Raw genomic sequence first — 72089 nt, 5'->3', positions numbered from 1 at the left:
ATATTGATTGTATACTGCAGTTTAATATCAACGCTTAAGTGTTTAGTTTTTTTTTATTATTTCCCAACCATTGGATTTGATTTTTTAACGTAATCAACATGACTGCAACGCAGACAACGATGAGGACCAAAAATTGAACTGTTACGTGAACAGTAATTTGAATATAACTGGTCGCTCACTACAGAAGCGGGATACCAGGAGAATATAAATGTATACTTTATGTGTATTGCCTCATGTTATCTGTCTACCTGTTTTTGTATAGTAGAAAAGTCGATTGCAGGATTAATATAAAATAAAACAAATAAAGAGATAACAGAGATATGGTTTACTAGTTTAAAAACTACGATATAATACAACAAACCATCAACTACTAACAACTTTATCTTCGAAAAATCTGGGATACACACATAGGTAATCCCTAAGGGTGACTGTGGTCTACTTCTGAACGGGGGTAAAATCTTGCCAAAGTTGGGACATTCGTTTGACTGTGCAAGATGTACAAGTACGCATCATAATTTCCCCGACATTCATTCCGGAAGGCCTCTATTACAGGGCCTACCTATTGTACTTATTATTTATTTGTTCTCGTCCTGAACATGAATATTTGTTACTGGACGTTGAGTAACCGACAATCGATCAATCAAACACATACAGATAAACAAGAAAGAACAACACATAGACAAGATAGCCTGACTTGGTCACAAGATGTGGTAGGTTTATACTAATTTAACGTACAACACATGGTCCATATAGCCTGACTTGGTCACAAGATGTGGTATGGTTATTCCAATATAACGTACAACACATAGTCTAGATAGCATGACTTGGTTCAAGACATGGTGAGTTTATATCAATTTAACGTACAACACATAGTCCAGATAGCCTGACTTGGTCACAAGATGTGGTAGGTTTATACCAATTTAACGTACAACACATAGTTCAGATAGCCTGACGTGGTCACAAGATGTGGTAGGTTTATACCAATTTAACGTACAACACATAGTTCAGATAGCCTGACGTGGTCACAAGATGTGGTAGGTTTATACCAATTTAAGTGCACAGAAATCTTTGCCTATCTATACGATATGTCGTAAAACACACAATGAGAAACATTTGCAGTGCAGCTTTTAGGATGATTACTTAATTGAACATAGGATAAACAAGAAAAGAAAAATGTGTCTGAGGACACGAATGCCCCCAGCTCAAGCTTGCTTGTTTTGGTTCTGAGAAAGATATATGAGTTTCATAAAATATGCGAAAGGCATACTTAAGTTACACTTGGGAAACGAAAAAAAATAGGAATTTTCAAGGTTAAAAAGGGCCATAACTCTAGAACGGTAAGTGACTTAGTGTCCAAATTCGAACTCTCTCTCTGCGAGTTTTGTTCTTAGCATTGTGTATGAGTTTATTAACTTTAAATGGGGCAGACTTAAGTAAAAGTGCGGAAACGAAACAATTTTCAATTTTCCAAGTTATAGAGAGGCATAACTCTTGAACGGGTAGTGACTCACTGCCCAAATTCGAGCTCTGTATGCTAGTTTTAATTCTTAGCATTGTGTATGAGTTTCATGAGAATATACATGAGTCAAATGTAATTGATTACATTATATAACTTTTATCTAAAATAACCATAATTACCTTGGATGACATTGTATACTGAGATATTGACAAAATGTTCTGAAATATTTATCCTCGCATAAAAAACCTTTATTGAGTGGATAAATGTGTTTTTCATTTTTTTAATATAAACATTAGGAAATAAAACAAGAACAGATTGCCATTGCACTGTTTGATAGCATTCCCTGTAAAAGCAATACCATTGTCTAATTAACACTAACATTATCTAATTAATCATAAGCCTAGTGCATATTTTCAATTTACAAACAAAAACTGAACATTACATCCACTTCATTTTAACTTTGCTGGATAGTTGTTTCATTGGCAATCATACCACATCTCCTTATGTTTATATATAATGACTAATTAAAGACCCTGTAGCTTTTTATCTGTTTGAGTGAATACATGTGTTTTTCATTTTTTTAATTATAAACATGTTATTAGGAAATAAAACAAGAACAGCGTGCCATTGCACTGTTTGATAGCATTCCCTGTAAAAGCAATACCATTGTCTAATTAACACTAACATTATCTAATTAATCCTAAGCCTAGTGCATATTTTCAATTTAGAAACAAAAACTGAACATTACATCCACTTCATTTGCACTTTGGTGGGTAGTTGTTTTATTGGCAATCATACTACATCTCCTTATGTTTATATATAGTGACTAATTAATGAAAATGTAGCTTTTTATCTGTTTACATTTACTTTTATTTACATTTTTTACATGTGTAAATTATCACCTAAAATTTTATGAAAAACAATAGGTGACCTTGGGAAATAAAAACAGATTATATTAATTGCTCGAATCAATAAAGTTATTAGTTTATTTTCATACTTTACATCGATGAATTAAATATTTTAATATTGGTTACTTAAAAAACACATTAAAATTTGTATGGAAAGCAACATATATACAAATTATGAACACAAGAATTAAGTTTTAAATTCCAATATTGATTAGGTGTGCTAATTTATGTTAATAATCAAATTCAAAATTGGAACCGAACCCCTACATACATGTTATATGCTGTTGAATGTCCTTGTAATTATATTGTGTAAATCCCAAAATGAAAATATGGAAATGTTATTCATTACGTGAACTGTTTTTAAAATAAATGGAATATTTACACTTAACATGGTTATATTAAATCTTAAATTGTTATATTATGAAAAGAATCAATCACATTGACCCATGGTCAATCACAGTGATCATAATTTTGATGATTTTCTTTATTCATGCTTGTACAAAATATGTATAAAAAACCAGTTTCATATACAAATACAAATACGGCTATTGTTTGATTGAAATTTCCTGGTATTCTCCTCGGATTGTATAGTATTTTGCCTCGGACTTGGTACAGCATTTTAACTTGGACTTGGTAAAGAATCCTTCCCTGACCTTGATGCAGTTTTATCCCTCGAACTTGGTACAGTATTCCCCCTTGGACGTGATATAGCAGTATCACTCGAACATGGTACTATAGTCTTCCTCGGACTGGTTAAAGTATTCTGCCCTGGACTTGGTACAGCATATCAACTCGGACTTGGTACAGAATCCTATCCCTATCTCGATGCAGAATTATACGTCGAACTTGGTGCAATATTCTCCCTCGGACTTGGTACTATAGTCTCCCTTGGACTTTGTACAGTATTCTCCGTCGGACTTGATACAGTATTATCTCTCAAATTTGGTACTATAGACTCCCTCGAACTTGGTAGAGTAGTATCCCTCGAACTTAGTAGAGTATTCTCTCTCAAACTTGGTAAACTATTCTCCTTCGAACGTGTTACAGTATTCATCCTTTGAACTAGGTATTGTAGTCTCCTTCGTACTTGTTACTGTATTCTGCCTTGGACTTTGTACAACATCTTAACTATGACTTGGTACAGAATCTTACCCCGGTTTACATGCAGTACTATTCCTCGGACTTGGTACTGTATTCTTCCTCGGACTTGATACAGTATTATCCCTCGAACATGGTACCCTAGTCTCCATCGGACTTGATAAAACATCTTAACTCAGACTTGGTATAAAATTCTACCCTTGTCTTCATGCAATATATCCCTTTACCTTGGTACAATGTACTCCCTCGGACTTATAACAGTAGTATCCCTCAAACATGATAATTTAGTCGCCCTCGGAATTAGTACAGTATTCTGCATCGAACTTTGTACAGCATCATAACTCGGACTTGTAGTCAGCACTTCGGTGTTGACATGTATGTCAATTATATGGTAATTTTTATAAATTTCCTGTTACAAAACTTTGAATTTTTCGGAAAACTAAGGATTTTTTTTTATCCCAGGAATAGATTACCTTAGCCGTATTTGCCACAACTTTTTGGAATTTTGGGTCCTCAATGCTCTTCAACTTTGTACTTGTTTGGCCTTATAACTATTTTGATCTGAGCGTCACTGATGAGTCTTATGTAGACGAAACGCGCGTCTGGCGTATTAAATTATAATCCTGGTACCTTTGATAACTATTGGTACAGAATCCTACTCCGCCTTGATGCAGTATTATATCTTGAACTTGGTACAGTATACTCCCTCTAACTTGTTACAGTATTCTCCATCGAACTTGGTAAAGTATTTTCCATCGGACTTGGTACTGTATTCCGCCCTCAGTATTGATACAGCATTATTTCGCGAACATGGTACTATAGTGTCCCTCGGACTTGTTACAGTATAACCCTCGATCTTGGTACAATATACTCCCTCGCACTTGTTACAGTACTATCCTTTGAACTTGGTATTTAAGTCTCTCTCGGACTTTGGTACATTTATCTGCCTTGGACTTGGTTCATCATCTTAACTCGGACTTGGTACAGAATACTACTCCGGGCTTGATGCAGTATTATCCCTCGAACTTGGTACATCATTATCCCTTTTCCTTGGTACAATATTCTCCCTTGGACTTGATTCAGAAGTATCCCTGTAACTTGGTACTTTAGTCTACCTTGGACTTGGAACAGTATTCTTCCTCGGACTTGGTACAGCATCTCAACTCGGCATTGGTACATAATCCTACCCCGGTCTTGATGCAGTTTTATCCCTCGAACTTAATGAAGTATTTTCTCTTTGACTTTGTACAGTGTTATTTCTCGAACTTGGGACAGTATTTCCCCTCGAATTCGGTACAATATTCTCCCTCGGACTTGATACAGTAGTATCCCTCAACTTTGGTACTGTAGTCTCCTTCGGACTTGGACCAGTATTCTCCAACCGCCTTGTTGCAGTATTATCTCTCGAATTTGGTACAGTTTTATCCCTCCAACTCGGTACAGTATTCTGCCTTGGACTTGGTACAGTTAAATCCATCGAACTTGGTACAGTATTCTCCCTCGTACTTGGTACATCATCGTTACTCGGACTTGGTACAGAATCCTACCCATACCTTGATTCAGAATTATCACATGAACTTGGTACATTGTTCTACCTCGGACGTATGACAATTATCTACCTCGCTTTAAAATATCAACAACGGATTTAGTACAGTGTCATATCTTTGACTTTGTACAGACTCATTAGCAGAGGAAACATTGATGTGAAATTGAATATACAGGGATAATATGTTGTGTACAGTTTTGTTCATTTGCGCGCCGTTGTAAGTAAATAAATCTATGTAAATTGTTTATTCTGCTCAGCAAAGTAAGGATTAAATAAGTATATGATAATTTTGTCATGAGATCGTGAACTAGAAAATTCATTGGTACGCATAGGACAAATGAAAGATAACTGGTTGATTTAAGATGACAAAATGAAGACATGTTCATGACCTTTTGTATATGCATTTATGTTTTATACAGGATGTGAACATGATCAATTACGTCAAATTGATTTAAGTTGGTTTTATATATAGCAAATGACGGCTTGTAATATTTGAAAGTGCACAAAACATCGAAATGAGATTATCACATTGTCATTTCACATTTCTTGTTATAGTTTTTGCATGTGGATTTTTTAGGCCAAGTCTCTGTACCCATTTTCAGGGTAAATCAGGTATGTCTAAATAATTTCAATTCTAGAAGTCTGTGTAATTCTTTTATTTACTCTGGAAAAACTTATGTTATTCATTGAAAGAAAAGCAGATAAAAACACAATTAACAAGCAAAAAGATTACTTATCTTTAACTAAAGAATTACTAAAAACGGCAGGATATACTAAGGAGACATTCCAAATTCAAACGAAAACTAATAACACAATGATAAAAAACCAAAAGATGACAAACAGACAAATAAGTACACAAACACAAAATAGAAAAAGTAAAGACTGAATAACATGAATCAAATCAAAAACAGGGGGTAATCGCATATGGTTCCAATAGGGGCACCCGGCACGTCATTACATATCAAATCTTATAGGAGAATAAAATCGTGTGCGCCGGAAGGGTTGACAATTCCTTTCTCTTAATGTGGGGTTGTTGATTCTTTGTATCATTTAAATGTTTTACTTATAAGAACATCAATATAATCACTAAACCTATATTCAGGAACTGTTGAGGACTCAATTACCACGTAACAGAACGATGTTGTTTCACATGTTTATGATATATCGTTACGGCTCGGTAAACTAAACGATGGTATAAACGTTGCTACATGCGTATGATATTGCCACGTCTCGATAAATAAAACGCTGGGATAAACGTTGCTACATGCGTATGATATACCGTCACGGCTTGGTAGATAAAACGATGGTCTTAATGTTGCCACATGCGTATGATTGCAATAATAAGTTCAGGCATTTTGATATCAGATATATATATCTGTATGCAGATTTTCATAAAATGATTAATCATCCATTTTTGTGATTTTTTCACTTTAACTTATAATTATAATAGATTCACGGACATTTTTTCTGAATTTTCAGTATTAACGGTTCAGTCGAAAGAAGAATAATGTTTGTAAACAAACATGGCATATTGTTATGATGTTTTGGGTTCAAGCATGTGATAATCTTTTACGGTTAAGTCAATTAAACAAAGTCGTTGGTACATAGAAATAAGAAGATGTGGTATGAGTGCCAATGAGACAACTCTCCATCCAAGTCACAATGTGTAAAAAGTTAACAATTATAGGTCAAAGTACGGCCTTCAACACGGAGCCTTGGCTCACACCGAACAGCAAGCTATAAAGGGCCCCAAATTGACTAGTGTAAAACAATTCAAACAAGAAAGCCAACTGTCTAATCTATATAAAAGAACAAGAAACGAAAAACACTTAAGAACCACATCAACAAACGACAACCACAGAAACAGGTTCCTGACTAACAACATGTGCAAACAAATGCAGCGGGTTTAAAAATTTGAAAATAATAAAATTCAAATGAAACTTGTTAACACAAATTTCATCTTTAATTGTTGGTAAAAGACTGGCGAAAAATAGCAAAGGGACATTCAATCTCACAAGTCGAAATCAAACTGACAACGCCATGTCAAAAAAAAAGGACCACGAGATAACAATGGACATATTGATTTATTAGCTATTTGTGTCTGCTCTCTTATTAGTTTCGGGAAGAAACAATATGTAGACATCACCATTTCTATTTTGATGAAAAGACATTTATTACGACTTTTATAAAACAAAAAATCAGAGTATTATAATTAAACGATTAAAATAGTTAAATTTACTATTTGTGATCTATTTTCCAAATCTAAGATGTTGTAATCTAGTTACGAATCAATTTGTCTTCGTTTGAAAATTTCAAATATATTCTGCCAAAATCTGGTGACATGTGAACAAAAGAAAAAAAAACACGATTTGTTACTTTTCATTACAATAAAAGCTTTGTTCGCTGAACTAATATATCGTAATAGCATCCATCGAAATGTTCATAATTCATTTTAAGTTAGGTATTTAAATATGAATTGCTAAAATGATTCTTAGTTGGATTTGTTTTTGTTTTTATAGGATTCAAAGCCATATTTTATCTTTATTGCTAGCTGTGCTTCAACATACATACCAGTGAAACATACAACATTTTATTTGATAAATATGAAGTCTCAATATACCGTTTCTTCCCTAAAAATCTTCTTTCTCTTAAAATAAATTGTAGTTTAAGTATCATATTTAAATTTTTCAATACAGAAAAGAGCTGTCAAAGCTCAGCATATGCCAGGTGTGGAAATGACTTATCAAAGCCGCTTGCATCAAAATATTTGTAAGACAAAATGAAATACGGAGTAAAACGGCATTAATCACCCGAATTTCCAAAAGTTGTGCCATATACAGCTTAATTGGTTAAAGCAAATAAATCTGCAATCATCTTTTTGAAAGGACGATTTAATCAATATGAACACTTTTTTTTTTGGTAAGATTGCTTGGCAGTATAGTGTTAAGTTTCGAAAAGTCATATCTGTTAAACTAATTAAAAGGACGACCAATAGCACGTTATTTTCCGACTTTCCTTTCTTTATCAACTTAAACCATTTGGAATTTAAACAATGTAGTCCTCTTGCATTTCATTTGACCTTTCAACTGTTAGTTTGAGTCTTAATGATGAGTCTTATGTAAACGAAACGCGCGTCCTGCGTACAGAATAGAAAATAAGTCTAGTAATCCCAACCCCTGTATATCTATTGATGTTCTAAGAAACACTAAAGCTTAAGAAAGAATAAATAGAAGCTAGCGTTATCATTAAACTTCACGTTCCGCTATATAGATGATGTCCTCTCACTTAATAATTAAAAGTTTGGTGGCTCTGTTGAACGCATCTATCCCATCGAACTTGCTGTTGTTTCGCCCATGCTATATGTTGTTTCAGCTTGGTAGCCGTTGTTTCGACATTGCTATCTATTGTTTTGGCCTTGTTAGCTGTTGTTTTTGCCTTACGATCTGTTGTTCGGCCTTGCTAACTGTTGTTTCGCCCTTGCTATCCGTTGTTTCGGCCATGTTAACGATTGTTTGCCATTGTGAGCTGTTGTTTCACCCTTGCTGTCTGTTGTTTCGGCCTTGTTAGCTGTTGTATTGACCTTGCTATCTGTTGTTTCGGCCTTGCTATCTGTTGTTTCGATCTTGCTACCTGGTGTTTTGACCTTGTTTGCTGTTGTTTCGCCCTTTCTTTCTGTGGTTCGGCCTTGCTATCTGTTGTTTCGGCCTTGCTCTCTGTTGTTCGCCCTTGCTAGCCGTTGTATCGGCCTTGCTATCTGTTGTTTTCTGTTGTTTCGGCATTGGTATTTGTTGTTTCGGTCTTGCTAGCTGTTGTTTCGGCCTTGCTAGCTGGTGTTCGCCCGTGCTAGCTGTTGTTTGCCCTTGCTTGCTGTTTTTTCTACCTTGCTATTTGTTGTTTCGACCTTGTAAAGTGTTTTTTCGCCCTTGCTAGCTGTTGTTCGCCAACGCTAGCTGTTGTTTCGGCCTTGCTAGCTGTTGTTTGACCGTGCTAGCTGTTGTTCGCCCTTGCTAACTGTTTTTTTCTACCTTGCTAGCTGCTTGCTAGCCGTTGTTTCGGCCTTGATAGCTGATGTTTTGGTCTTGATAGCTGTTGTTTCGTCTTGGTAGCTGCTGTTTGAGCCTTGCTAGGTCTTTCGCCCATGCTAGATGTTTTTTGGCCTTGCTAGCTGCTGATTGGGCCTTGCGAAGTGTTGTTCGCCCTTGTTAGATGTTGTTTTGGCCTTGCTAGCTGTTGTTTGGGCCGTGGTAGGTGTTGTTCGCCCTTGCTAGATGTTGTTTCGGCCTTGCTAAATGTTGTTTCGCCCTTGCTAGTTGTTTACCAATGCTTCCAATATGTATCGTAATCGGGGTGATTATTTATTTCTCTTTCAATAATTTTATAATATATAACGTTCCGACCAAACGAATTCTGGAAGGGGAGGATATTTGTTGATTTTTTGCAAATTGAATTTTATTTTCATCTGTTGGTAGGCATGCTTGTTTTTTTTACCGTGTGAACATTTATTTTCAATTTGTTTACAATTGTTTCCTGCGATTTTTGTTGCAGCATATTTATTTTCATCCTGTATTGTATAAAACTATATGTTCAGCTCTTACCAGACCATGATATTTATTTTTAAGGTACCCCTGTTCCCCTCCCTTTTCATGAAAAAATCAAATGGTCGTTTCTTAACCAAAGTCCTTGAATTTAGAATTTTTTAATTATGTGTAATGTGTTGTGTTTGAAAACAAGGAACACATTTTATTCTTCGTGTAAATACGGAACAGTGTGTTTGGTTCGACTTGAAGCTGAGGAATTTAACACTATCTGGTAGTTTAAATTAAAAATAATGCATGTTATCAGATAGGCGAAAGATACCAAAAGTACATTCAAACTCAGAAGTCGAAAATAAACTGACAACGTCATGGCTAAAAGAGAAAAAGACAAACAGACAAAAAAGAGTACACAAAACACAACATAGAAAACTAAAGACAGGTAATGGAATGTATATATCAGATGTGTACACTAAAAAAGAAAAAAAACCTAACTGTTATAAAGATATATACCATGGAAAACTGGTCAATACCTGACCATGTTTCAGCCGTGCAGGTAAATTTCTATACTTTACAAGCCTGTTACTATTGACATGTTTGAATTATTAATTTTCAGGTATCCCAGTGAAAATTTGATATTAAGATAAAATATGTCTTATTGTGAATTTCGTAATGTGACAGTGGATATAGCGATACTGTTAACATGGACAGGTAAACCCATAATCTTTGTTAGTACCAAGTCAGGAATATGACAGTTGTTTTCTATTTAGAATTCGTTAGATGTGTTTGAGCTGTTAATTTTGCAATTTATAAAGGACTTTCCGTTTTGAATTTCCCTTGCAGTTCGGTATTTTTGTTATATTTATTTTAGTAATATCAGCGTTAAAGAGCCATTGTATATGGGAAGTCAATATATGTAACACTTTTATACGACATATTATGTAACATAATATTTAAATAAAATCAGGACTCTATAGGGGGGTAGTTTACCTTATTGCGCTCAATAACATTCAAATCATATGAATACTTTGTTCCAAATATGTAGATACATTATTTTCCTTAAATATTATCAGATGTTTTATTACAATATTTTTGTTTTCAGATTGCTTCGAAGTCGGGTGTCTTGATTTAATATTTTCTATATTTTCCTCTTGGACCTCGTTGAAAAAGATGCTGCAAAGTCGTGCTCGTTGCTTTTCAGCTTCATCTACCTTTTGAATCTGTTTACAGTTAAATAATGTATACATATTGTACATACCTAGGCATTGGTTCATTATAACGACTATGACCTGGTTTTAGTATAGTGTAATTTTGAAGTGTAAATGGGTTACGATTGTTTTGTTGAGTGTATCGGGTACCTGCCGGTCACGTCATGATTTCCCTTGTATTAATAACGACAACCAGCCCCCACAGTAGTTATGTAAATACGCCACATTTGAAGGATTTTATGTTATCCCTTATGGAGTTACTTTGGCACCAATTCACTTTTTTTTTACATTTATTAGCCATTGCGGTCGATGTGGTTTGAAAGAACCATGAATGTCTTTATCTTCTAAAAAATCAAATCCTTGGGTTAGTTTGTTCAACTTGTTTACCATAATAATTGTTTGGTTCATTTTATGCTTGGTCAGATTGCGTGTAATTTAGGCTTTTATCAATTTCTGAGACAACTTCGGGGATAGTAGCAATTTATTCATTGTTGACATCTTGACTGACCGTAGCTCTAATGTTAAATGTATATGTTTGAAATATTGACTACCCGTAGCTCCAATGCTTAATGTATATGTTTGACATATTGACTGACCGTAGATCCAATGTTTTATGTATATGTTTGACATCTTGACTGACCGTAGCTCCAATGTTTAATGTATATGTTTGAAATATTGACTACCCGTAGCTCCAATGCTTAATGTATATGTTTGACATATTAACTGACCGTAGATCCAATGTTTTACGTATATGTTTGACATCTTGACTGACCGTAGCTCCAATGTTTAATGTATATGTTTGAAATATTGACTGACCGTAGCTCCAATGTTTGATGTATATGTTTGACATCTTGACTGACCATAGCTTCAATCAATGTTTAATGTATATGTTTGGCATCTTGACTGACCTTAGCTCCAATGTTTAATGTATATGTTTGACATCGTGACTGACCGTAGCTTCAATGTGTAATATGTTTGACATCTTGACTGACCGTAGCTCCAATGTTTAAGGTATACGTTTGACATCTTGACTGACCGTAGCTTCAATGTGTAATATGTTTGACATCTTGACTGACCGTAGCTCTAATGTTTAATGTATATGTTTGACATCTTGACTGAACGTAGCTTCAATATTTAATGTATATGTTTGGCATCTTGACTGACCGTAGCTCCAATGTTTAATGTATACGTTTGACATCTTGACTGACCGTAGCTTCAATGTGTAATATGTTTGACATCTTGACTGACCGTAGCTCTAATGTTTAATGTATATGTTTTACATCTTGACTGAACGTAGCTTCAATGTTTAATGTATATGTTTGACATCTTGACTGACCGTAGCTTCAATGTGTAATATGTTTGACATCTTGACTGACCGTAGCTCTAATGTTTAATGTATATGTTTGACATCTTGACTGAACGTAGCTTCACTATTCAATGTATACGTTTTTGTTACCTTATACACCTTCTTAAAGGTGCTGAAGGCGTGTCGATGTCATTTTTCTACGACACTCTCCAATTCTTAATACAGTGTTGGTTATAACATCTAAATGTATTACTTTTTTTTACATCTAGGCATATCAGTGAACGTTACTCTCTTTATCAGACATGATACATTGTTATGGTTAAGATATAGTTTAGTTACAATGGTTATAATGACCTAAGTTTACCTTTGGTTATATAACCTATCTACGTGTGCACCCATATGTGACTTCGAATTGAAAATATGGTCACTGCTGGTGTTCCTTCGACCGACAGTGAAACCCTTGCCAAAGTTGGACATCCGTGCGGTTGTGCGGAATGCATACAAACGTAGTCACGTACGGTCAAAAAGTTGACATTAAATCCGATGCCTCCTGTAGAGAGAGAGTGCCACGTTCAGAAACCCTTGCAACAATCATTTCGAGGGGTCCGTAGGTGATCTGATGAAAGACAAAATTTCTGTCCTTTTCCAATGTACCCTATCTGCTCATTGCATTTCAGGTTTCGCGTCCCTCGCTCATGTCAGCCCCCGTTGTTGGATCTAGCTATTGTGTTTGTTGTCAGAAGTTTTCGTCCTGAACATAAATGAAGTATTTGCCATTGGACATAACGCAAACATTAATCAATCAATCTCTACGGATGTTGCGCTCTACTGATGCAATCGTAAAATTAAAAAAAAAGAAACAGCATGTCTTTGGTACTTGGTTTCGTTTGATTGCTGTTACATTGATCTATATTCCAGAGTCACATTAAACTATAACATCTGATGTATCTTTTCAGATAAAAAATGTATACATTTGTCAATTCAAAACTTAGGCTTAAAAAGGTGTAGGACAGATGCCCATTTGATCAACACGAGAAACAAACTTACTGTTTTTAATTGGCGTGCGCAATCATTTGTATATTGTTTTGCATGCTGAACTTTATAGCATGCATTCTAGATTAATCTTTTTCAATCTCGTCTTTCTGTTTGAATTTTTGGTATTTATTTCAGGATGCGGTTGCCCATCAGTAACCCTAAATGGAACTGTATCTGAAATGATAACAGCTTGCTGTGCTTATTGCCAGAAACATTGTTGTTGTAGCTGTATCATCACGACATGCGGAATTGAAGATTGCTGTGCTAATCCAGCATGCTGTACTGGACAGTCCAATCAAAATAATTTTGGAAAGCTGTACCAAAGTGTTCTAGGAAAATACTTAAAAGGTGTTTTTAGAAAATTCGATGAAGGTGTAATAAAAAAAGTCGATGAAGGTGTTCAAGGAAAATTCTATGAAAAAAAGGATTCAAAGACACGCTGCAAATGATAATAGAATTAAAAACTATTTGCCTTAAATTAATAAATTGATGGAAAAACACGTTGATTGTACACTGCTTAATACTAAATGGTTGAGCGGCCAAATACGTTTTGTCTCAGAACAGTAGAACATGAACGATATTCTAATAGACAACCATTCGGTCTAGCAACTGTTTTCGAGTAACTCTTGTCTTTTACTTTCTCCATCAAATGATTACTGATTGATAGTTTGGTCTGGGCAGCATGATTTGTTCATTAGAGAGGCGAAAGATACCAAAGGGAAATTTTACTTCATAAATCGAAAACAAAATTGACAATGCCATGGCAAAAAATAAAAAAAACGATCATACAACAAATAGTATTCACAACCAGACTGAGCCATACGAAACCCATCAAAAAGCGATGGTAATCTCTGGTGCTCCGGAAGGGTAAGAATATCATGTGCAACATGTGAAACCCGTCGTGTTATTTGCTCTAAGCTAGCTTTTATTAACTGCGAGAACTCTTTGGTTTGGTTTTTAATCGTTTTTTGGGTTGATTGTTTATATCAATCTTATAATGAAACCTTTTTCAACTGATTTGTACAGTTTGTTCTTATTGTGTGCTGTCCTGTCACTGTCACCGAACCCTGAGCTATCCATTATCCCCATTTATACATGTGGTCCGTAAAGTCAATGAACATGTCTTTTTCTGATTTGTATGTATGCCTGATTTAATAAGCCATGATGGAATAATGTTTTAATGTTTATGTAAAACATAACAATACAGTACACATTGTGTTACGAATTATGGGGCTATATTAAAGAACTTCATATTTCTCAACATAATTCTTTGTATACGTCATTATATAAGTTAGATAATTGATAAATATAAAAAAAGGGAGATGTGGTAGGATTGCCAATGAGACAACTATCCACCAAAGTTCAGATGAAGTGGATGTAAGCAATTATAGGCAATGCTTCTGTAGCTTTAATAAAAATTCTCAGTTTAATCATTTTATACTTTGTTTAAGATTCAGATAATATTTACTAATGAACAGTGTTATTCCTTTATATTTTGTTATTATATTTAGTAGACTTGACCTGGTTTAAACAAAAACCCTTGTCCCACCAACGTTCTTGTATTTGTCTTGTGTCGCGTAAATTTTTTTTAAACAAAATAGCCAAATCCATCCATGGTCAACATTGCCTGAGGGAGTTGAACCTTAGTTTTATTAATCATTTTCCAAACAAAAAGTCCATCATTGAAAACTATAATTTTAAAAATATGTTTTTTGGTAAAAAATTAATACTTAAATTCAGTGAAAAACATAGAAAGACTATGCATAGTCAAAATAATAAACATGAAATTATTTAGATAGGCATCTTAATTTCGTTATAGATTGAAATATTTTTTAAATGATATGCCCTTTTTACATTTTTGTTTTTATTTTTGAATTGGAGTTTTTTTTTTCTTTAAGATACCAAGAAATCTTACATTCTTTGAATTATGTTCAAAAGTTTACTTACAATTTGAAGGATTTACTCGGGTTGCATAAGATTAAAAAAAAATCATACTGTGTAACAGTGACACCTAAAAATAAAACACTAATTTCTCTTATAATTTAATTTACTCAAAGTTTTCCCATTTTCGCATTTTTTTTAAATGTAATTATTTATTAGAAAGTTAACTCAACCTATTATTTCAATTATGTTTAACACATTATATAATGATAAGTCTAAAGTAAGTCTATTTTGTAGATTTCCTTTGTTTCCAAAGGAGCGACACCGGGTGGATCGATAAGGTAAGATCTCCTGCTATACATGTATCACCCGCCATGCGAATTTACACTCAGTCAAACGTCAACATCGGGAATAGAACAAAATCTATAGAATAACAGATCAAACGACTCTACTGGTATCTAAAGATCTAAAACTGAGAAAACATGTCGCTAGTCAATTGAGACAACGACAACTTGTATCTGTCAACCTTTTGGTAATGGGGACCATAAATCTAATGTAGTGGATTGTTGTTGTTCTTCTTTATAGTTCTGTTGAATAGTTTTATTTGCGTACGAAACACACCCCTTTTAAGTTCATATAAAGTGAACATGAACAAGAGTAACGCATTAACTGAGATATATTGATACGATACGATGGAGCATATGTTAGTACCTGCTGAAAAAAGGGAGGTTGACAATAGGAAAATTGAATATATTGAATATAAAATCACCTCTACTGGTACTTCATGATGGATTGCTTTATATATAAATTGGGTAAAATAATTCTACTTTTACTTTTAGATTAATAGAGCATAAATCAAAAAAGTATTTACAAAACAAAACTGAACTCCAAGGTATATTCAAAAAGGGGGAAGTCCACAGAACCTAAGAAAATCAAACGCTCGCGTATATCAACCATTGGAACGAATGAAAAACATGTCATATTCAAGAGTGTCAATTATAAGCTCATCTGGCCCAACAGGTCGGTGTGAGCTATTTCTATAACTTGGCGTCCGTCCTCGTCTTTTATACAAAAAAAATTCTCCTTTGATCACAGGAGCACCTGAGATCTCCCGGTTTTTTGGTAGGGTTCGTGTTGCTCAGTTTTTAGTTTTTAATGTTGTGTTTTGTAAACTGTTGTTTTTTCGTTTTTTTTTTTGCCATGGCATTTTTAGTTTGTTTTCGAGTTTATGAGTTTGAAAAAGCCTTTGGTATTTTGCGCCTCTTTTCTACTAACAAGTCAGCATCTATGAAACTGTTTGTTGCCTTCTTATATATGTTTTTGCCTTTGAATGACAATTCTTTTTCCATTTTTTCTTTGCTTTGGGAAAAAACTAAAGATGACAGAGAGACACTGTGAACAGCAAAAACATAATCACCGATACAAGATCAATAAATAAAAGATTTGTGTCAGGAATTATATTGTAGTCTACAATGCTGGAGTGTGGCCATTGGTACAGATGCACACAGACCTAGCTGAGCGGCACATGCTCTTCAAATTCGTACTTTATTTGGCCTTTTTAACTTTTTTTAATTCGAGCGTCACTGGTGAGTGTTTTATAGACAAAACGCGCGTCTGGCGTATACAATTTTGAATCCTGGTATCTATGATGAGTTGATTTACAGCTTCTATATTTCTTTCCATTTACCGGTTTTGGATATAAATATTTATGGAACCTCAACATTTATGTATAAAAACTAGAAGACGTGAAATACATGACCGAGACTGCAATCCAGAGATAAAAATAACCATACGATATATAAAAGGCATCAGTCTTAAACAATTGACACGTCTAAACAATATTTTAGCTCAAAATGGTTTTGAGGCGATGAAAATTGTGTTTAAATAAAACACAAAATTATCCTCATAACTTTTAAAAGCATTAACATATGAAACAAGACAACATAATACGATTTTTCTGACTAAAGACCGGTTTACGAATATGAGGCGGCGTTAAACAAGATTTTCAAAATCTTAGCCCTCCCCATTATTATTCTCGATCAATGGACAACCTATACGCACATCAAATAGTACACTTTAGAGATCAGGACATCACTGAACTCCTTAACACAGGTATAATAGAAGGAGAAAAAACGAAAAATAATCATAAATGATGTTATATTAAAGACTGATCGCATTCAGTGACCACAAGCTTAAAGTTCTTGACCTGTTGATGTGGAATTATGCCGTCCTATCAATTCTACCAAAAAGTTGTGCCAACCATGTCTTACACCTTTTTTCATAGCGAGTTCTTTAACAACTGAAAATGAACAAGTCAGAACAATCGAAACAAGTGAACACTTATTGAATACAGATATCTGTACTACTAAAGGAAGGAACCGATTTCATTGAGCCGCAACTCCTCTGAAACCATACAAAGTCGGAAATATTTGTGATATGACGTATAAATGTAGTGTTTTGTACTTCCTAAATTTGTCTTTGAAACAATCTTTTTTCCACAGAAAACGCCAATTTTTGAGAAAATATCCAAATTCGGAGACCGTTATCGATCCGTGTCTTATACGCTTTCGCGCATGCTCAGTCGACGTACTGCCCGCGAAATTTAAAAACTCTTTGTTTTTAACACCAATTGTACCGCGACTCGCGGGCATCTTCTCGTAAAACAAAAATCATAAAAGGTGCTCGTGTAGTTTAGGAAGCAAATACATATGGGAACTTTGAGATGTTCAGTAGCAGCTTTTAATTCAGTCGTTGTTGAAGTACTTCGGTAAGGTGTTTACGTTAATCGACGAAAACGTTGTTTACACAACACGCTTTCCTAAAGTTTGTTCTATAGCCTCGGCATCTTTCAGAAGAATTCTTGTATTAGGTCATATTCGAAATATTTAAAACAAAATATCTTCAAAAATTTATGTTTTTTTAAAACAAGGAAACAAAACTTTATAATCAACATTATCTCGTCTTCAGAATGATTTGCAGAAAGGGGAAAGGGAGGCGTTAATGAGTTTACAAAACACCTCTTTCAGTTAATTTTAAAAGGTGGATGGAATTTTGGGCCTTTCTTAGAAACACAACACCTCACGGTATTTGAACAAAGTGTCCGGTAACAACATTGCCACAAGGATCATGTCATAACCTATGATTATCAAACATTTCTAGAGCAGTAAAATTGGTACCGTCAATATTATTATTACCACTTGGCTGATACCTTTGCTGGTGGACTATTTGTTCCCGATAGTATCACTAGCTAAGTAGCCAGTACTCCTACCATGCTTTGTTTTAATTTGTTGTTATAAAATTTTGAAATCTTTTTAATTAAAGGATCTTTTCTCCCTCGTGGATAGCTTTGATTCCTTGTCCAGTTTTGAATTTACTTTTGTTCTATTTGTGGTTTTAACAACTCTTAAACGTTTGTATTATATTTTAGGCTGTCAAATATTTTGGCCAATAGATAGTAATAGATACATTTCTCACATCTGGTGCACAATGGGTACCGTCAATGTTGTTTCAATAACCAGGAGTGTTGTATCCAATGTCTACGTCGGCAGCAAAACATGTACAGTTAAAACTAACATTTGTTCTTTTTTAGGTGTAAAATACAATAAGTAAGGCGGTAATATAAATATTGGAGAAAAACATTTCTGAACGTTAAAATCATTTACTTAACATGATATTTTGATTAAATGAAAAACAATTCTCTATCAGCATATTTATAATTCAAATTGGTCTATCTAAAATTCTAGAAAAAAAGCAGTTCTCTCTCATTACAAATCCCTATATTGTACTCAGGATGTACTGTTACTACGATTATATCATTCAGATCGTCTACAGAAGACATTAGACTAAGATCCATTCATATCATTTCTAGAACCGTGTTTTAAACTTTCTTCCATACTTTGCAATTTGTCCATCATCTGAAAAAGTAAAAGAACAAAGATGTCGACGTAACAAGTGTTTTGATCGAATTTGAAATCAATTAGAATGTCTATTGAGAAGTTATGAAAGTGTTTCCTTATTGGACAGATATGTGCTTTAAGTTGCAGCTAATTTATCAACTGTTAAAATACAATGAAATAACACAGTCACGAGTCTGCAAATAATTAAACAGATACGTATGAAAAAGTTTTGATTTTAGTCAACCTTAGTTCGTACAGGATAAAAACAAAATTGTATATGTTATTATGAAGTAATAGATGGTTACCTTTTTCAAGGTTTTTTTTGTCTAATATCAAATCGAAATACAATATGCTGAATGGAAAATATATTATATCAATAAAAAGTAAAAGAAAGCAAGACTCGGGTTAATATTTACGGTCATCCGAATAATTCACCAGATCCTAAATTAAAACCTTCACTAAAGTGGGACGTTCATTTGGCTGTGCGATATGTATAAATACACAGGGCCATTTTCAAATAACTCTTTCAACAACTCTCTGTGGGGTTTTTAGGTGAATTCCTCTATCCAAAATATTCTCTTGCATTTTTCTTCGTTTGCGTCCTTGATCTCAGCGGTCATACTGTGCAGCACAAACAACAACAATCCTTTTGTTTTAACGGTTAATTTAATCCTGTCTTTTTTTTCATTGAACGTTAAAGTAAACAAGAGTGAAAACCATTATCTTATGAATGAGCATGATGCCAATTGCATTTGAAGTCAAATGTCAAAAATATCAGAAACAAAAAATTTAATTAAATTATTTAAACTACAAACCATTTTCTTTGTATCCTTTAATTCTGTTAAGCTACCTTCCAGATTTTTAAGTCTGTTGATTATCTGCAAAATGATAATAGATAATCAAACATATTCCGAGTAAATGTAGTCTTCTTTATTGTAATAACATATTCCGAGTAAATGTAGTCTTCTGTTTTGTAATAACATATTCCGAGTAAATGTAGTCTTCTTTATTGTAGTAACATATTCCGAGTAAATGTAGTCTTCTTTATTGTAATAACATATTCCGAGTAAATTTAGTCTTCTTTATTGTAATAACATATTCCGAGTAAATGTAGTCTTCTTTATTGTAGTAACATATTCCGAGTAAATGTAGTCTTCTTTATTGTAATAACATATTCCGAGTAAATGTAGTCTTCTTTATTGTAATAACATATTCCGAGTAAATGTAGTCTTCTCTATTGTAATAACATTTAGATTAAGATTTTACAGTGACAAACTCATATGTATACATTATATTTGTACAAAAATACAATTAAAAAATAAACAAATAATATTTTTTTTTTTTTTTTTTTATTAATAAACGAATAAATATATGCATAATAGTTAACATAAAAAAGGCACATAACTACGCTGAAAAGTGATAACAAAACCTATACTGTTGACACGAGAACTTTGCACAAATGTTTATAGCAACAATGTGAAGACTGAAATTTACACAGTAATGTTTTGCACATAGATTTGTGTATAACATGCACACAGATTTGTGTATAGCATGCACACAGATTTATGTATAACATGCACACAGATTTGTGTAATGTCAATATTAATTTTTATACCGCTAAAACTTCAACAATTTTGATAATATGAGGATTTTTTTACTGGAAAATCGTTTACACATAACATAATTGTAGGAAACAAGGATATGCACTTGCACAAACAACATGACGGATGCAAAAAAGTAAAAAAAAAACAAAAAATACCGAACTTCAAGGCAAGTTCAAAAAGGCAAAGTCCAAAAATCAAAAACAAATGCTATCAATCAACGGAACAAGTGCAAAACAACAGCCATATCTCTGATTTGGTACAGGCAACATATGGAACAGGAACTGCTTACCTTGCCGTAGCACCTAAACTTACCCCCAGACTTTTTGTGGGGTTCGTGTTGCTCAATCTTTAGTTTGCTATGTAGTGTTTTGTGGAGTCGTCTGTTTTTTTGTTTTGCTTGGTGTTATTAGTTTATCTTCTGCCTTTTTTTTTTAAAGAATATGTTTGTTTACATACCTCTTGAGTTATCCTGTTATTACTCTCGTTTTGTATTTCTTGCTTTGTGCTATTAGAGTCAGGTTCTCTCTGAAGCATTTATAAAAACATGATTTTATAGAAATAATGTTGACTGATTCTAATATATTTTTCTTGGTAGTGGCAGATACATGAATGCACAATTGTTTAAATTAAACACATTTAATGGTATTGATAAATGCATGATCCTTTATTGTAATTAATAGGAGACCGTAAAACCTGAAAACAACACTTTATAAATTTCATGCGTCCGAAGCGCTTTTCATGATTTTTGTTCGCCAGGAACGCTCAATGACGACTATTTAAAAATTAAGGATGCATAAAAACCGAACTAGTTGAAGAGCTGTATGACCCCCCCCCCCAAAAAAAAAACAAACAAAAACAACCTAAAATTAATAGCTAAATTGATCTAATTCAGCTTTGTCGGAGGGAATTGAAACCTTAGTTTCTAAATAATTTATAAATTTATAAACGGGCAATTTTTCAAAAGTTTGTTAAAAATCATTTCAGTACCGAAATACTGACTACTGAGCTGATTATACCCTCGGGGATAAATAGAATACTAGCAGCGGTATCGATCCAGTGCTGTTAAAAATGAAAACAACACTTTATAATTTTCATGCGTTCGAAGAGCTTTTCTGGATAAACCTTCATCAGGAATTTCCGATGTCGAATATTTGAAAGCCAACAATGTTTAAGAACCGATACAATTGGAGAGCTACATGTTCATGATACAATTTACATTTAAAACTCCTCAAATCTATACGTTTCACATATAGCTGTTTTAACATAGAATGAAAACCAAAACATGTTAAATTACCTTGATAAATTTCCGTATGCTACACTAATTTGGAATTGGGTAACACCCCTACGATAACTACACAAATTATCTCAGTTTTTGTTCATTGCTTAAAACCCATATGACTACTACACCGATTATCTCAGTTTTTGTTCATTGCTTAACCACACACCGATTATCTCAGTTTTTTCATTGCTTAACGACACACCAATTACTACACCGATTATCTCAGTTTTTGTTCACTGCTTAACGACACACCGATTATCTCAGTTTTTGTTCATTGCTTAACGACACACCGATTACTGCACCAATTATCTCAGTTTTTATGTATGGCTAAAAGGCACACCGATTACTACATCGATTATCTCAGTTTTTGTTCATTGTTTAACGACACACGGATTACAACCCGAATATCCAAGTTTTTATTTATGGCTTAACGACACACTGATAACTATATCGATTATGTAAAGTTTTTGTTCAATGCTTAACACCCCACCGATTACTACGCCGATTATGTCAGTTATTGTTCATTGCTTAACGACACCCAAATTACTACACCGATTATCTCAATTTTTGTTCGTTGCTTAACGACACACCGATTACTAAACCGATTATCTCAGTTTTATTTATGGCCTAACGACACACCGATTACTACATCGATATTTACAGATTTGTTTATTGTTTAACGACACGCGGATTACCACACCGAATATCCCAGTTTTTATTTAAGGCTTAAGAACACACCGATAACAACATCGATTATGTCAGTTTATTGTTCAATGCTTAACACCCCACCGATTACTACACCGATTATGTCAGTTGTTCATTGTTTAACGACACCCCAATTACTACACCGATTGTCTCAGTTTTTGTTCATTGCTTAACGATGCACCGATCACTACACCGATTATCTCAGTTTTTGTTTATTGCTTATTGACACACTGATTACTATTACGATTATGTCAGTTTTTTTTCATGGCTTAACGACACACCGATTACTACATCGATTATCTCAGTTTTTGTTCATTGTTTAACGACACACGGATTACTATACCGAATGTTCCAGTGTTTATTTATGGCTTAACGACACACCGTTAACTATATCGATTATGTCAGTTTTTTGTTCAATGCTTGACACCCCATCGATTACTACACCGATTATATCAGTTGTTGTTCATTGCTTAACGACACCCCAATTACTACAACGATTATCTCAATTTTTGTTCGTTGCTTAACGACACACCGATTATCTAAGTTTTAATTCGTTGCTTAACGACACACCGATTACTACACCGATTATCTCAGTTTTATTTATGGCTTAACGACACACCGATTACTACATCGATTATCTCAGATTTGTTCATTCTTTAACAACACACGGATTAGTACACCGAAAATCCCAGTTTTTATTTATGGCTAAAGGACACACCGATAACTTCATCGATTATATCAGTTTTTTGTTCAACGCTTAACACAACACACCGATTACTTCACCGATTATGTCAGTTGTTGTTCATTGTTTAACGACACCCCAATTACTACACAGATTGTTTCAGTTTTTGTTCATTGCATAACGACCCACCGAATATCTCAGTTTTTGTTCATTGCTTAACGACAAGCGGATTACTACACCGAATATTCCAGTTATTATTTTGGCTTAAGGACACACCGATAACTACATCGATTTTGTCAGTATTTTGTTCAAAGCTTAACACCCCACCGATGACTTCACCGATTATGTCAGTTGTTGTTCATTGTTTAACGACACCCTAATTACTACACCGATTGTCTCAGTTTTTGTTCATTGCTGAACAATGCACCAATTACTACACCGATTATCTCAGTTTTTGTTTATTGCTTATTGACACACTGATTACTACACCGATTATGTCAGTTGTTGTTCATTGCTTAACGACACCCCAGTTACTACACCGATTATCTCAGGTTTGTTCATAGCTTAACGATGCACGAATTTCTACATCGGTTTTCTCAGTTTTGATTATTGCTTATTGACACACTGATTACTACACCGATTATCTCAGTTGTTGTTCATTGCTTAACGACACACTGATTACTACACCGATTATCTCCATTTTTGGTCATTGCTTAACACCCCACCGATTACTACACCGATTATCTCAGTTTTTATTTATGGCTTAACAACATACCTATTACTGCATCGATTATCTCAGTTTTTATTCATTGCTTAACGACACAGCGATTGTCTCAGTTTTTGTTCATTGCCTCACGACACACTGATTACTACATCGATTATCTCAGTTTTTATTCACTTCTTAACACAACATCCGATTACATCAGTTTTTGTTCATTGTTTAACACAATACCCGTTTACCCCCGTTTTTGATCATTGCTTAACGCAATATCTAATTATCTCAGTTTTTGTTAATTGCTTAACACAATTGTTTCTTTCACATCAATTTATGAAATTTATCAACGGTAAACTACTGTTGCATTAACTCCACGATACATTGAAACATTCTCTATTCTCGTAACACAATTTGCCAATAACAAATTTTATGAATAAAGTCGAGCAATCGATTGAACCGTCTTGACAGCCCGACTTTCTGTACTTGAAACTTTTAACGGCGGCTTCGATGGCGAAAACACAAAGACTCACGTTGGATAGATCAAAACAAACTGAAATATTCCATATTCAGAAAAAAAATATCATAGCTTATTGACAATTTTTTTATTTGTAGAAAATGAAACAACATGTTATAAATGTCATGCGTCCGAAGCGCTTTTCTAGATTTACCTTCATCATGAACGCTCAAAGAGGAATATTTGAAAGCCAAGGATGTACAAGAACCGAAACAGCTGAAGAGCTATATAACATAAAAGGAGCTTAAAAATAGCGACATCTATCTCAGGTCAGCTTTGCATGAGGGAGCTGAAACCTTGGTTTCTCTATCATTTCAAAAATTTATAAACGAACAATTTAAAAAAGGTTTTTAATAAATAAATATTAAACAATATGATTGAATTTTCAGTCATCTTTTGGTTGTATGAACATACTAACAGTGCCAACGTTGCCCAAAACACAATACTTTCTGTATAAAAAATCTATGTATAACGAATTGATTTATATGACATGTATGATTTAATCATATATTTACATCTAAATCAACCACTCGTATTCGACAATCAAAATTATTCACTGTTAAAACAAAAGAAAAGGTTTACCGTAACTGTGTTAACATCTATTTTCCTGCAAAAAAAAAGTTAATCGTCATCCGTAATAAAAAAAAAATGCACATTATAGCAAATGTTTTTTCTTCATTTCAAATAAATTCTTGACAGCTGATCTGTCACATAAAGATCATCTTAAATCATCAAACCAATTATTACATGATTTCAGAAAACGAACGACTCGAGTAGGAACAACTAATTTGAAATATACGTGGTGACCTTAACAATGTTAGATCTGATAGATCTGAAATATTCTCTCCTCAGTGGAGACATGGTCAACACTTTGGCCATAACCCTACGCCACTCGGACAACTAGACTTTATCTGTATTTATGGAAAATATGAAGAAGGAAATTTAAGATCATTGTCTTTATACCTTGAAAACATACACATTATATATGCAAACCAAAACCCCAAATCCTAATGTTTTCTCTTTTTTTCCGATCCTTCAATTGCACACATTATAACTTGATGTTTAGAGTTTAAGGATGTTGTCATTTCAGGTTAAGGAATTTTTGTCAGATGTTGGACTCCTTGTGTTTTCCCTACGATACAAGGTAAAATATTTTGCCCCATATCACCCTTTTTTCTTTTCCTAGAAGACTTTAATAGCTCATAAAAGGTCATTACTAAAATTTAAGCAGATTCTAGATTTCTTTTCTTACGATTTGAGATCTAAATAATGTCAATGCTAAATATAAGGCTAAAGTCCGAGTCAAACTTATCCCGCCATTTTCTAAAAATCAAATATCTCAAAAAGGAGTGCCATAACCTATCATTATTTTGAGATTATTTTGTTTCTTTACCAATGCTTTTCTGAATTATAATATGAATTTTAAATTCCAGATTTTTTAAGATTTCACCTGAAAACATCTTTATATGTGACACCGTCCTTACTTCTTTGTAATATTGGCCACTTGACGACGAAAACACATAGCTACAACAGTTTAAACATTAATCAAGCTCTAGTAAAACTAATTTTTTCTTCACATAGACAACATGGACAACATGTATCTTAAAGAAAAATACAACTTTTGGAAAGATTAGATTTCAAATAAAGAAAAAGAAGAACACACTGTCTCTATAAATCATTACATACCATTCAAATATAAACTACAAATAGACAATAATGCATTGAATAGTATATTTACCCTTGGTCATTTTGAGCCTTTGTCTCCTCTGCTTCTGTCGATTTAAGTTGCAAATCATAATTAGAATCAAAGAGAAAAACTGAAAGTAAAGCATCAAATACTTTTACGATAACTATCAATAGTTAATTTAATTTTTTTTTTAAATATTTTTTATTTAAGACTTCATGTTATACAGGGACACTGGTTTAACGTCTTTTTAAACAACGAATGAATATTCTGTAATTGGTACTTCACTTAAATACACGAAAAAAGTGAACAACACCTATTTTTATCAAAATAGATTATTTTGAGAAGTGTCAACACTAGATAACTAAAATCATAATATAGATATAAAAAGATGTGGTATGAGTGCCAATGATACAACTCTCCATCCAAGAAGTCACAATTTGCAAAAGTAAACCATTACAGGTCATAAGTACTTTTACATTAAAATTCCTTCTTAAGGATATCACCAAAACAAGATTACGAAGCATCTTCAATTTTCCAATTTGACACAGATAGACGACTTCAAAGTAAATAGCAGACTTGGTCAAATTACTATTTCTCTGCAGCAACATACCCCCTTGTCATGGCGTTAACATATTTTAAACAATGCTTTACGCCGGTGCATCGTTACACTATACAAACTTCATGATTAAAAAAATGCTTCAACACAGTTACCTCCCCCCCAAGGGTGACTGGCGAATAGAAATATGGTCACCATTGTTCTTCCTTCGACCCGAGTAAAACTATCGCAAATGTGGGACGTCCGATCTGCTTTGAGGGATGAACAAGTTCGCAGCCACGTTCGGTCAAAATTGGGACGTTAAATTCGATACTTCATGTAAAGAGAGTGCTACGTTCTTTGTACGTTAGGAACCCTTGCAATAATTCTTTGAGGGGTCTGAGGTGGCCTGTTGCAAGGCTAAATTTCTGTTACTATCCAATGTACCCTCATTTTCCCGTGCCAGTACAGATTTTCACCGACCTTCATCCCGGACCGTCTCTATTACAGGAATTACCTATTATATTTATTGTTAATTTGTTCTCGTCCTGAATATGCATGAGATATTTGCCACTGGACGTTAAGCAACTAACAATCAATCAATCAATCAACACAATTAAGTGGAAAACGACTGATATCAACATACATAGGGTTAACGGTTTAGAAATTGTTGACCGATACGCTATGCTGTGTACAAACTCACTAACGACATGTTTTTGCTCTTTTGGATAACAGAATAGTCGTGCGATATGTGAAATTACAGTAAAGGCTCAATTGTGACATTTAGAGTAAGTGTGGATACGCATTGCGGTTGTTGGTTAACTAACAGACGCTTACCCTTTCGAAGCAACCTTTTGGAGTTCATTTGATTCCCCCAGTTTTTAATTATTTACCTTGATTGATTCTTCGCATTTTTATTTGCACTTGAGGTTATAACTGTTAAAGTTTAACTGTACATCTTTCTTTTAAATGTCTGCAAATTTGCTAAATCTAAACAAACAGTACGAAAATCTTCTATTTTTGAAATGTACACCATACCTCTGACAAATTGTGGGTGATGATTAAGCTCTTTAGTACGATCATTTCCGTCAGAATTCTGCTGTCGTAGATTTGCGCAGAAAAGCCACACAATTGCAACTACTGTTCCCGGTAAGGTAAGTAACTGAAGGTGTATTGGAAATATTGTTTGGATACTATATTCCTCAAGAAATGATGTCTGTAGCTCAGACCAATAAATCATCGATTTTGTATGGACGTCCTCAAAAATGTTACTGAAATTCAATTGAGCAAGTGTGTCAAAATTCGTTTCACAAACAATATATGTGTTTATCTTTGGAAAATATGTCTGTTTGGGTTGCTCACCAACATTGTGTCAATATAACGGACATATAAGCAACTGTCATACAAGTAGGAGGTTTATTTTGTTATAAAACCAGATAAAACCACCATTTTCGGAAAATGCGTGTTCCAAGTCAGGAATATGAAAGTTGTTTTCCACTCGTCCATTTGGTTGCAAACGTTTGATTCTGTCAGTATTTATGGACTTCCACTTTTTGAATATACCATGGAGTTCAGTATTTTTGTCATACTTTTTTCAAATGCAATGTTGAAAAGTATTAAAAACCAAAAATTCCGATAAGTTGTGCGATACGGATAATACGATCTATTCCTGGGATAGACAAATATTAGTGTTCCAAATAATTTAACATTTAAAACAGTAAATTTACAAAAAATTCAGTTATCTTTCATACATGTATCAATAACAAAGTGCTGACTACAGGATTTGTAAATAAAGGCAACAGTAGTATACCACTGTTCAAAAGTCATAAATCGATTGAGAGAAAACAGATCCGGGTTACAAACTAAAACCGAGGGAAACCCTTGTTGACGAAATGTGTTAATCCGTTGTCACAGATAACATTTGTTTAACGAAGCAGACAGGAGTACAAACAAAATAACTACATTTGTAAGTGTTTTTTCCATTGGCAATGTCATTTTGATTTCGACTTCTGAGTTTGAATTTTCCTCTGGTATTTTTAGCCTCTCTTTTGTATAGATCTGAGCACATTCAATATCATGTTTTTTTGCATTGTTCAGCGTATACCATTTACTTTATACCTGTACATAGCTATCAAAAGATTCAGCATTATGACCACTGCTATCAATGCGTAAAGGGCTTTTAAGTAAGGTGTAACGTATAAACCAAGTTTCGTTGGACATCGCGATAAAACTCCACTCACATCACTTTCATATATTGTCTTGTTGAAGGTGCAGTTCGGTTCAGTCACTAAGATTGAATGAGACACAAAATTAGAAACAGAGAAGCAATAATAAACTAATTTTACCAAACAATTTTGTACTTTTCACTTGAGAAAGAGTTGTTCTTATTATTATAATTTACAAATCTAATAATTTATGCTCTTATGAACCCTCTCTTTCAAAACATATCAAGTTTAATTTACAATTTGGTGTCTCAATTTTATTGCGGGAAAAGAAAGTATATCTTATTTATGAAGATAGATAGTATAATAATCTAAACCATGTCACAATTGTTATAAAAAAACCGATTAGCATAGTTTCACAAAATAGAAAACAGATAAAAATAAAGTGTATGAATCATGTATATTTATATAATAACAAAATCAATTCTACAAAAATGATTTTAAGACTGTCACAGTAAAATGTGTTCGTAAATAAACAGGTTTTACGTAAGATGAACTACCAAAAACATCTTGCAAATTTTATTTCACATCTGCTCTCAAAATGTTTACTTGCGTTAACCCAAATATATATACACAGATATAAAATCTTTATGCATTTATTAGATCAAAGTTGATTAAAGCCGCGCTAGATTTCTTGACGGTGTATCTATTAAGTTATGTAAATTAAAGTTTGATCTATCTAGTCTTTTTCATTGAAACAAAGGCAAACAGCAAGAGCACACGCTTTTTAAATGCTGCAAATAATAAACCAGTAGGAGTACCGTATTCGGAAAGTAAAAGATTTATATATTTTAAAAGATGCTAAATTGATATTTAAACTCATGAGTCGAAAACGAACTGAAAAGCAGATAAACAGTTAACTTGAAATTAATGTGAATCTTAATTCACATGAAATTAACGTAAATTTTTTCATGTGAGTTACACGTATAATCTCGTTTGAGTTGAATTTCACATGAGTATTTTCACGTGAATGTCACGTGAACTTTACACAATAAATTAGCATTTTAGTTAAATTTAAAATTAGAATACAGTAAAAAAGTAAAATAGCAAAAATGCCGAACTCCAAGGAAAATTCAAAACGGAAAGTGTGTTTATCAAAAGGCAAAATCACAAGCTCAAACAGATCAAACGAAAGTTTACATGCACCTTGTTCTTGCTAACAAAACGATCCTTAATACCAAAACCTTCCTGACTCAAAAATATATATGACGGTACCTTTAATATTTAGGAAAGTGATAATAGTTGCATCATTCTATACGAAATCGAAATTATAAACCATTTTATTAAAGTAATAAGCAGTAGCGTAACAAAATAGGTACACATATCAATTTGAAAAATTAGATAATGATAGATGTTATATCTTCCCTAGTTCCGGTTGTAATTCCTCATTGCATGGAATTGTCTTGCATATCATTTCTCATTTTGACAAAATAGTACTTAAGGTAATGAAATATTTATTTGACTCTTACATGTATCAGCTTCTAAGTTCACTTCTCCAAATAATATCCAATATCCATTCGATAAAATTTTTTCGATCTCTGTCCAGCTAGCCTCAGAATTCGGATATAGAAGCGCATAAAAAGACACGCTGTACCAAAACATTATGACAAACATAATTGTCATGAATGCAATAGTATGGTTAATCTGAAATTAGAATATACCAAACATGACCCGTACATAAATAAAAAAAACCCAATAATATCACTAAGTAGGAAAACTTGTTCTTCTCTGATTTGAAAAGCAAATTCAGATTTTCATGTTGTAAATTTTAGCCTCGTCAGCTCGAAAAGTATCACTTTTATTGTGATAATGATGTTGATCATTTGATTTGAATATTTTTATTTACTACAATAGTTTTGGTAAAGCGTTCAGTAGAAAAATGCTAACACACATTGAAGAAATGGAGTAAAAAGTTAGGTTAACAACTTAGTGTCTTGATACCTTGCAATAGCAAGTAAGTGGATGAGAGGCAACAGTTCCGACTGTCCGTAATATTGAAATATTGAGATTATATTAAACCTTACGATTCGAACATAACAAGAAACTTATTATTTCCATAACCTCAAAGGGTGACTCGGGAATAGAAATATGGTCACTACGGGTCTTCTTTAGACCAGCAGTAAAACCCTTACCGAAGTGGGGCGTCCGTTTAGATAAGCGGGATGTACAAGTACGCAGCCACATCCGGTCAGAATGGGGATGTTAAATCCGATGTCTCTTGTAGAGAGAATGTCACGCTCTCTGCACGTTTAGAACCCTTGCAACAACACTTTGAGGGGTCCGTAGTTGGCCTGTTGCAAGACTTGAATTGTTTTATACTAGTCATTTTGGGGTCCTTTATAGCTTGCTGTTCGATGTGAGCCAAGGCTCCGTTTAGAAGACCGTACTTTTACCTATTATTCAATATTGTTAACTTTTTACAAATTGTGACTTGGATGGAGAGTTGTCTCATGTGCACTCATACCACATCTTCGGATTTATATAGTCTTACATACCATCATTCGAATTATGATTAACTTTGGTCCGAGAAACTCATTTATGTAGTACAAACTGAGTAATCTTATGCAAATAAGCATAAATATTGCAACTAATAAACATTTTGACGTAGTTCGGAAAAAAGATCCTTCAACAGCTCTCAGTAGCATTCCAGACGTATATCCTATAATCAAAATGCAATCTGCTATGTTCCACCAATCACGAAAATATGGTTTGATTCTTTTTCTTATTAAAGCAACAATAACCTAAAACAAAATAGACATGTATGTTGAACGGAACCAATTTAAGCTTATATATTACACACCTTCTATAAACTATTACACACCTCCTATAATATATTACACACCGTCTATAAACTATTACACACCTCCTATAAACATTACACACCTTCTATAAACTACTACTCACCTTCTTCAAACTTTTACTCATATTCTATAAACTATAACACTACTATTATTCCCATAAGGTATCATTCATAAATAGCACACTTATAATTACAGCCAGTCATTAGTGATATTGTCCATTACACTTCTACAAAACTGAGAGTGACTTGATAAAAGAAACGCGAAAGATACCAAAAGGGACATTCAAACTCCTAAGTCGAAAATAAACTGACAACGCCATGGCTAAAAAAGAAAAAGACAAACAGACAAACAATAGGACACAAAACACAACATAGAAAACTAAAGACTGAGCAACACGAACCCCACCAAAAACGGTTGGTGATCTCAATTGCTCCGGAAGGGTAAGTAGATCTTGCTCCACATGTGGCACCCGTCGTTATAATCTAGACACCATGTATCAGGAGCTTACTTGTAAACAACAACACGCTTTTCAGAAAATCATACAGGGGAAGGCAAAGTAAAAAATAACCAAAATATACAAATGTATATAAACTCCATATTAAGTTCTTTTGAAACCTTTTAACATGAGCATAGAATGTTCATAATGGTAGATTGAAGTCATCTCCTTTGTCGCAGTTTTCAATTGACCCTGTCCGTCAAATATTAAGCGTAAGATAAAACTTTCATGAAACCTGTTTTGCTTCTCTGCAAAAGAATTATTTTATATTTGGTCTGCAGCTTGATAATGTTGAGTTGTAGCATGTGAGATATTTTTACATCTGCCGTACAGCAAATTCTTGTCTGCCGATAGTTCGATTTTACCACACTCGTTTAACAATGAAATATTTCGTTAAAATGACTGTTCGTCTATGAGAGGGCATGATCAGTTATGATTCAGTATGCATGTTACCTTATTTATTTGCGTACAGCGATGCAAGTCCAGACACGGTTTTGTCTTAATTTAAAGAGTTATATATATATAATGTATAGCATTTTGTCATTCATTTCTACTCTGCCATCAGTGATACAATATTTCTATTAGTTTGTAATAAGGAATGCGTCTAAAGGGCGGAGAGGTTCAACAATTGATATTATGATTATTAAGTATAAGTACAATTATCATAAATATGAATAAGATTTAACTGTTTAATCAAGGAAACAGTTGAGAAAAAGCATGAGATTTTGGACATATTTTGCTGTCGACATAAGAGGTCACCTGTTTTGTTTCATTTACAAAGAAACTAGCCATCCACGCTATTATAATAAAGTCAATATAGGTGATTCCATCTTCTCTGTAGTCAAACAGCAACATGTATGCATATGCAAGAAGGAGAAAAGTGAATTCCAGCTGTAACATTAATAAACAAAACAAATGTTATTACAAAAATATATTGCCATAGCGTCATTATTTAGAAAATATTGGTTAGACACTCTTAGCTTTGCAATGTTTTGTAGACTAGATTGAAATTACAACTGTTGATATTATGCTGACGTGATTTTTTTTGGGGGTTAATGTGTTATTCGTTGACGGACTTTAGTAGCGTACCATGCAGAAACATAGAAACTTTTTGATGCTGTATGAATACGACATATTTATGTAACTTTTAATACGTTGATTGTTGATAAAACGAAATTGACTGGTTTGAAACGTGAAAAGAAATTTTAAACAAGTCAAGTGTGTATCGATTAACCAGTTGAATACTTAAACAAAACATTGAGTAATCTTGTTACAAAAGACAAGACACAATGAACACAATTAAGTGAATGCATTTCTTAGAAACAAAAAGATTTACAAGTATGATGTACTAATGATAAATAGAAAATTTCTGAATAATAGCCAGCGATAAATCTTACGAGGCGATGGATCATATAAATATGATACAGTACTCTACAAAATATAATAAGCAAGTCTATAAGGGTACAACATCACCAAAAAAATAGTAAAATCATGAATAATGATATGATGTGGTATGATTGCCAATGAGACAACTATCCACCAAAGTTCAAGTGAAGTGGATGTTAGCAATTATAGGCAACTGTAATGTTTACATTGTTTAGGTTTGCAAATTGTGTAAAATATGAACTTTCATACCGAATGTATAAATATTTTCATGAATGGCAGCTTGTACTTTTTGTAAAACCTGAAATAAATTGAAAAGTTAACGATTATTTTAGAATGGTTACCGGAATAAAAAATAGTCACTCTCATGATACCTGTATAGCTAGTTACTATGCATGTCATTAGGAAAGAACAAACCCGAACCCTTGAATCCCAAGGATGTGAAAACTTCAATATCCGAGGATCTGTAAGATAAGGCTCTCAAATCAACCAAAGGTCAATGTTAGGGTTTATCAGCAAAAACATAGTCCGATTTATATATGCTAAACTTCTCCTACAGTGCACACAAAATTACAATTTTCGTTGAAATATCGATCGACAAAATTTAACACTTATATATTGTCGATCAAAATGTCCAGCATTTTTATGATATAATCTTTGGTCTTGGCATGCGTGTGATTATAAGTAAGTTAGATTTATCATGACCGAAACCAAGGTATTTATATTTAACATTCCCATTTTTGCATGATGTGATGGAAGAATTTTGGAGTGAATCTGCATAGCGAAATGAAGGTCTCGACACAAAAATATTGCTTTTGGGTTCCTGGGTTGGACTCTTATATATTCTATGTGATAGGTTGGTCGCTGTTTTTTCAACAACTAGTTGAATACATATAACGCAAATTAAGGATTTGACACATTAAGCATTAGCAATAAATTCTGCTTAGTAGGACGAGGCGATGAATTTACAGATTAACACCTGCCACAGACAACAATGGATAGGGACAACTATTAAGAGTTATTTAAATGGGTTTTTAACGTGCATAGATCATAGCACTCTCCCAAGTGGCATCGGATATCACGCGCGAAAGCTGAGTATGACAAGGATATAATAAGATACGTAAAGAGTAACATGAACGATAGTAATTATCTTATTGGAAAGCAAAAACGATTTCAAGTCAGGTGTGATTAGGGTTGATAGAACTCATTAAACGTTTTGATATAGTTCAATGAAATACATATTTTAACAAATACATAATTATAGATTATTGATGATTTTTCGAAAGGGCGACAGCCCTGAGATGAGATGTGGCTGATAAACATCCTCGAGTTTGAAAGACCATTGATAATCTGTTTATCGCTATTTTGCCAATGAGGTCGTTCATGTTTACATTGACAACGTCACGTGCGCCCTTAGTTTCTGACGATAATATTCCATCTCCAGCGAGTAGCATGATATGAAAAATTATCACCAAAAAGATCAAAGGAAAAATGCACAAAATAGCGATAATTGCATTTATTGTAATAAAGAAGGATGTTGAGTTGCAAAATTTATCTTACCAAAGTAATAGACGATTATCCATCTCCATGTTAATCATTAATAAAGGCATCACAAATAGATGGACTGAGAACAGAACAATATACCAAAAAGTCTGAAAACAAAACATTTATTACATATTTAATGTAGCTTTAGGCTCTAGTCTTGTTTACCAATTGTAACACCAATGATCTTATATTTTCATAACCTCATCATAGATACCATTCAGACGCGCGTTTCATCTACAAAAGTCTTAGCAGTGAAACCGAAATATTTAAAGGCCAAATCAAGTACGAAGTTGAAGAGCATTGAGGACCTAAAATTCTGAAAGGTTTTGCCAAATACAGCTAGGTATCAATTCCTGCAGTAGAACATCCTACGTTTTTCAAAAACTTGATGGCATATATATATATCGTTCTATCGTTTCGATATGATTCAAATGTCTTTTTGTATTTTCACGTTGGTATTCTCTTGTTTTTGGATGTTCTACATTGTTTAGATATTTGCCTTAGTATTCAAATTATTCTGCTCATTTTGAAAATTATCGAAAAATTTGATGAAGTTGTTTTGCGTATTTCTTTTTGTCTATTGTTTTCTCCTTTTTTGGGGGGATGTGTGGGTAAGGTAGCATTTCTTTGACTGTCAATTAGTTCGTTCCTACATATTTGAGATTCTCCTTGTCTTGCATTCGCTTCCTTACTTTCCTCATCTCTCCCCGTAACGGAACGATTTTAGATATAAACAAGCCAACGGATTAATCATATCAATGAAGTGTTAGTTTTGTTTACTTACCGTCTGACCATCTATATTCTCTGTACCATACCACATCTTTTTTAAGATTTTCTTTACTGTGTCGTTTTCAACGAAATTTTGGTTTTTACTGTTGATAGCATCCATTAGATATCCATGATTCAACAAAAGCCTTCCTGCATGATTGATGGGATCACCCAGCTCTCTTTCTTCTGTTTTGTTCTCTTTAATTGTCATTTGTTTCTTTCGTTCATTTGTAACATCGGCATCATAGATATGCCGAATTATGCAGATAACTCTTTCAGTGAAGACACTTGAACAATATATTAACAAAATGAAAAGACTTATATTTATATATATATATATATATATATATATACCTCCCACATCTCCTTCACTTATAACTATTGTTAACAATTGAAGTTACATTACAACATAGGGGAAGGTTTACAAACACATTGTTTATGTGACTTTTCCAAGCCAGCCACATGTTATCCGTTGTTTGTCGTTTGTTTCTGTCTGCCTTATCATTAACCATTCATTCTTATAGTATAAATCAGGTAATTTGATTTTTTCTTCTGAAATGTGTCACATTTTGTCTTTTACAACTTACTATATGGTGTTTGGTTCACGCATTTAAAAAGGCCTTGATGAGGGCTTGTCATTTAATCATATGTTTTTATATTTTTTTAAATGCATGACCAAATCAGTGACGTCAACTATACCTTTAGGTCGTAATAAGCTGTTGATGTTAAAATACAAACGTAAACGATACTTTTAAATTAGTCTTTTAATATCAGATTTATTAAATAAAATTGAGAATGAAAAAGGGGAATGTGTCAAAGAGACAACAACCCGACCATAGAGCAGACAAGAGCCGAAGGCCACCAGAGGGTCTTCAATGCAGCGAGAAACTCCCGCACCCGGAGGCATCCTTCAGCTGGCTCCTAAACAAATATGTATACTAGTTCAGTGAAAATGGACGTCATACTAAACTCCAAATTATACACAGGAAACTAAAATTAAAAATGATACAAGACTAACAAAGGCCAGAGGCTCCTGACTTGGGACAGGCGCAAAAATACGGCGGGGTTAAACATGTTTTTTGAGACCTATGCTACAATGCACATCTCATCGCAAAATTGACATTTGATTGCCAACATTAATGCTTTAACTACACAAGAAGCATACACTACGTCGAGGTATTTAAAGCATTCGTCCTTTAAACGCATGAAATAATTGCAACTGGACGTTAAGTCAGCAGTCAATCAATCAGTAATAAACACGTTGTAATATGTTTTATTTTATTTGCATCATTACTTTTTTAAACGTTGTAGTTTTTCCTTCAAGTGTGTCGCTGTTTTCCAATTTCTGATTTCATCTTCTAATATAGCACACCCAACAAGAAGATGATGATTCCCAATCTGAATGAAGAAATGTTAATTTGGTCATCTTTTATAAGGTATTATATCTGAACCTATATTGTTTTCTGTTTGGTATTAAATTAAGAATTAAGATCCATTTTGTTACATCTGGTGATCTGTTTATTTGGCAATCGCCATGGCAGTCAGCAGGGTTTAAGAACATCCGTTGTTCGACCTGCTAGTCAAATGCGTTTTGTTAAAATATACTTTTTCACTTTTTTGGTATTTTGGAAAATGTTGTTTGTGCTGTATTTAGACCCCTCTACCATGAAATTTGTTTTGCATGCACACGTATAAAAATTGCGGTTTTTATCCAACGCAACCATAGGTTTGAACGTTGTTTTCAATTTAGACTTGTTTATATATATAGATATATATATTTTATATATTTTGTTTGTTCTCATTTTTTAAAATAAACTTCATCGAATAAACTGATATTTTGTGGTTTAATTCTTCGCTTCTTAACACAATTTGCAATACGAGTTTTTCAGATATAAATTAACGTAAGAGTAAATATATTTTTTTCAGTCGGGCATCGTTCTTTCAACATTCTTGGATCGTCCTTATAGCGTTTGAGCATTGTTAGTACAATATTCGTGTATCTCCATACATCATTCGTTCATTATATAGATAATCATCTAGTTTACTACAGCTTCTCGTTATTTAATAATATATTGTATCATTTAGCGCATGGTATAAATTAGCCTTTCGTTCGTCGTAATATATCGTGCAGCGTTTCTTTCGTCATATGATGTATGGTATCGTTAGCGTTTCTGTAAGGGTATACTATATGATAATTTCCTTGATATAAACTCATCACATCTACAAGGCTTGTAATCTAGTGCGTCAGACGGGCGTTTAACAAATAAAATTGTATCGTTCTAAAATTGGTATTTTAATTTGAGTTGTATTTCGTCTTCATACGAATTTTCAGTAGCGCTTTAATTAACAAAGTTGGAAGGCGAACATTCAGTATGAAGTTAAAGAGCATTCAAACCCCTATTTTTAAAGTCGTACCAAATACGGATTATGTCAGCTATATACATCCTCGGATTTCAAATGTTTGGCTTTGAGCGTTTCTGATGAAGGTAAATCCAGAAAAGCGCTTCGGACGCATGAAATTATTAAACGTGTTGTTTTCAATTTTTTACATCACTGGGTCGATACCTCTGCTGGTGGACTATCAGTCCCCGAGGGTATCATCAGCTCAGTAGTCAGTACTTCGGTACTGACATGATTTATAACAAACCTTTCTAAAATTGTCTGTTTATAAGTTTTGAAATTATAAAGAAACTAAGGTTTCAACTCCCTCAGACAAAGTTGACCTTAGATGAATTTGGCTATTTATTTTAGGTTTTTTTGTCATATAGCTCTTCAACTGTTTCGGTACTTATACATCCCTCGGATATCAAATGTTTGGCTTTGAGCGTTCCTGATGAAGGTAAATCCAGAAAAGCGCTTCGGACGCATGAAATTATTAAACGTGTTGTTTTCAATTTGTTATTCTATACATGAGAGTAGAAACTATTTCAACAGTTAATAATAAAAGGATTGTATGATGAACTACAATTCCAGAAGTATCTGGATGTATCGGAATTAGAACAAAGATTAAACATGTATACCAGCAGCGGTAATGGTCCAATGCAAGTAAAATGTAAATAAAGCCAAACATTTGAAAATCGAATGTTTAAATACCGACTACCATATGTTCAATTCTTTTTGCAGTAAAAGATGACCTTTGAATATATTATGATGAGGTATGTACAACCAGCGGCGTAGGTCATATGTGGATTCTTAAGAATTCTAAAGATCTACTACAAAATCTTTAATCAGAATATTTATTGTTTTGCAGTTATATCAAATGTTTTTAATTTTCTACGAATGGCACTACTATTACCTATGCACAAATGACAGATCGACTACATCGTCTCATGAAACAGAGAGTTTTTTTTTTACAAAAATGGGGATCGTAGATACAAATTCCTTTTTATGGCCGTGATTAATCTTATTTTGTAAAAAAAAAAATTACACCGATTTAAACAAAAAAAATACAATAAAAAAGACATAATGAATGTGCTTGACTTTTTAAACGACACTGTGGTTTAGTTTGGTGGATTGATAGTTCAACAGTCGGTATTCTAAGGGGAACTACTTATCAGAGACGGATTTAGGGAGGGCAGGGTGCCCCCCCCTTTCCCTTTTGTCGGAAAAATGTGTTTGATTATTTAGGGAATCACTGAAGCATGACTAAGTGTGCCCCCTCTTGTGGCAGTCTGTGCCCCCCCCCCCCCCCTCCTTTATGAAAATTGCTGGATCCGCCACTACTTATACTAACTTGCTTACTTCTTTTTGTACCAGTATAAAGCAGAATTCATACAGAACTTTGTCAAAGACAAAACAAAATGAACACACCTTGCAAAGTTCTTTAGTTTCACTTTCAGACATACTGATGATATCCCTTCACTCAATAACCCACATGGGTGTTACCATTACACATCAACCGCGTCAACAGAAATTTGAGGGAAGTTGACTATAATCGTTTTCGCGATATGATAACCTCGGTAAACTAATGTTTCCCATATTTACAGAACCTGTTGGATTTTTAGTATTCTTATATGTTATTGTTTTTTTTGAAATTTTTGTACTTAATTCTTTCAGTTCCACATAACAAATCTACACATAGACGGATTGGAAATATTAGCTATCACACATTAAGACATCGGAAACCAGTTCATTTTGTTCTGTTTAGAGATGCATTGAATACTCGTAGGAAATAATGTTCTTTCCATATATTGCCGCCTTTGATCTGAATTAGAAATGAGTATTCAAATGTCGTGAAATACTACTGCATACTAAGTGCTATTAGTCAACGATTTACTGGTCGGTTCTATATTTACTCTTTTTTCTTTTTATAAAAAATCTTTTCATTTGAACTTACATATTCCAAGTCTACAAGCTGTTGGGCACCAATCCAGTACTGTTTATGCAGCAAAGCCAAAAATACAAGACCGTAACATTCAGAATCCCTATTCATAAGCTTTGCTTCTGGTCCAGTAAAACCTTTTAAAACAAACAGCATCATTTGATATCATTTACTAATAAAATGTAAATAAGGTAATATATAAGACACAGATTTTTATAATATTACTTTCGACATACAGTTAGAAATAAAATCAATAAATGAAGTATTAAACTGATACACGTACTAAATAAAATTGAGAATGGAAACGGGGAATATGTCAAAGAGACAGCAATCCGATCAAAGAGCAGACAATAGCCCAAGGCCACCAATGGGTTTTCAATACAGAGAGAAAGTTCCGCACCAGGAGACCGACTTCAACTGGCCCCTAAACAAAAATGTGTACTAGTTCAGAGAAAATGGACGTCACACTAAACTCCGAAACATATGAACGAACCAAAATCTAAAAAAAAAACATACAAGACTAACAAAGACAAGAAGTTCCTGACTTGTGACAGGCGCAAAAATGCGGCGGGGTTAAACATGTTTTGTGAGATCTCAACCCCCGGTATGCCAATGCTTCTTATTTTGCACCCATACTGGTATACTTGGTTTTGTTACTCATATCAAGCAGAATTGAAGAAAAATAGAAAAAAAAATCTTGCAAAGATCTTCAATTTCAATTTCAGATATATTGAGGGTTCCAGTCAATCAATACCTTCATTTCAGTGAGTGCTTGCATCTCATATATCGTAGTAAAACTTGTGATTCAGGATAATTCCGTAATCAGAAAGTGCTTCAGTCCTTCATCTTTTCCTAGATTTTGACAAAAATTAAGGACGTCTAGCTATAATCTATCACAAACATAATGATAACAACTTTTTGTCAACGTCCTATTTTCTAGCAGGAACAGCGTAAAGCGTTTACAAAATGTACATATCTTAGCTAATACAACTCTCGTACATGTTCACACTTTAACGACTTTATCATTTCCTTTTAAGTTATCATAATTCTTCTAATTGTAAATCTGTTATACAAATTATAAATGAAACCATTCCAAATGGTGCTATGAATCAGTTTCCGGACTTGTAAATGGCTCCGGTAAACTTATACTATAAATGACCAATTTAATAATATAACTCTATTCTATTAGATTAATATCTGAAGTCATTTAACTGCACAAGGTCATGTTTTTTTCTGACTGTTAATGACGTTTTAACACTTAATCCATTGGATGTTGGACGTGTATTGATTAATATTTTAGTCTTAGACATTTTTTATTAGTTGTTATTGACCTTTAACTAGCTTTTAGTAGCTGCGAGGACTCTCAGATATGTACTTTCTTTTGTTTTTTTGTTATGTTTTTGTTATGTTCTTCGTATCGAACTGGTGAGTTAAGCCTTTTTCAACTGATTTTGATAGTTTGTACTTTTACACAAATGTTCCCGGTTATATATTACATAAGCCTTTTATAGCTTATTATGCGGTGTGGGTTTTGCTCATTGTTGAAGGCTGTATATAATTGTTAACTTTTGTCAGTTGGTCCCTGGTGAAGAGTTGCCTAATAAGCAATCATACCACATCTTTTTTATATTTATATATGCCATGCTCAACTAAATTGAAGTAAGTACTACAAAACAAAACAAACAAAACAAAACAAAACAAAGCAAAGCAAAACGAAACAAAACTAGCCTGAACAAAAACAGAAGATACAATCAAATCAAATATTGTTAAATGAAATCAACTACAAAGCTATAGATATATGAATTTAAAAGGCTTTCGAAATATTTGACACGCCAAAATGTTGTCTGAATTCTCGCATCGCAAAGCACAACTTCTGGATTTATTTGTATCGGGGTTATATTGGATGAAGTTGTCTCAAATTTAATAAATGTATCAGGCACTTGACTAATACAGGAAGTCCTAATTTACATTAGAATATTTACCTAATTGCATACTTCCAAATCTTTAACAAGAAAGTCACAACTCAGTATGGAGACAAACAATTGTATGTCACAAAGACATCTATGACATAACCATGGTTTCATTTTTTAGTTTTTGTTAGGCTGAAGATTAATCAGAGTAATACTTTAAATATTCAAATAATAATATTGGTGTCAAGGTTTAATTTTAATCAATTTAAGTATTCGCTATATTACTATTTGATACAAACCTTTGTGATCAGGCAGTTTGTAATCCATGTCGGTAAAGCATTTCTGGTTTGACCATAATTCCTTTATATATTCATACTCCTTTTTAAAATAAACACTAAATATGTAAAGATTGGTTAGGCCAATTCATTATAAAGCAAAGCAGTACAGTATCAAGTAAAATATGTAAAGATTGGTTAGGTCAATTCATTATAAAGTAAAGCAGTACAGTATCAAGTTAAATATATGAGTCAGTTCATTATAAAGTAAAGCAGTACAGTATCAAGTTAAATATGTAAAGATTGGTTAGGCCAATTCATTATAAAGTAAAGCAGTACAGTATCAAGTTAAATATGTAAAGATTGGTTAGGCCAATTCATTATAAAGCAAAGCAGTACAATATCAAGTTAAATATGTAAAGATTTGTTAGGCCAATTCATTATAAAGTAAAGCAGTACAGTATCAAGTTAAATATGTAAAGGTTGGTTAGGCCAATTCATTATAAAGTAAAGCAGTACAGTATCAAGTTAAATATGTAAAGATTGGTTAGGTCAATTCATTATAAAGTAAAGCAGTACAGTATCAAGTTAAATATGTAAAGATTGGTTAGGTCAATTCATTATAAAGTAAAGCAGTACAGTATCAAGTTAAATATATGAGTCAATTCATTATAAAGTAAAGCAGTACAGTATCAAGTTAAATATATGAGTCAATTTATTATATGCATATTTGTCTCAGTTCTTTTATTTATTTGTTCAGTGTTCGGTGCATATTTGTCTCAGTTCTTTTTACCCACAGCTGATTTATTTGAAAGCCTGTTGTGTGATTCATATGGGGAACACCGGATGTAGGTGTTAATGAAGATGTTTTTTTATTCACGCATATAACTAATTGATAATTATTTCATTCTTTTTGTACACTGTTAACAACATTAGAACCTTCACCTCCTCATATATGTATTCTAGAGCACTCTTCAGATCGATTGGCCATTTTATGTACTTTTTTGGAATATTCCACTCCCCATTCTTCAAAAGGTACATGAACAATGCAGTATGATTGTATGCATGTATTTCTTTCTGAAACATAAAATTCATGCCATGTTATTGAAACATAAGTAAAATATAAAATAACAATCATTAAAAATCGAATTTTTTGTGAGATTTCTTTCCAACTAACTAAATGAAAAAAAAAATAACCAGTGCTGACATAGAAAATAAAACATATACAAGAATGAACCCTTTGTCGTGCAGAGCATGTCCCACTCGTAATTCAAAGTATCGGATAACATGAAGTAACTGTTTGACAGATCCGCAAAATGCTCATACGTTACAACTCATCACTGCAAAGCTCCTGGCCAAATATAAAGTCATAATGTTTAGTAGTCCCACCGCGAAAAATGTGGCATTAAATTCAATCGACAATTCGTTTGCAGTCAATTAAGTATTGTTCAGTAGCGTTTCAGACATTCAGCATGATGTTGATGGGTACAGGTAAGGAACAACTACTAAACAATCTGAACATGGACTGAACAGATCTTAATTGACTGCAAGCAATTTGTCTAACATCACTGAATTTTCTGCGTTGGATAAGTTTGAAAATAATATTAAAGAATGAAAATGTCTTTACGATTTATTGTTCGGTCTTCCAATTATAAAAAAAAAGAAGATGTGCTATGATTGCCAATGAGACAACCTTCCACCAGAGATAAGATGACGTAGAAGTTAAAAACTATTGGTCACCATACATTCCTCAACAATGAGCAAAACCCATACCGCATTGAGCTGTTCAGATCAAAATTGTATTACAATTCTACCAAAAAACATTCCTCAGATGTTCATAAGACGAAAGTCGGACATCGGTATTAGCATATATTTTTATTTTTTTATTTTGTCTAATACGTCTAAATTAGTGTTCAAACGTCGAAAAAGTAAAACCAACAAAAATACCGCTCAAAGATAAATTTGAAACGGAACGTCCTTTATCAAATAGCAAAAATAACAGTTCAAGCACACCAAACGACTGGAAAACAACTGTTGTATTCCTAACTTGGTACAGGCATTTCCTTATGTAAAAAATGACGGATTAAACCTGGTTTTATAGCTAGCTAGACCTCTTAATTGTATGACAGTCGCATAAAATTCCATTATATTGACAAAAATGTGTGAACATTATACGTCAGTATATGAACGGCAACAGGTTTATGTCGTGAAAGTGAAATCACAGATAACCTTTCTGCACTAAAGAGACAACTTGATATCAAGATGTTTCTGAATCAAAATGATAAACATAATTTTGTTATGCGTGACTAATATAACTATTTTTGCAACTAATAAATAATGGTTTATATCATACCTCCACCTTTTTAGAGGATATTTATATTATTTCTCTGAGAAATACAACTTACAAATGTTTGCTCTGCTAAATCCTCGTCCATATAAACTAGAAATATAAGATAACACAATTTCTACATAGAGATACATTGTTATTGACCACTTAAATTTTGTAAGTTATATTTGAGGTATATTCCAAAAGACTTTGAAAGATACGGTGGGCAGTAAATACAAATACCAATTCATTTACAAACATTTTAGACTAAAATAAACATTTTTTCCAAACAGGCCATGAGTAGCTTTGATCAATTTCAGGACGAACCTATCTCTTAGTTCGTATCTATTTGACACAGAAAATAAGCCAACAGATGTACAATTTATAATGAGCATTTATTTTTTTAACTTCCATTAATCTATAATGACAATTTGGTATTAATGATATGTATATTTATGGTTAAATGAATACTTTTACTTGTTCATAGTTTGAATTGTATCAAGAAATTGACAATACACTCTTGAAAACGGGTTGCTGCAAACAGAGAAGCTGTTGAACAAAGGGTTCCATGTGTTAAGTGGTAGTCATCCCTGTGAATATTTTACTTGCACTTTACGAAGATGTCTGACCGTGACGAAACAAGTTGTCGCAAATGAAAACGGACATGTTACAACGATCGTGGCCTTCCATGTTTTTGCCATGGCGTTGTCTGTTTCTCTTTAAATTATTTGTTTCGACTTTCTGATGTGTACCAACGCCTCTTTTTTTTTTATTTCATGTGAAATAAGTCTGTAAACCTAAATTAATTCCTTAAACTGGAGTCATTCAAATCCAAATTGTGTATTAATACCTTATTGTGGAAATATACCTCTAATAAGCATCTGACAAACGATAATATCAAAGTCACACCAGTTTTCCGAAATAACATTATCAGACGGAAAATCATCCGTCACTGATTTTGTTTTCTTTAAACGCCATTCACTTTCAGTATCTGTTGTGTATTCTGTAAAACTCTGATCAACGTCTTCCGGCCATAAAACACTAACATCGGACATGTCGTTCTGGTATACATAAAATGGTAAATGTAGGAGTTAAACTAAAACATAATCATGACGAGAACCCAATGTTTTGTTCTTTCTTCTGAGTTCCATAGTTTGTTTTGTTTTTTTCGTTTTTTGACATTCGTTGATAAAGCCGTACTACATTCCATGATTTGATTTCATAAATTTATTGTTAAAAATATTGAGAGAATTACTTTTCTTAACATGAATATAAAAATTAAGTATATTCACGTATCGGAATAAATATCTTTTGTATGATTTGTTCAATTCAGTGAAATTTAAACACATTCAAATATATTTGTGAAATTTAAATTTCTTATGTATTTATGCATTCTTTGCGAAATGCAAACTAAGATCATTTTTAAATGTTGTTCTTAGCAATACAATATTTTACCTTTAATCGAATAATAGGTATCTGCATCTTTTGGCTCTTCCAATTGTTTCCAATGGGTATAATGACAGGTACAACGTACAATCCAAAGAAATCTTTTATCAGCCAAAGAAAGAATTGAAAACAATTTTATAATAAAAAAAAACATAAGAATAGATAAATAGATTATCATAGATATATTCATAATGAGAATAGTAATAATACAAGCTTAAATCAAAGTAACCGCATCGTACATACGTGGTATGTGACTATTCGTAGATTATGTGCCTTTACTGTAAGTCTAAACAGCATCATAATACCATGTTAATGTCTAATATTCAAATGCGTTTACCTTCTGTCACACTAGACAAAACTTAAAAACAAAAATAAAAAAATAAAACAAAGTCCCAGTCATTTAACCTCTCACTGAAATTCAAGAGAACTCTTATATGTCATAGAAGTGAGAGGTCACGAACATGACAGTTGTGTTCCATTCGTTTGATGTGTTTGAGCTTTTGATTTTGTCATTTTATAAAGAACTTTCTGTTTTGAATTTCTTTGGAGTTCGGTATGTTTTGTTATTCAACTTTTTCCTAACAATGGTTGAATTTTATTAGTTGCGTTTTTAAGTATCACGTATACGTTGACTAATTTATTTGATGTCACTGCGGTTGTAATTTTATTTACACTAAGCATTCAATATATCATAACTATATCTTGGAGGTATACGCAATATCTATCTTTTAAACATTCTTTATTAAATAGTAATCAATGTATCACTCATTAAGGATATCAGGCTTATAATTTAGTACGCAATACGACTTCGCCTACCAAACCCCCAAAAATGTTTATTTAGATTTAGCCACGCCCCTTTTACTGAAAAAACATTAATGTTTTGATAAATAAACATGTCATACAACTGTTAATATTTAAGTCATATTTAGAAAAAAGGGTAGTTATTTGTTAGATAACATACATTCTGCAATTTCATTAAAGTAATCCATTTCGTTTCCTGGTTTCCATGATCCATTGATGTCCACTCTTTCGAATCTACGAAATCCTTGTTTTACAAGTTCCTAAGAAAATATTGAAATCATTGGTATCATTCAACGAGATTGAGACCCAACATTTACAAACTCTTATGTGGTTACATACATTTATGATTAACAATGTATAATGAATTAAAATAATAATCATACAAAATACATATTCAACGATTGCACATTTTTTTTATTGAACATAAGTACCTCAACGTACCATAATTATTGCTTTATCTGTCTTGTAGTGGATGAAAGCAATATCGGTAGAATCACAGATCAGTAAAACTCTTGTTCCTACAAAATGACAAGGCAATTTGGTCTGTCCTGAAAGAACGTGAAAAGAAAACAATTTATACATTTGTGGCGACCAAAGCGCTTCTCCTAATTGGCGTTAATCAGGATCGCACATACCCCAAAAATGTTTAACTACCAGAACACGTGATCAACTAGCTGACGAACCGATGCAATTCAAAACAAAGAAATCTAAGGTCAACCTCGACTGGGGGTTAAGAACCTTACTTTGTTAATAATTTTTCAATTGATAATTTAAAAACAAAAGTGTGTTATGAATCATGTCAGCACCTAAGCAGCGACTACATCGACGTAATATCTAAAACACTACAAATATTCCTACTCTTATTCCCCTCTCAAACCGTTGCTAAGGGACGTCTCAAGTTTTGTCATGAATTGATACTTCATATACTCTCTTTTCAATATGTTTCTCCGTGCTTGAGGTGTATGCTTCTATGTTTTTTAACATTTTTACCTATTATGTTTGTTTGTTTTCCTCACACATTGCTGTCAACATAATAGAAATCTATGCGACTGTCATACAAGTGAGAGGTTTAGGTAATTATAAAACCAGGTTTATTTCACCATTTTCTAAATAAGGAAATGTCTTTACCAAATCAGGAATATGACAGTTGTTTTCCATTCGTTTGATGTGTTTGAGCTTTTTAATTTTGCCATTTGATAAAGGACTTTCCGTTTTGAATTTTTCTGACGATGACTTCTCTCATATATGTGCTCGTTAGTATTCCCGCTATCGGCCATTTTGTTGATGGAATTGGTATACAGTTCGCAATATACATGTACATACGTCATTTTTTCCAAACTTCTAAAATATATCTCGTGTGCCTCGTTGTTGAATAAATGTTTGTATAGGATCTGCAGGCTAAGAGCAATTGTTGGAAATTTATGTATATACTATATACAAAAAAAGAAGATGTGGTATGTTTGTCAATGAGACAACTCTCCATATAAGACCAAATGACACAGAAATGTCTGGTTTTTTGGCCAGATATATATATAATTGATCATTTGTTTATGTTTCTCCATGTTTATATTCTCCAATGCACAGTAGTTGTGTCTTGCAATGAATTCTGATCAAATCGGTGCTAGGAACCGTCTTAAACTTAAGGGGAGCGATAGTATATTGGAGATTATATCCAAATAGTATGCACATTTTCCAAAAAATGTTCCTCTCCGCTTTCAACCAGAGTTGCCGAGGATGACGAACTTAAAGCAGCAAAGATGAAATATCTTGCCTCTCGGGTGACTATTATCCAAGCGTTTCTTTAAGCGAATTCCTTCGAAAGAAAAAAATGTATAATCGATGGCAAGGTATTGGTGCTTAATATAAAATCATAAGATCCAAAATAAGAGAACTTAAAAATATTTTTTTCCCAGGAAATCCGGTATCTTTTATTTTGATTCTTTTTTCTTTGAATTTTTCGATATTCTATCCCACAGATGGGTTTCTGCTGGCGATTGCTATTTTCGCACTTTGAGAAAAAATAAAAACTGTTGCGATTAAAATTCATTATTGGCGAAAGATTTTGCGAATAAATAATAACCGTTTGACTACGTCTATATTGTTGATTGTTTTCAGTTTTTTCGGACTTCTTCCCTGATCAGACGATACTGGGATTTCACCTTGAACTTGTCGCGCGTTACGATTGTGAAAGAAAATCAATAATCAGCTGATTGCACTTTTTAGCTATCGGTAACAATGGACTATTTAAAAAAAAAAGGTGTTGATTGTGGATTTAATGAAATTGTGTGGTTAAATGGCGTTATAAGCCACCTTAAGGATAGTTTTAAAACTTTGATAGAAATAATTATTTTGAAGTGGGTACTTAGCAATCGTTATAGGGATGCACGTGTTTTATTTGAATCATAGTTTTACATCTCAACTTTTTCTTTAAACGATGGCCCAGAACAGGAAACTGTTTAAATGAAGAAAAATGTTCAAAAGTTAGAAAATCTTTGACCTTATAGTCTTTTTCCTTGAACTTTGATAGAAGTAATTGTTTTGTAGTAGGTACTTCACATTCTTTTTTGCAACGCACGTGTTGGAAGCATAGTTTTACGTCTCAACTTTTTCTTTTAACGATGGTCCGGAAAAGAAATCTGTTGTTATGAAGAAAAATCTCTGACTTTAGTCTTCGTCCTTCAACTAGACGGAAAGTATCCGATAGACTTATTGAAAATGAATCCAGTGTTCCCAGAAGTCAAAAATGATGATTTTATGATTTATATTGCAATTTCATAGTATCTTTAAAAAAAGTAAATATTTGTAATTGTTGAGTGTTTATTTGTTACAACGTAGACAGATTAAACAAAATATATGTAGAATCAGAGATTGTATTACATGTCTCCGCTAGAATTATAATAGATTAGACAACAATGCTGTAAAATGATTTTTTGTGTAACAAAGAAGAAAAAAATTTAAACGATAAAATATGTCTATGAAAGTGGCGAAAAATATATCATTTTGGCGAAAGAGGTGGACAAACTGAAAATTGAATCAGGTGAAACCCTGCCTAACAGTGTCATAAAATACCATTATATATTTGATATGAGCATCTTATCTTAAGGCAGTGTACTTGGTGGTAATGTTAACATCATATTAAATAATTGTATCTAATATTAGAGAAATCGAAAATAATTTCAAGAACTCCGGATTTTTCATGAATTTTTAGACCTTTATTCCTAAAAAGCTGTAAAATACCGTTATATTTTTATCTGACTTAATATATCAAGACACAGTACTTGGTGGTTACATTGAATTTTCACTTAATAAGCAAATTTTTAGATGCAATATCAGAGAAAATGTAAAAAAATACAGAAATCTGTTGTCTTTAATAATTCTTTTAATTTGTTTCCTCGAAATGCACGTGTATTGATTTGAATAGGTTATCTTCATGTGTTTTTGTATCAAAGATATCACATATACTAGTTAATGAAGTACTCTTTTATAAAAGTGTTATTTTCATTCGCGAAGAAGGTGACTACATCCCCCCAAACCCTACCCCCCAAAAAAACTCCAAAAAACCGGAAAGGACTACCAATATGACTAAGGAACATGTAGTTCCCTGTGCACCTGTACACTTAGTGTGGTTGGAGACATTTAAACACTAATAGATGACTCCCTACAAAACATTTTAAAATCATTGCCTTTGATTCACATGACATTGTTTTTTTTCAATTTGTAATTTGTTCTAATAATTTAGAAAGCTTTGCATATACTTACTTGCAAAAGATATGACTTCTTCCATTAGTTTCAATCTGTCATCTACTTCTCGATTAGCAAATATGAGACACGTCAACGGTTTGTGTAACTTTCGTTTGTCTCCAAACCGCAACGATTCCCAACAGATCACCTCAATCTATAGATAAAAGTTCTATGATGCAATAAATTGGAAGAGACAATTGATTATTAAAACATATGCTGAAGATTATGATGACGATGAATATATTGCAATATGATCGTATCGGATATACATTGTTTGGAAAGCGCTAGTAGTAAAAAGTAAAACATTAGTTACTAGGCAGTCAATTATCAATGCTTAATCTGCATTGTAGACTGTTTTCTAAGAACTATTTTTTTCTATCTTTGATGATTACATTTTATCAAAAATACCAAACTCCAAGCTTAATGTCCATATAACTTGACAAAACCAAACGCTCGACTATATTAAACAACGGAACGAAAGGAAAACAACAGTCATATTCCTGCCTTGAAACAAGCATTTTCGGATGAAAATAGTGGGTTTAACCTGGTTTAGTAGCTAGCTAAACCTTCCACTTTATCAACAAAATTGGATTAGCATCCCAAACAGACATAATTTGTTATCGTGACAACAAACGGGATCCAGCAGCCAAGTCACGTATTCCTATATATATAAGTTTTAGGATTTGTGCAACGATATTGATAAAAGATAAAGATATAAAAAAGATGGAATGAAATCGTATTGACAGATATTTCGGACCAACAAATAGCCTTCATCAGTGTCAGTCCCTTCTCAAAATGTGATATAACAATGAGTTCTGTGTGTGTTAATAGAGCTCACACATTCATACAGGTGATCTTGTACTATGTCAAATTAAGTAGACGTGAACGGGTATCTTTGACATTACTGGATGTGTATTTTGTTAACCTACAATGTTTTACCATTAAGAACGTATGGGTCTAAAACGTGCGTGAAGAATTTCAACGAATCGTTTATGCTATATGAATTTGTTGCATTAGTTTAAAATGATTTTAAGTTTTTATCATGTTATCTAGTTGATGAATTTTTATTTGTAAATAAGTATTTTCGCTTTAAACTAAAGTTTTAGTAAATTGAAGGACTTCATGTCTGATTAAAAACAATTATATATATATATATTATAATATTTCAATAGCTCTTGCCGCGATATAGCCGTTTTGTGCTGATGAGGCGTAAAGCAATCATCAATCAATCAATCAATTTAACCAGACAGACTCTACAAGAACATGGTATATTGAACTAAGTTTTTGGTTTTATAGCAATACAATTTTTATTTCATGTTTTTCATTACATATTTTACGTAACGATGATTTTGTGAATTTTTCTTTCATTTTCTATGTTACATTTTCATTTTAAAACTATAAATTCATGACCCGCGGAACGGATGGTGCTCATTTTTGCCTCATTTTCTTCTCTGTAAGGTTGTACTTTGTGTCATATTACTTTTATTTATATTGTCTTACATATACCGCGTCGGCCTTTTTTTCATGATTTGATGACAAAATGGGCAGGTTAAATTTACACTGTGTATAATTTTTGCTGAATGAGAAATACACGCGAAAAAATAACTATATCGTATTGATAAAGATGTAAACAACATAAACTTGTGTAACTGACAAGAAATCGAATACAAATAAATATGACTAATACAAACAAAAATACACATAATTCAGAGAACTTTTATGGAACGTAATTTATGTGCATTGGAGCATGCTAAAACTTGAAGGTTTTGATCATTACAGATATACAAAAATCCATGTAAATGTGAATTATTTTCATTTTATTTTTACATTACATGCAAAATGTTCGGATTATGACACAAATCAATAGATTAACATTCTCCATTTCCATTCTCATTCCCCATTTCCATTCTCAATTTTATTTAACATGTCACTGATTGCTGCGTTGTCAAAAGGTGTGGAATGTATGATTAATCGATATAATTATTATGAAAACAGAGATCTTAATTAAGTATGCCCATTCTTTAGATCCGTCGAAGAACACAAAAGACTCGGTAATTTACAGTATAATGTATGAAACTGTCGAACAACGATAAATCTTTCAATTTGCAGTGAAATTTACGCGGGGTCAACTTTTCGCGTTTTTTAGTAGCTGCGAATAAAGCGAAAATTAATCACACGCGAAAAAAAACCCGATATACGGTACATCCAGTTGTCATTTTTATTCTCAGGACTATCATTTAAGATTACCAACAGACTTTAAAATTGTATTTTAATCAAATGCAGGATTTATAACATTCGTTTTCGGTAAACATTATTAAGAAACAACAAAACCTCTACCTTTTTCTGTGCGAATCCATCTCCGAACTCAACTATACACATACCACAATCGCCTAGAAATATAAAGATTAATCAACTAAAACACGTGTATATTATGTAAATATTCTTGAGGACTCTTTGTAGGTGGTAAAGTGAATCCAAACAGTTAAGAAAATGTCTTCAATGTACTTTATAATATTTCATTATAAAAAATAACAAAAACAAATTACAACTAGTATGAATAGCTTGAATTTTCATAAAAAGTAAAATAACAAAAATACCGAACTCCAATAAAATTTCAAAACGGAAAGTCCCTTATCAAATCGCAAAATTAAAAGCTCAAACACATCAAACGAATGGAAAACAACTGATATATTCCTGAATTAGTACAGGCATTTCCTTGTGTAGAATGGTGGATTAAACCTGGTAATATTGCTAGCTAAACCTCTTACTTATATGACAGTCGCATATAACTCAATGGAATTGCCAACAAAATGTGTGAGCAAAACAACCAGACAAAATAAATATACATGTCAAAAATTGGGGTACAGCAGTCAATATTGTGGTCTAATCGCAATCACTATAAAAAAAGCAACTCTGTCAACAAAGAAAAACAAAATGGACTATAGATACTCTATAGACAAAGTAAATAAGTAAAAATGAAAGACAAGAATACAAATATGACCATACCACAATAATACAATGTAGGGATGTATAAATACCGAGCCACGCCAAAAGGATATTACCAAAAATGGACTAAACAGTAAAGGTTTAAAATATACAAAGACACATAAAAAGAATAATGTTACACGTAATTGAGATGATAAACAACGTCAGTAACTAGAATCTACACTTCAAGACCATCATGTATTATTTGTGAAGGTGAAAAGGAATATTTATCAACAAGGTCTTGGTATCTTCCGATGGATTTTTTTTTTGAAAAAGGACGCGACATTCTTTGACATCAACCTGATTCCTTACTTTTCTGCTCAGCCACTGGTGACGTTTTATAAACTGAGTAGCAGCTGTAAGCTCTTGAATACCGAATGAGTTGGGAAATGTATATTCCATATGCGTTGAAGTTTGTAAATTGCTGTTAAGGTGGGAGAAATTTATAGTTTCGAAATTGAAATCGTCTCGTTTGTCATAGACTTTCCACCAATGTAAGAAGTATGTAAGTCAAAATATAACAGGCAGTCTACTGTTCCTAGTGTTGTAATTTACTAAGTTTGTACGGAAACTTCAACTTTTGATGATAATTAAAAATTGCAAATGTTTCTTCAGTATTGTAATTATATAAACTGTCCACAGTGGCTTTCATCCTAATCTTGAATTATAAATATCCTTTCATATTTTTTATAATCCAATATGAATTTTCGTAAAATGCAAAAATACAATACATTTGCCCAATCAATTATGCTTTATTTACAATTGGAAATGTTCCTCTAGAACATATATCATTGTTAAGTTACTCTTTTTAAATAAAACTTTGTAAAGAAAAACACTGTTTGAACCCTTTAGTACAAATAAGTCAAAGACTTTTGTAATGTATCAAATCACTTTGTCCAATCTCTTGGACAATTAACAAAGCACATTATATTCCATTTTTTAATATAATACCGATTTAAAAGAGAGGCGAAAGATAACAAAAAAACATTCAAACTCACAAGTTGAAAATAAACCGAACACGCCATGGCAAAAAAAAAGAAAAAGCCACACAGACAAAAAACAGTACACAAATCACAACTTAGAAAACTAAAGACTGAGCAACACTAACCCCACCAAAAACTGGGGGTGATCTCATGTGATCCGGAATTGTAAGCAGATCCTGCTCCACATGTGGCACCCTTCGTGTTGCTAATGTCAGTACAAAACAAGTGATACGTCTAATTCGGTATGTCATATTCGGGGAAAAGGGGCCGAGATTGTAGTTACGACAATTGGAACATATCTGTAGGGCAGTCTTGGTTTAAAAGCTTCCTTGTGAGCAGCAACCCTCTACCAAGGAAATCATGATAGGAAATACAACCCTGGAATATCGTATCAACTGGGAGATATATACTCCGTATGCAGTTGCTGCTGGAATGTTGCTGCATAAAATTGGAAAGTTCACAATTGGGAAGCTGAAATCATGTCTTGGGTCGCAGAAAATCCCGCTGACGGAAGGACAAGAACTTGCAAGCGCAATCTAAATATATTGTTGCTGTTTATTTTCATATGCTAGTAGTGTAATATAACCATGTATAGCTATTGTCTTCTCAGCTCAATTGAAAAATCTCATGTAAAAGTGAAAAACATTTTTATCATGTAAGGTCAATAAAAAAGATGAAATGCCGAGATGTATCATTGCCATGTCACTTTATAACATCTACTGTGTTTTCGAATAGTCGGACAAAGAAAGATGTCAATCTAAATGGTTGAAAGCTCAGAGAAATAGAGCAAGTATATAATTGCAATTCAAACCCACCATATATTTATAATATATATAAGTATTTCCAATACCTTCAATATACTGTCTTTTTAAATCTGTAATTTTGTAACCATAGAAGGTTTTACAATGTAACATCCTCCCACCAACACTTTTATGGCCTTGAATTTCCTGTTAAAAATAAATAAACTTAAACATTACAAAAAGCTGTTAAAACAATTTCAATACTTTTTTTCTGACAGCACACTTGTATGACCTTGAATTTCTTGTTTAAAATATATAAGCTTAAACATTACAACATAAGGCTATTAAAACAACATAAATACTTATTTTTTTATCAGAGACATTCAGAAGGGTCAACAATCTCCATAGTTTATGAGAACATATTATTAAAAAGGTCAAGGTTTTATCTATATCTACTGAATTCTGTTGATGAAAATTTTCTACAAATGATGAAAATTCAAATGGGCAACGTTGTGTTGCATTTATTTATTACAGCACATCTAAGGACACACTTCTATCTGTTACCAAATTAGGAATATTCTCCTTTACTGAATTTCTCTCTGAATCGTAAATCCAACTTATTTTAAATTTAAGCTTAAAAGTACGAACAAGGGTCACAATATACTAGTATAACGTTTGTTATGGCTTTTGTGTAACACCAAAGTTTCAACATAAAATTACACCAAAAGTTAAGCAATAATTGAATTTATTGAAAAAAAATTGGTCTTGATTATATTTTGTTGAGAGAATTTCTACATCATATATGACAAGAAATTAAAAGAAGTTTTTTCAATATAAAGTTGGTAAAACCAATCAATGTATGTCTTTGTACACTTGGTTTATTTATAAGTTGAAGGTTTTAAATACCAAGTCCTCTTATATATTGTAATTTTATGGTTTATTTTTTAGTGATTGTGCTAATGATTAGTTAAATAAGTCCTATCCAACTGATTGTAACAGGTTGTTATTATGTTGTGCAACTACAACGGTCTTGCAGGTAAGTAAGAGTGGAGCCCTCACATACAATTTACACTCGGCTAAACAATGTATGTGCCTGACCTAGGAGACTGTTAATCTGTGGTTGACGTCCTATTTATTTTCTGTCCCATGATACTGTTATTTTGCGGTTAACGTCCTATTTATGTGTCTGTCTTAAGATATTGTTATTTTATGGTTGACGTGTGTAGCTGTATGCAATCTTCTATTTTGTTTATACCTTTTGTATTAATGAACCATATTTTTTTTTTGAATTGTTTCATTCCGTCATATCTTTAATTCAGGCAGCAAAAATGATTTAACAAATACCATTTAACAACACGTTATTCTACTATGTTAATATTATTAGCTCATGGACTGACGCAGCCAAAGAAACATAACAATACAATGCTCAGGTCTATACATGAATGAATAGTTTGGTAATGTGGTTCATCTATGAGTTCAGTCGTCCATTTGTAGTCAGTCCTGTACTAAATAAAAATTAAAGAGATGTGGTATGATTGCAAAAGAGACTACTCTCCACCAGGGATTAAAAAACAAAGAAGCTAACAATTATAGATCATCGTAAGGCCTTCAACAATGAGCAAGACCCATACAGCCTTGTAAGCTATAAAAAGCACTGAAATGACAAATATAAAACAAATCAAACGAGAAAACTAATGGCCTGATAACCGATTAGAATAGTCAATCCGTCAGACGCTAGATAGAAATAAGTGGTAAAGTCTTTCCGTTAGACGATAGAAAAAAATGAATACCAGGAATGGTTCTTTCATTGCTGAAAGTCAATCCGTCAGACGATAGAATAAATGATGGCCAGGAATGGTTGAAATGTTTTAAAGTATTTAGTATTACCCAGGTTGGGAAAAAAGTGCCTGAACATCATTTGTATTTAAATTGACTAAATAACTATTGTTTTATTTAAAGTTTTGATATTTCAAAGATATTTAGGGTGGGATGTACTTACCAAGTTCTTTGTTTTTCGACGACCCTCATCTTCAGATTCCGATTCCTGGAAAAGACATACATGCATCTCTATCAAGACGGTGCGTGAAAACTTTGGAAATAAATGATATGAAATAACCCCAAATCTATTGATCATCTGTAATATCTTTAACGGTACAAATCTTGCACCAGATGTGCATTTTGAAAAATAATGTCCCTTTGGTGAGGTTTGAGCCAAAAATATTTGGTAATCGAAAATCTGTTACGAACGTTTAAGAGATAACTTGATGCAGTTTAATGAAATAGTTTATTTTAAGGCAAACAGTAGACAATATAGTTTTACTTCAAAGAAATTCCCGATAGAGATGGTTTTTCTTTATTTATATTAAAAGGATATCTCTCTCCTGTTAACATTAAACAATATAGTAAAATTTCTATTAATATTGCAAATCTATTTTGGTTTAAAAAAATACGAAGGAGATAAATCACAAAACCCCTACAAATGAACTTTAAAGCTATATGTTTTATGACTTATCATTATATTAGTATGCAGAAGTTTGGTCACTTGTTCAATAATTTTTCGCTCAATTTGTTTATTTAAAGAACTATTTTTTTTAAATTATAATAACGATTTCATTTCTGTTTTTCTAAGAGACAAATCAATGTTGAATGTTAAATGTCACGTGGTGCGTCACTAAATTGTACAGATAAACATGTGATTACTTAGGAAAGAGGCGTTATTTTTATTGTGCATTTATTTGTATATTTTAAGATAATGACAACATGTTAGGTCGTCGCTATGGAACTGAGTGTGCATATTATTATAGAGGACTTGACATCATCCCCGTTATTTTTGTAGGACTCGTGTTACTCAATCGTTACATTTGTATGCGGTGGTTGTCTTTTCGCCATAGTTAAAGTCGTATGTTTGTCTTCTGCTTGTAAGTTTGAATGTCCCTTTAGTATCGTCTGCTTCTCTGTTTAAACTACCATGGACATGAAGTATTCAGTTGTTGAACCAGCACGTACTTTTATACATTTTGTTTCTGCTGTAACATTTAATTCGTTATTGGCTTCCTTGGAGTTTACAATAAAACATAAAAAAATGAATTTGAATAAAATGTTCACCATACCAATTTGGTAATCCAGTCTGTATCCGTCGAACCAGGCATTAATTCTATAACTTCTGAAACAAATCAAACCAAGACCTTAAAATGTTGTTTTTCATTTTAGCCATGCGATGATTTCTCTTCGACTTATACGAATTTTGACTGACACTTTGTTTCTCCCGATTATTTCTTTTATTCATAATTGTGCCTTCTAAAAGATTTAAGCTATTATCACATTGATAAACTCATTGCCTCTTAAACATATCGATGTTTAATGGATTATGTTCGAACATACTTTGGTTTACAATCATGAGCCTTTAAAAATAGTTGTTGGCTAATTTTATTTTGCCAAAATGTATCTGTTTCGATGTTATTATAACAATGTATGATGTCAATAGCTATAGGTTGATAAATATATCTTATACGTTGGTTAAACTAAATTATCACAAAAGAAAAACAAATAGGCATAAAAAAACAAGGAGTAAAATAACAAAAATAACAAAAATAACGAACTCCAAGGGAAATTCAAATCGAAAAGTCCCTTATCAAATGGCAAAGTCAAAACAGCAAACACACCAAACGAATGGAAAACAACTGTCGTATTCCTGACTTGGTACAGGCATTTCTTTATGTCGAAAATGTTGGTTTTAACCTGGTTTATAACTAGTTAAACCTCTCACTGACAGTCATACAAAATTCCATTATATTGACAACAATGTGTGTACAAACAGACATAATAGGTAAAAATGTCAAAAATAGGGGTACAGCAGTCAACATTGTGCTATATAATCTTAATCAATATAAAAACAAACAAATATGTCAACAAAGAAAAACATGGCATATAGACAAAGCACATAAGCAAAAATGAAAGATTGGAAATACACAAAAAGGACTACAGCACAACAACAAACGAACAAAAGAACAAACCAATTACAGAATAGAAACACATAAGAATGTTACTCTACGGAAGAAAATTAAAAAAAAAAACAACAATAGATTGAATACATAGTTATCGATTGATACAGTATAGCCTTTGAAAAATATTGCATATTTTGATATAAAAAAAATTGAAATGTATAGGAATTTACACAAACATTTTGTATAAATATTGTTTTTTTCTTCTTTCCCTCCATATATCAAATTTTTTAACATTATGGACAAAATAAGATTATTTTTTTGACTAAACAACCTATAAGTTACATTAGATATTTCGGAAAACGTTATTTCGAAAATATGTCGTTTTTCTTTTGTATTTTTGCGCGAACCATTGGTGGTAATGCCATATTTTAAGCAATCGTCGGTAAATTCAATATTTAAGTAACTTACAATGAAGAAATATTAACTATTATTTCAATGATTGATCCACTATAATTGCATTTTTTTAATATTTCATTCCGAAGACTGGTTGAGCAGCCATACACCGTATATAAGCGAAGGTCTTACATTAGACATGTTAGAATAGAGAATGGAAACAAAAATGCGTCAAAAAGACAACAACCCGACCAAATAGCATAAAACAGTCCAGGGCCCCCAATGGGTCATCAACGTAGCGCGAAAATCCCCAACCCGAGGGCGGGCTTCAGCTGATCCCTAAATTAACTTACTTATGTAATGATCGACGCTTTAATATTTCTGAAAGTTAACAAGTGCACATTAAAGTAATGTCCGAACAAAAATTAATGTTACCTGACATCGTTATTGTTATGACTCAATGTAATCGTAAGATTAATTTACAACTAACAATTAACATCAACATCATTGCATATGACGTCCATTTGATGTATACTGATATATATATATGTTATCTGGCATATATATGTTGTCTTAAACAAGTCTAAATTGAAAACAACGTTCAAACCCATGATTGCGTTGGATAAAAACCGCATTTTTTATACGTGTGCATGCAAAACAAATTTCTTGATAGTGGGGTCTAAATACTGCACAAACAACATTTTCCAAAAGACCAAAAAAGTGAAAAGTATATTTTAACAAATCGCATTTGACTAACAGGTCGAACAACAGATGTTCTTAAACCCTGCTGTTGTCTTAAACATATATGTTGTCTTGGATATGTATATTGTCTTGGATACATATATGTCTTGGATATATATGTTGTCTTGGATATACATGTTGTCTAGGATATATATGTTGTCTAGAATGTATGATTTTTATTAGTGTCTGCCTATGAACTAGCTTTCAGTAATTGAATACTCTTAGATTGCTACTTTGTTTCTTTATAAAAATATTAAAATGAGGGAAGTACAACCGCCAATCCAATAAGAAACTCATCAGAAAATAATGAAGTAGACGTTAGTAAGGGAATATAAGGAGATGAGGTATGATTGCCAATGAAAAAACTATCTACAGGAGTTCAAATGAAGTTGATGTAAGCAATTGTAGGCAACCATACGGACTTCTACACTAAGTATTTTTTTTAAACTTTTTAAACTGTGTATCGATATGAGTCAGGTCCTTTATAAAAGATGTTTTTTAGGGGGACGGGGCTTTTATTATTTTATCGATAGTTGCTTTATTGACATTCATACCATTTACTTTTATTTCAGTTTATATACAACTTACCAGCCATCACGCTGAAACTTCTTAGTCGAATTTTGCTTCAACCTTTTCTTTATATAACCTATAAGATACCAATATAGAAGAATTTCTAGTGAATAAACATAAATACATTCCAAAGCCAAATATGATATTCAAAGAGGTAGTAGAATGGCATAAGCCATACCATTTAAATAAACAGACTTGCATAGGTTACATGTAGGACAAGTGTTGCGCGATCACAAACGTATTTAATGCCGCAATGTTTTGTGTGTTTGTGTGTGTGTCCCAAATCAGAAGTCTGTGATTCTGTTTTTGCAGTTGGACGCGGTTATTCTATTTACTCTTTGTTTGTTGTTTTTAATTGTTTCACTTTGTCATGTCGAAGCCATTTAGAGCTTACTGTATAATATGTTTTGCTTGTTGTTGAATGCCGTACAGTGACCCATATCTTTAAACATTCTCGTCATTTTGTCTTGGTAAATAGTTGTCTCATTTAATAATATCACGTATCCTTATTTTCATATAGAAAAAGTAGAATAACCTTGTTAACTCTGAAATTATATATTACACATTAACAAGCGTTCATACACAATAATATAATTTTACATTTCTTTGATATATCAATTTTTGAATAGATATACGTAATAAAAGCTCACCAAAGATACCCGGCGTATAATGTTGTACGCCAGATGCACGTTTCGTCTACAAAAGACTCATCAGTGACGCTTGAATTCAAATAAAGTTAAAAGACCAAATGAGTACAACTAATCTCGTGTTACTTTGGTAACAAATCGTTTACGAAGGTTTTGAAATGTGTGTTTGTTTGTAAAGCTGAGCCTTATTAGATGCTTTTAGTTTTACCTTAATACATTAATAAGTTTAGAAACCACTTGGAAATTTGATTTGTCTCACCCTTTTAAATGACCAAATATGAAAGCACAAGTTTTTTTAACAAAGGAATATGACCTTTTTTTCCCTCGGTCCGTTTGTTGATAACGTTTACATATGTCTGTTTTTATGAACTTCCCCTTGTGAATTAACCTTGGAGATTGGTATTTTTTCATAGTTGTATACAAGATTGTATCTAAAGACAAAACACATACATAAATATGACACCACAAATAGAACACAACTACTGAAGGATGAGCAACACAACCCCTTCGAAAACACTACCAGAGACCAAAATGACGTAAATAATGAAAACAAAAATTCAACTGAAAAACAAAATATAGATATAAACGACAATTATTTAATTACAGGCTTGTGACTTGGGAATTGTACATACAGACTTTGATTGGGTACAAACGTGTTTGAAGGCGGCCTGTAAATTCCAACTGAAAAAAAACCCAGCTCTGTGTATTCACAACCCTCCCCATAAAATCAGACAGTAGTGTAACAGTTCAACATAATAACTTACTATAAAATTAGTTAAAAAGGTTTCAAAATATCAATACAAATATCAAAAATAAATACAAATGTAACAAAGTACCGATCTGCTAGAAGGAGATACAACGGGACTACCAAAACTCTTAAGTCAAAGACAAACTGACAAAGCCAAGGCAAATAAACGAAAAACGACAAAAAGACGAACTAGTCCACAAAATACAATATAGAAAACTACAATTTAAAGAACACGAAACGGAATGCCACCAAATTGCTAGAAGGTTGCTATATAGAAACGAACAATCTCAACTTGAGAGCTTGAATTATTTTTTTTTTGTTGTTAAGTTTTGATCTTTTCCGACCCTCAGTGGCAATTTATTGATGTAAGTCAAACTATGAAGCAGACTCGAGTATATCTGTGGTATCCTTTATTTCAAGTTCTATAATATATGTCATCAAGTGCAGATACTATAATGGAGGACTAATAGCTATTGATGATAAAGAATTGCGTGTCATCAAACTTCTGAATATTCGAAAAAGTGGCTGAATCATGAAACATTTCCTACATTTTACTAACAATTATCACCATGATATAAAACACTTCCATGAACGACTTACAATTTAAACACAAAATATGTTATTATCCTATAAAGTATTATGTTCCATTGAAGGAAAATAACAACTTACACAAGTTATGATGATGCAGACCACAAATGTGATAGTTATTATTTAAATCTCGTATGAAAAGATACATGTATACAATTAAGAATGCATGACAATTAAAACTACCAATTGTGAATCTTAATAAACAATACTTTAAGTACAATCTCAACCAATTTAAGCATATTTCGTAATAAGTTAAAAAAAAAAAGCATGCTATACACATTTGATCATGCGTCCGTATATTTAAACATGCATTGGGAGTGTAAACAGGATATGCGAAAAAGGTAAAATAACAAAAATTCCGAACTTCAAGGAAAAGTTAAAACGGAAATGAAAATTTTAAAGTTCAAACACAACAAAATAATGTAAAAACAATAGTTATATTCCTGACTTGGTACTACCATTTCCTTGTGTAGAAAATGGTGGATTTAACCTGGTTTTATAGGTAGCTTAGCATCTCACTTTCATGCAGGTCGCATAGAATTCCACTTTCTTGACAACAATGTGTATCACTATAAGAACAAATAACTAGTTCCAAAAAGAAATCAAAATGGCATATGAACACTCTACAGACAAAGTACATAAGCAAAAATGAAAGACAAGAATACAAACCAAAGCACAATAACACAATGGCGGGATGTATAAATACTGAGCCATATCAAAAGTATATAACCAAACCTGGACTAAACAGTAAAGTTTAATAATATACAGTGACAAATAAAAAGAACACTATAACACGTAATGAAGATGATAGTACCGAGAATCTATACTTAAACCATCATGTATTATTTGTGAAGTTAATATATATTTATCAACAAGGTCTTGGTATCTTTCAATGAACTGTATCAGAAAAAAAGACGAGACATTGTTGGACATAACCCTGGTTAATCAACTTTCTGCGCAGACACTGATGGCGTTTTATTTAGTCTGAGTAGCAGCTGAAAGCCCCTGAATACCAAATGAGTTGGGAAATGTATATCCCATATGCAGGTGATGTTGGCAAGATACTGCTAATTTGGGGGGGAAATTTATAATTTCAAAATTAAAATCGTCTCGTTTGTCATAGATTCTGTTACTGAGAGTACAGCTAATGTCAAATTCAAAGTATAAGTCTAAACATGAGGCGGAGGAAGCCGTGTCTGTTCTTTATTTAATTTCTAGTTCTGAAGGAAATATTAGTGGTATCCAATCAGAAACGTGTTGATTGTTAATGGGAAGAACATCATCAATAAATCTGAATGTAAAATTAAATGATCTGGCTTCTTTGATCTTCTTGTTTTGAACCAGTTGTTATTCAGGGTATGCAATACAGTACCATTTTATACATATATGTTTAATTGAAGCATCTGTATCAGATTTTTGGAACAACTTAAAATATGATTATTCTAAATAGTACATAGTAAAAATAAAAGGTTATGCCTGCCTGTCATATTAATGAGTGAAGTTAATGATTCATCATACAAAACTCGATAGATTAAATTAACTATAAAGACTTTAATGACACTTTCTGATCATTCTTTATTGAAATGTTAATGTACACGGTGCTTATAGTATTCATAAGAGAACTGTCACATGCGTTACTCTGTCCGATAGACTTGCACTTAAGCAAAAGAAAAAAAGATTTTGTAGAATTATAGTCTCCACATAAAATTATGTGGTCATTAATTTGAGCTGGAGAGTAACTCAACAAGAAATAGATAATATGTACTCGACAAGTATTGTTAGCAGACTGTGTTTAAACACGCAATCTTTATTGTCGCGAACATTATTTTTAGAGGCAACAGTAGTTTAACGATGTTCATATATCATGCTTTCCGACAAGATACCCAACCAGGATAAAAAAAAAAATGAGGAGCGAGACCGGATGTAACGTCAGTGTGAGCGTCTCTTTCTATACATGCATCGCCCGTCATGCAAATCCACACCCAGGAAACATGTCCAAATTTGGATTGATTGATTGTTGGTTGCTCAATGTCCAGTGGCAAAATTTGTTCACGAAATCTTTAAAATCGATGGTTCGAACACACATTTGGCCTGTCCTTTTTATGCCGTTGCTGTGTGTAACATACTCTGAAATACAGCTACTTATATTACAGTTAATGACGACATGATTTCATTTTAGCAATGTATTTGAGCATCTGTTGGGACGAAAGTAGCTGTTATAAAATTGAGAACGAAAATGGGGAATATGTCAAAGAGACAACAACCCGACCAAAGAGCAGACAACATCCCAAGGCCCCAATTGGTCTTCAACGCAGCGAGAAAATCCCACACCCGGAGATGGTCCTCAGCTGGCCCCTAAATAAAAATAGCTGCTTGGACATGAAGTCACTTTATAACAATTATCAAAATAAATCAACGATATTTATTTCAATTTTTAATTAAATTGGACTTATCATGCTAATCATCTTTACTTTTTTAAAATCTACTATATTTACAAGTTATTTTGTATACATGATAGAAAATAGACGCTATACAAACTTTTCACTTGAACCAACAACCTTGGATTGAATAAACATTGTTAATTATTGTTGGTTAATCATTATCCGTTAATTGTATTCAAACAGTTTTTAAAAGGCACCTATGTCCACAATGTCAAATACTTTTTTTGAGTTTTAATGTTTTGTTTGGATATTCCTTTCATTGATTATTTAAACCCATAGAATTCATATGTCAATGCATAGGTATATAAATTGTTAATTTGAATACATTTGCATCTCTACTTTATTTTTAATGCGACCATTTTTAAGCTTATTTGTATGAAATTCGTTTCAATACTTATAGAAGACATCTAACTTAATGAATTTTACCCGAAGCAATTTTAAGATGAAATGGAAAGGAATAATTTTTTTAAAAATGACTGGTCATAAAGGGAAAGTCAAATTCGACGCCTCGTGTAGAGAGAATACCACGCTCTTTGCACGATAAGAACCCTTGTTACAACTTTTTAATGTGGCCGGTTGCGAGGCAAAATTTCGGTCCCTATCAAATAAACTAATTTCCCAGTGGCAGTCCAAATTCACCGTCCTTTATCCCGGACGGCCTCCACTGGAAGACCTACCTATTATGTTTATTGTTCAATTGTTCTCGTTGTGAACATGCATGAAATAACTGCCAATAGACGTTAACCAACCAAAAATCAATTAATAATTTCATTTGTTGAGGAAAGTAGATACTTACGGAACAGCAAAGACCGTCATAAGCTAATGTCTATTCCAAAATGTTTATAAGTCCTCATAATTCTGGATGATTTGTCAATTCCTAGACTTTTTTCCTAATATAAGAAGCCGTTGTTTTGAAAAGTGACACCGAAGACAAAATTCGAGAACAATGGATTTTTAAATGACAAAGATTATTTATAGAATAACTAATCCAAGAATTAAATTTAAAAAAAAAAAAAAACATTCGTTTTAAAAGTAGGTAAATTAATTTTAGTTTGTTTTCATGTAACCATGGTATACTCGGGCAAACTTTGGTACTGTTTTATATATAATTTCCTGTTTTTATTATTCCGGTTTTGAATAGATATTTTTTTCTGACCTACATTAATTCTTCTGATTTTTTGTTACAACTGTGTTACTCCACTGATCGAAATAGATATAGGTGGGAGTGATTACTTACAAACACTATACTTGTCCTTGTCACGGCTTTTGTTATTTTGTGTTGACTGAAGATCTGTAGTCTCTTTAAATACATTCCAAATTTTTTAAGATTATTTATTTAAACTTGTATAAACACTTGTTTATTGATGAAACCTGTATATTGAACTTAATATACCTTTAAATTTTTCTGTGTAGTGTATTTATTTCATTGACCATGATTTTAAAGACACACATGTGTTATACTAACATTTAACCTTTCTTTTAACACGATTCGGAATTTACCTGCACTGACATGTAAGGTATATTATGTATTCAAGAAAACGTAGAATAAATGCAGGGATGCAACACTATTCATTATATTGAGCTCATTAAGAGACCGCAAATCTCCTCAAAACTAATTCTAGATGATTGAAATTGTGTTTAAAATAATCTTGTTCCGTACCATTTGACTGTTAGCAATATTTATTTAATAATCAAAGTATAAGTTTATAGTAAAATTTTGAATGGAAATAGGGAATGTGTCAAAGAGACAACAACCCGACCAAAGAGCACAAAACAGCCGAAGGCCACCAATGGGTCTTCAACGCAGCGTAAAATAGGGGTACAGCAGTAAACATTGTGTTATAATCTCAATCACTATAAAAACAAACAAATATGTCAACAAAGAAAAACAAAATGGCATATAGACAAACCACATAAGCAAAAATGAAAGACACGAATACAAAAAATTACCACAACAAAACACATTGTCGGGATGCATAAGTACCGAGTCACGCCAAAAGGATATTACAAAAAATGGAGTTAACAGTAAAGGTTAATTATTTACAAAGACAAAAAAAAAAAAGCACTATAACATGTAATGAAGATGATGAACAACGTCAGTACCTAGAATCTATACTTCAAGACCATCATGTATTATTTGTGAAGTTGATACGGAATATTTATCAACAAGGTCTTGGTATCTTCCGATGAATTTTTTAAGAAAAAAGGACGAGACGTTCTTTGACATAACCCTGGTTTATTAACTTCTGCTCAGACACTGGTAACGTTTTATGAAGTCTTGGTAGCAGCTGCAGGCCTTGCAACAGACTACATATGGACCCCTCAAAGAGTTGTTTCATGAGTTCTTATGGTGCAGAGAGCATGACACTCTCTCTACACGAGGCATCGGATTTAATGTTATCATTCTGAACTGACGTGGCTGTATATAACCCGCACAGTCAAACAAACGCCCCACTTTGGCGATGGTTTTACTGCCTGTCGGAAAAAGACCAAAGTGACCATATTTCTATTCCCCAGTCACCTTTTGGGATACATTATTGGACAAAGCGCCCACACGAATTCTATCTCCATCCAGTTGCATTCATCACCTTTTGGAGAAAATGGTAAGTCTACTTCCACTCCCGAAAACCGACTCAGTTTCCGCACGGTAGGTGGATATCTCAGAGCATTGTCGCTTGCTGAACGTACAATGGAATTTATTTCATGTATACTAAAGATAGAAACAATTAATACAATAGGTAGGTTCTTTCAAGATGGGACGGCAGCTAAAGACGGCGTGAATTTGGACTGCCACTGAAAAACAAAAGTTTGTTCGATATAATTGTTTGCTTTACAACAGGTCATCCAATTACCCCTCAAGCAGTTATTGCAAGTGAGGAAGGCACTCTTTCAACACGAGGCATCAGATTGGACGTTCCTATTGACGTAGTTGCAGATTTATACATCCTGCACAGACGCCCCTTTGGTAAGGGATTAAATGCCGATTCGAAGAAGATCAAGGTGACCATATTTCTAATCACCCTCATTTTGTAGGTTGTGTTTTGTACACTGTTATTTGTTTTTTTGTCGTTTTTGTTTTCTTGTCGTGGCATTGTCAGTTTGTTTTCAACTTATGAGTTTGGATATCCGTTTGCCTCCCTTTTGCGTATCATAGAAGATTAATTCTTAATTTTCATACGTTCAGTGGTCAATGTCGTGCATGTTCATGAAGAGAAAACAAATTAACAATAAGAACAATAGTTAGGTCATGTAATAAAGGCCATCTGAAACAAAGGTCGAGGAAACTTGGACTGCCACAGAAAATGAGGGTATATTGGGTAGGGACAGAAATTTAGCCTTGCAACATTCAGTTATTGATTTCTAAATATATTTTTTTTGAAATTAAGAGAATGAGACCATTTTTTTTACACCGGTTTCCTATATGGTCTTGAAGTATAGATTCTAGGTACTGACGTTGTTTATCATCTTAATTACGTGACAAAGTTCCCTTTTTTGTCCTTGTATATTTTTAACCTTTACTGTTTATCCATATTTGATTATATACCGTGACATGGATCGGTACTTTCTCTCCATTGTGTTATTTTGCTATGGTCAATTTTGAGTTCTCGTCTTTCATTTTTGCTTAAAATGTACTTTGTCTATATGCCAATTTGTGGTTCTTTGTTGAAACAACTATTTGTTTTATAGTGATTAAGATTATATTGCAATGTTGACTGCTGAACCCCAATTTTTGACGTTTTTACCTATTAAGTCTGTTTGTTTTGCTCACACATTGTTGTCAATAAAATGTAATTCTATGCGACAATCATACAAGTGAAAGGTTCAGTTAGCTATAAAACCAGGTCTAATCCGCCTTTGTCTACATAAGGAAATGCCTGTACCAAGTCAGGAATATGACAGTTGTTTTCCATTCGTTAGATGTGTTTGAGATTTTGATTTCGCAATTTTTTTTAGGATTTTCCGTTTTGAGTTTCCCTTGGAGTTCGGTATTTTTGTAATTTTATTTTTTCCTACCGAAATCTAATTTCCCTATATGAATTAAGCACAACCGTTGAACAGATTAGACTTCTTTACCTCTCCTAATAGTCTAGATTATATTAATTTCTAAGGCGTTAAAAGACATATATTTCCCGTAGACTTAAATGCCAATTGTCTTAACATCACCATAGAGTGGCGGATTCTGATCAATGGTTATGTTGTTGAAAGTAACTCTGTTATCGAATTAAAGTTTAGGTTACAATACAGGTAAATTTGGGTTGCAGACAAATGAATGATTTTTTATTCCAAATGCCTTCATGAACTTCAATCTGGAAGATTTAAAGTGAGGTGAGAGTAAAGATGATCAAATTTGGACAACTGTATTGTCTCTTTTTCTCGTTAACGTAATATTATAACAAACCCGATTTAAATAAGGTCATAATACATTATCTTTGTTTGACAAAACTGTTCGGAATTTTTGTCCTCAATAGTCTTCAACTTCGTACTTTGTCAGGCCCTTTTACATTTATTTTATTCGAGCGTCACATTTTTATATCGGTAGTATGAAGAAGAAACCACTGTTCAATGTAAGGTAAAATCAATTTATGATGACGCGTTATATTTTTGAAAAGTAATATAAGTCGTACCGAAACACATATACACTCAAAGGTTATCATGAGGAATTTTTTTTCTGATTTTTTTATTCTTCATGATACCGAATACAAAAAATTAGAATTTGTAAATTTATATTTATATAATGGATATATACAAATGTTTAGGACGTGTGTCAATTTAAATCTGTTATGCCTTTTCCACTAAGTAATATTTGATCAACTAGAAAAATGTTTGCATTTTCCTACAATAATGACTCGTATGCCAACAAGTCCTTCAGTATTGCATAACTATACTTACTAATACTTCGATTTGGATAATATAATTTTATCCCTTGATAATTCGATTCCATAAATAATATATCGAAAGGTAACATGCATAATTTATTATAAAAAAAAACCAAATCGTATCATAACAGTTATTCAACGAAAATATTGCCAAGTTAATAAATATTTAAATTCCGTACTATTGTGTACAGTTCGACGTAAATTTTTGAACTTAAAATAACACTATAATTATATGTTTTAAAATAAATTCTATACCTCATTATATTGGAAGTCAATACAATAGAGAGACATGCGTGGTTATAACTGTTTTCGTAACGTTTAAATATAATATTTACAAATTGAAGTAGTCAATTTTACTTTTAATTAATCGTTTGAAAAAAAAATCGGGGGTGAAGGTTAAAAGTTCATCAAACTACGGAAGACAGCTTTAAAATGTAACCTGCGTCTGAGTCCGACAATGTTTAAAATATATTTTATGAATAAATAAAATACAAAATACAGTAAATGGTCAAAGAGTTATATTGTTTGAAGAAGTTGTCCATAGTGGCATAAGATATATACACATTGGGTCAGTAATAAGTATTAAATCAATCCGTCGATCAGTTTTTAAAAACCCAAAGCAAAATCACTTATTTGCCCATGAATAAATGCTAACTAACCCTAACCCCTAATACGCTTATACTGTAATAAAAAACTTTTAATCGACCGAACTAAAAAATTACACAATATGTTCCTAAATAAGTTAGCTATTTAATCATGCACCTAACCATGGGGTCCTTGTGGTGTTCATCAGAAAAATTACATCAATTATGTTTCGATAAATACCTTGTAAAATAAAACTGTCATGAGGTTCCCTGGGGATTTTTTGTTGTTACCTTGATTTATAAAATCGAATTTAATTACCGGTAAACTACTGTCGCCTTTATACCAAGGTGGATTTTAAATATTTGAAAGGTAATATTTTTCAAATTTTGAGAACCTTCAATGAAGGAATTAATGTCACGTTTTGTATATTTGTACATGATAAAATCAAGGACATGATTTCTTTCCAAATAACGATAGTTACGGATGAATCAAAATTGAAACACTAATCAATGCACGTGTAATACAGGTTTTACGATCATGGCCAATCACATATTTTTGGCTTCCATTTAAATTTACTTTTTGAGAGTGAATAATTAACTGTCTTCTTTAAGAATTATCGAATTTAAATGTCTACATTCAATAATATGATTGGCAATAAAGATAAAAAGCGCCATTAATGCATTCTGTCTGAATAAGAGGATTTCTAAATAATAAAAAGGGCATAGTATTGTAACAAATTTATTTGATGATAAGCAAAATTTGCAAAAATATGTTCTCTTAGAGATACGTCTCTCTTTTTGAAATTTTGATAGTAAAATGCAAATGTTGAAATTAAAATGGAATGACATATCTGAAGAGCCATGACGGAAGGTGCCACGCGAAATAACCTCCATGGAAATGATAAATGACAATGTTTATAAAACAACATACCAAATACCAATTTTAAGTAGTTCAATTAAAACACATGTAAAATAAGGTTTTAAAGTCAATAAGACAGAACGATCAGGCTGATATAATCACCAACTTAAACATGCAAACTTAGTAAAAGTTTCAATGTCCAAAGGCCATGACTAGGGGGTGAAGGCTAATGAATATCCATGGAAATGGGGTGTGCCAAGAATAATACAACTGCACACGGTATACCATTGACAAACCACTAGTGGTTCCCCATAAACCGACCTTATCACAAACTAATACATGTAAACTTAAGAAAAGTTTAGAA

At 32.8% G+C, this 72089-nt stretch overlaps 1 protein-coding gene across 2 annotated transcripts; it reads right to left on the bottom strand.

Moving 5' to 3' along the window:
- Positions 1-18730: 18730 nt before the first annotated feature.
- LOC127732306 (transient receptor potential cation channel subfamily M member 2-like) lies at positions 18731-66294 on the bottom strand. 2 transcript variants are annotated; one of them, XM_052241371.1, is made up of 29 exons: positions 66202-66294; positions 61000-61057; positions 58444-58496; positions 57333-57377; positions 55444-55540; positions 52963-53015; positions 50644-50779; positions 47326-47432; positions 47045-47144; positions 46093-46184; positions 45506-45698; positions 44717-44751; positions 43257-43388; positions 42336-42414; positions 40142-40263; positions 37100-37203; positions 35822-36092; positions 35053-35144; positions 33745-33793; positions 32869-33000; positions 31308-31553; positions 30282-30456; positions 28709-28877; positions 27629-27861; positions 26107-26185; positions 24951-24975; positions 20930-20998; positions 19685-19747; positions 18731-18887 (listed from the first exon to the last, which is right to left on the bottom strand). In XM_052241371.1, the coding sequence occupies exons 2-29, from the start codon at positions 61004-61006 to the stop codon at positions 18816-18818; spliced, it is 3030 nt and encodes a 1009-aa protein (XP_052097331.1). In that variant the 5' UTR covers positions 61007-61057; positions 66202-66294; the 3' UTR covers positions 18731-18815. The 2 variants fall into 2 exon arrangements, 1 of the variants encoding a protein (XP_052097331.1); XR_007996171.1 differs by lacking the exons at positions 18731-18887; positions 19685-19747; positions 20930-20998; ... (4 more) ...; positions 30282-30456; positions 35053-35144 and having other exon boundaries at positions 31417-31553.
- Between the last annotated feature and the right edge of the window lie 5795 nt (positions 66295-72089).

Source organism: Mytilus californianus, unplaced genomic scaffold (assembly GCF_021869535.1).
Source record: "Mytilus californianus isolate M0D057914Y unplaced genomic scaffold, xbMytCali1.0.p SCAF_23, whole genome shotgun sequence".
NCBI lineage: Eukaryota > Metazoa > Mollusca > Bivalvia > Mytilida > Mytilidae > Mytilus > Mytilus californianus.
The sequence above is the reverse complement of the archived record's forward strand: the minus strand, read 5'-3'. Positions and strand labels throughout refer to the sequence as shown.

Bases quoted from the DNA above. Each gene is read 5' to 3' on its own strand.
- LOC127732306 (XM_052241371.1), bottom strand. The intron at 44,752-45,505 runs GTATATTTCCAC...TTATATTTCTAG, and splicing joins TTGTCAGATGCTTATTAGAG to TTTATATGGACGAGGATTTA. The intron at 37,204-40,141 runs GTAAGTTCAAAT...TTCTTCATTCAG, and splicing joins AGCTTGTAGACTTGGAATAT to ATTGGGAATCATCATCTTCT.